The 72089-nt window shown below is 30.5% G+C and overlaps 1 protein-coding gene, 1 long non-coding RNA gene and 1 pseudogene across 4 annotated transcripts; 2 read left to right on the top strand and 1 right to left on the bottom strand.

The window, feature by feature from the left end:
• Positions 1 to 10536: 10536 nt before the first annotated feature.
• On the top strand, positions 10537 to 12417 carry LOC132932224 (uncharacterized). 2 transcript variants are annotated; one of them, XR_009662832.1, is made up of 3 exons: positions 10537 to 11721; positions 11861 to 12044; positions 12169 to 12417. It is a non-coding gene; the product is annotated as an uncharacterized LOC132932224 (long non-coding RNA). The 2 variants fall into 2 exon arrangements; XR_009662831.1 differs by having other exon boundaries at positions 11937 to 12044; positions 12169 to 12416.
• A 20424-nt stretch (positions 12418 to 32841) lies between these two features.
• LOC132932108 (uncharacterized) lies at positions 32842 to 36041 on the top strand (annotated as a pseudogene).
• An 11747-nt stretch (positions 36042 to 47788) lies between these two features.
• Positions 47789 to 57632, bottom strand: LOC132932188 (uncharacterized). 2 transcript variants are annotated; one of them, XM_060998437.1, is made up of 4 exons: positions 57314 to 57632; positions 51037 to 51169; positions 48920 to 50038; positions 47789 to 48791 (listed from the first exon to the last, which is right to left on the bottom strand). In XM_060998437.1, exons 3-4 carry the CDS (start codon positions 50003 to 50005, stop codon positions 48510 to 48512), a joined length of 1368 nt encoding a protein of 455 aa, XP_060854420.1. In that variant the 5' UTR covers positions 50006 to 50038; positions 51037 to 51169; positions 57314 to 57632; the 3' UTR covers positions 47789 to 48509. The 2 variants fall into 2 exon arrangements, with proteins under 2 accessions (XP_060854420.1, XP_060854421.1); XM_060998438.1 differs by lacking the exon at positions 51037 to 51169.
• Positions 57633 to 72089: the final 14457 nt, after the last annotated feature.

The raw sequence follows: 72089 nt of genomic DNA, 5'->3' as shown, positions 1-72089 counted from the left end.
ATTATAGGTTACACTACTGGTTATTTATATAAAAAAAAACAATTTAATAAAATTAAATGAAATTTAACTTTATTAATTAACACAAAAACATATTATTGTTTAATAAAATGAATAACAAAATAAAATAAAATATAAAAATTATAAAAATATGTTCCTTTAGTCTTAAGTTTAAAAATCACAATATGTTGCAGTTAAGATTAATTTACTTTAATTAATAACAAATACATAAAAATTAATACAATTTAATCACTATTAAATACATTAATAATGCTTGTGACATTGCTTTCGGTACTTTGGTTATTTCTTTTTTTTCTTCTTGGAACCTTCAATTTCCAAAAAAATTTCCTGCCTGTACTTTTCAATATTTTGCTGTTGTCGTTTTAACATTTTTCTGCTTTCATTTTCGCAAGGTATATTATCATAAAATGAGTGCGTATCAGATGGCATCATCCCCTTTAAAAACTGTAAATCATTCCATTTGTCAAGAGGTATTTTAGCTTCTGAAGTGTACAGGTTTGGAAATGAAGATATTGATTGCACTTTTTTTGGCCTGCCTGGTAGTTCTTTTAATTCATCATCGAAATTGAGCTTGTAATATATAATTCCATTAGGTTCATATTGTAGCATACGTAAATCAGTTACAGTCGGATCACCAGAGCTTCTTCCAGGACGTATAGAACTGTATATCATGTCTTGGCTGTAATTTTTAAAGAAACTGTAGTTCAACAATTTTGCACGGTATGGCATAGGAACTTTTCTTGCAGTTATTGAATGAACTAAGAACTGACTAGGCAGATACACATCAACGTTTTTGTACTGGCGTTCTATAGTGCTGTGTACACTATCACACTCCATTTGAGTGTGCCCTTTTTCCAGATACTTTTGGATGATCGTTACCTTTTTGGACATACTCAAATGTAGTAGTGCATTTGAGAGCACTGAATTTCGGTTCTGATAACAGCACCCGTCTGAATATATAATTACCGTTTTTAAAGACTTGTTCAATAACTCATTGATATAATCACATAGGCACGATGCAAATGTGGTACCACTAAGTGAGGTCTGTGTTTCATCAAACCAATATGCCATTGCATCGTATGTTGTTAAGTCATAAACTGTGTAGTTGTGGGCTGTTAATTTCAATTTATAGTATGCTGCACTAGCTTTAATATAGGGCACCGTTTGAACGGCCATTAAATCGCAACATATAGTGTGACATTGTTCATTTTGAGCAGCAACTTTGTCGTTATGTTTTTCATTACGTGCAGCTTCTTTCTTGGCCAAATGCTTTGAATAGACCTCTTCAGAAACCTGCTTATTCTCGTAACTGAAACAAATATCACACTTGTCCTTTTTAGGGATGAATATTTCAATATTCTTCTCTCTCATTATTTTATCAAATGAAAATCTTGACATGAGTGCTTCAACATTTTCTAAGCATTTAGTTTTGTACATTTCATACAATTGACTCCAAGATTTTATGTCTGTTTGCAAGAAAAGCTTCTTTGAATTTTTTCTGCAATAATGGGATGGTAGTGTTGGTAAATTATCGAAAAAGCTGGTCAACGTTAGAAGCTGTTGGTCCGATCTTTTTTTTTTCATTGGAGGTTTAGTTGTTAACGTGAGATCTTCATCAACAAATAAATCGGCCTCATCACTATCTTCTTCATTTTCTTGCAGAAAATGGGTTGAGGTTTTTTTCACTGGCATATTATTTTTATGGAAGTTTGCGAGCCAATAATGAACTTCAGATTTTTTCAAACCCAATGTCTGAAGGTACATTAGTTGGCAAACTGGTACTCTTTTGTCATGAACTTTTAGATAATAGAAGTAGCTAGAATTTCTTTTTGAATTATTGTTTCCTGTAGTTTTTTGTTTTGTTACTTTAATTTCAACCTGTTGCTAACTCAATTTGACCAAAATGTGAGATACCTGGTGTTGCATCTTAAGTGACGATTTACAAAATAATAGTGCATTATTAAAATTAGTATGGTAAACATTTAGCATTGTTATTATTATATTTGTATTATTACTTTAAGATCATTATTATTATTATTACCATTATTTTTTATCATGATAAAAGTGAATGTGATCAATTTAAAATAAATCAAATGAATGTAATATATGTACCACAGTAGATTAATATAGATGATTAATTTTATCGATTATTATAATAATTATATAATATATTACACATAACTTTTAATTGTACATTTTTTTTCACACTTTACAATACAAGAAGTGCATAATATTAGACTACAATTTTCAACTTGTTTTCTTATAATTAAAAAATAAAAAAATCAAACTAGCAAAAGATTTCAGGAGGCTTTTCCAATAAAAATAAAAATTAAGTTTTAGGTTTCACCTTTTGATGTATAGTGTGTATACTGTATATATATTAATTTTGTCTATTAATTTAACAAAAAGAGAATTAACACTTCGAAAATTTGGTAAATGCAGTTTGTAGAAGATTAATAGAACCATTAGACAAAAGTTTCATAGACATTTATCAACTTAAATGTAATATTACACTTGATTATTAAGTTGTAAATTTCAATCTGTAGGTTACAACAACATTATAATAACAAATATTATATTATTATATTTAATACCAAAAGTAGAAAAGTTAGATAAACAAGAAATTAACAGTTTTCAAAATATATATTTAGGTAAAATTTAAAGTGAATAAATATATAAATATAAAATAAAAAAATATTAACTTAATGTCAATTTAAAACAATTTACCACATTTTTAATTACTTATAATAATAGTAGAATGAGGATCACATAAAGAATGATTGTGTTCTTTCTAGCTTCTTAAATACCTAATTATTATCAATTTTATTAAACTTATAAAGGAATTATTACAGATTAAGTTCAGTTCAGTGTTTATGTAGGTATATTATGTTATGTATATAATTAAATACTTCTGTCGGCTCATCAACTGTCCTCCACACTCTTGAACACCACAATAAAAGGTAATCTCCTATATAAACACAGTGTAAACTCCTACAGTAGATAAATAGACATGGCATGAGTGCTACAATGAAGTATTATTAAACTTTAAATAATAAAATTTGGTCTAATTATATTGTATTACACATTGCATTTAATATTTAAATGACACATATCAACATTAAAATTGATCATAATTTATAGTTGCCATGCTTATATTATATTATTAAAGCAGGCCCGTATTTAAGGGAGGGCTCGGAGGGGCAATTGCCCCTGGCGGCAATATTAAAATTAGGTTTAGGGGCGGCAAAATATTGAAATGGTCAAAAATGTAAAATTTATTTGTAGCTCATTTTACCTAATGAGTATAATACGAAAATATAAAACATAATTAGTATAATAAAAAATAATTATAAAGGGGCCCACACAGTTTATCTGTGATATAAGCTGAGTAAAAATTGTACCGTTTTATACCAAAAAATAGATTTTGAATGTAGAATGTACCTAATAAAGTTATAATTCGTTATCAACTCGAATGTAAATAAAATGCTATGGGCATATTGATGTTGTAAACACATGATTCGTATTTAGTTCTACGAAACGTAGACTATGAAAAATACATACTAAAAATAGAAAATAGACAGTTGTGGTTTTGCCATGATATAAGGAGCTACGAGTCTATGACTGCCGATTATTGACAATTTACACTACTATTATTAAATCAAAACACAATCATTAGTGAATTATTCGTGAACGAGTGCTTGCTGTATTGACGTGGTTTGTTAACTCTGTTAATCTATTTCATCTATTAACTAATATTATACATTTATACTAAGTGTGTATATTGATTATTAGTTATTAATGAGTTTTATTTTATATTAATGTACCTATTTACTACTATAATTGTGTAATATCAATAAAGTAAAAGAATTTCCTTTTTTTTGGGGGGGGCGGCAAATTGTATGTTGCCCCTGGCGGCAATTTTTGTAAATACGAGCCTGTATTAAAGACTATAGTAGTATAATACTATAATAGCATGATGAACACAATTAAGACAAATAATTTATTTAGGTAATAAGTGTAGCAAAATAAATTACAACTGCAATACGAAATTATATGTAACTTACATTCAACAATCTTCCACAAAAGTAATATTTTTCTGTAAGCATTAGAAGTAATAGACATAATTAGTAGTTTTAAGTTTACTATAAAAAATTAGTTGGGGTATTTAATATTATTATAATTTACATAAGAACGATTGTTGCGTATAGATATCTATATTGCCAAATGTTATCATTATGTATATTATATTATATCGGTTTATTGTTATCCGTATATCGATATTGTTATCGGCCTGGCCGGTCTGGGGTACCGACGGGTTTTTCGATTTTTATTATATGGTCAGTCGCGAAAGATATTATAACGCAAAAGTGTCGACTCCGCTCTTAGAATTAAAAGCGTTAAATAAATCTAAATTACTTATTATTTCATAACAACAAAATTCATTATTTATTTTATTTCTATACATTCATACAGTCCACTAATAATAATCCTATAACCGGTGTAATTTTATCACGGTAACATTTGGTCCATTCAAACCGGATTTGAACGAGTAATTGTAAAAAAAGTGCTTTTTATTTTGTTGTTTTTTAAGTTTAGTAGATTCAGCGTATCGACATATCGTAATGAATCTAGCGTGTCGTCTATAATCCGGGAAAGTGCGTCTATAGTTAATTAACATCCCGTTGATTGACTTCGTTTATCGCTATAAAGTTTATACGAGTACTGTTATTGCTGTGCAGAAAGTCCATTGTACAAGGTCAGTAAACCAGCCCACCATCAAATAAAAATCAAAACGCCAAGTGTCAAGGTAAGAGAGTCACGTTACATAAATTTTTTTTTTAGTTCCTTTTCCTATTTCGTATCGTAGTACCGTCACCCGATTAGGATGGGAGAACCCGATATAAATACACTAATTGCGCGACGCGGCCAAATAAAGGCTATAGTAACTCGGTTTCAAAACTATCTAAAATCACCCGATTGCGACATAAAACAAATACCACCACGTCAGCTCAAAATAGAAGAAGCTTGGCAAAATTTCGAGTTAGTGCAAACAGCGATTGAAGAATTAGAGAATAATACTAGCACAACAGATCATTCACAATATAGAATTGATTTTGAAAATTTATTTTTTGAGACGGTTGCGGAGGCCGAACAAAAAATTAGTTCTATTAGGGCAAACCAAAACGAAACATCATTCCGTAACTCGAACAACGGAGAGAGCATTAATTCGACATCGTCGATCATAAAATTAGCAGCGTTAAATATACCAGTATTTAATGGTAGTTATAATGATTGGGTATCGTTTAAAGACATTTTTACTGCATTAATCCACACAAATAGTAATTTAACACCAATTCAAAAATTTTTTTATTTACGTTCTTCTCTTAACGGCGATGCAGCAAATTGCATAAAAAATTTCGAAACTACGGCTATAAATTAAGAGCACGCGTGGAAGACGTTGACTGCGCGTTACAATAATGAAAAATTATTAATTCAATGTCATGTCAAAGATATTTGTGAGTTAAACGTAGTCAAAGATAATTCATCGGATAGTTTGCGAATGTTTTCGGATTCACTGCGTACTCATATATCGGCACTTGAAGCATTAAAGCAACGACCAACCGATTGGGGACCTCTACTTATACACATAATATGTTCAAAATTAGACTCAAACACACTAACTGAATGGGAGGTGAAATCGCCAAAAACCGAAATTCCAAAGATCGAAAATTTAATGATATTTTTAGACGACCGTGCACAGATTTTAGAAGCAGTAGAATCATCAAAAAATCTTATAAATACTATTTCGACATCAGAAATTAAAAACAACATTAATCGTAAAAATAGTCACAATAAAACTAGCATAACTTCTATAGCATTCCCGACCACTACCGAAGTAAGCTGTTTTATATGTAACTTAAAACATACTATTTACAAATGCCCCACGTTTTTGGCACTATCAATTAACGATCGTATTAAAAAGGTTAATGAAATTGAATTGTGTAAATTATGCTTACGTAAACATGATTCCAAAAAAAGATGTTTATCCCGAAATTGTTTCAAATGCGGAAAAACACATAATACATTACTGCATATTGTCCAACATAAAATCAACAATGATGCGAGATCGATAACGGAAGGAAAATCAAATCACTCTTCAACTCAAATTGACGTAAATTCCTCGATAAGCGCGCACTCGCATGACAAAAACTACGAGCAGGTACTTTTATCGACAGCGATCGTACGAGTATTTGGTGAAAATAAAAGTTCGTCATTATGTCGTGCCTTATTAGATTCAGGTTCACAAAGTAATTTCATTACTGAAGAATTGGTGCAATGTTTAAAATTAAAAAGGTCAAAAACTAATCATCAAATTAGTGGTATCGGAACAACAGTACAGCATGCACATTCATATGTTATCGCTCAGGTGAAATCGAAATTTAACGACTATAGTTTTACCTTAAAAATGTTAGTAGTGCCGAAAATTACGAACGATATACCTGCGAAACACATATATAATACGGGTCACATACCGCAGAACGTAAGCTTAGCTGACCCATTATTCTGGTCTCCACAGAAAGTTGATTTATTAATAGGCGCGACACATTTCTACGATTTAATGAGTGAACGTCGAATTAAACCTGCACCGAACGGTCCAATATTCCAAGAGACAAAACTCGGATGGGTAGTATCGGGGCCTACGCAAATTTACAATCATAAGGTTGAGCCGTTAAATAACAGTATATGCTACACCGCGTCGATACATACCAACGTGACATTAGAAAATATGTTACCACGATTTTGGCGTGTAGAAGAATTTGAAGGAGATAACACCTATACTATTGAAGAAAAGACATGCAAAAGTATTTTTGACAAAACTGTGATAAGAGAACCAGATGGTCGATTTACAGTACATTTACCATTTCGCGAAAATTCATTACGCTTAGGCGAGTCTTACAATATCGCTAAGCGTCGTCTATTAAACCTAGAAAGTCGTCTTGCAAACAATACAAAATTAAAAAATGAATATACACATTTTATGAATGAGTATACAAGTTTAGGACACATGGAGCAAGTACAAGACGACCAAATTAATGATAAAGAAGAAGCATATTATTTACCGCATCATGCGGTTTTCAAAGAAGCAAGTACGTCGACTCGACTTCGCGTTGTTTTTGACGCTTCATGCAAGACTAGTAACGGCGTTAGTTTAAACGATGTATTGTTGAAAGGACCGGTTTTGCAAGACGATTTGGTATATATACTCGCTCGCTTCCGAACACATAATTTCGTATTGTCCGCGGATATCACGAAAATGTACAGACAGTTTTGGGTAACAAAAGCTCATAGAATATTTCAACGAATCTTATGGCGCACAAATCCACAGGAAAATATTAACATTTTTCAACTTAACACGGTTACTTACGGAACCGTTCCTGCGTCTTTTTTGGCCACCGGATGCTTACATAAACTAGCCGATTCGCAAAATGTCGATCCTATAATAGCAGCGGCCATAAAGCGTGACCGTTCGAACGCGGATCTACTAAAGCGCATTATCGCGACTTATCAATTTCCCCCCTCCCTCTTCGAAGTTCGCCATCGTACCGAAGCCGTGAGTGCTAATTTTATATAAGCTGTGCCGCCATCGGCCAGCCTTTATATTAGATATTTCACTTTTTTCCTGGCGTTCGGGCCCGACGCATCGTTGCGTCTGTTCGCCGCCTTGTGCCGGGTTGTGCGGCCAAACCGCGTGTGCGGTCAACGCGTTTGTTCGTATTTTAAGCCGTTGTGCCGTTTTTACCAATTTATACGCGTCCCTGTTTGCGTCGCCGCCTACAATTCAATACCTTTGAGTGCGCGGTTGAACTCGTCGGATGCTACGAAGTCTATCGCCCTAATAACGTCGCGGCCAGTTAGCTCCGTTACTTGGCAGTAATTAATATTTATATATTACGTGCCGTCGGCATTTACGAGCCGGACACACCGTATATACATATCGTGTATTATTGTTCATCATCCCGTGGATTGCGTACCACGCGGTTGGATCCGCGATTGTTCACATAATACGTAGTTATCTACCAGGCCAATTTCTTACCCGTGGAGAAAGTGCCGAATTGAAGAACCCATTGCAGTCCCCAGAGTTCAGGTGTAACCGGCGGAGAGGTCTTCTGCGTGTTCGCTCAGCTTCAGACGCGATCAGGTCGTTTTATGTTATTTTATATTCTATTGTCTATTTTAATCAATTAGTATTCGTATTTTTTTTTATATACTCTGTTATATTGGCCGGAGTGTGTATATTAATATTATAATATATTATTATTACTATTTTATTAGCTATTATAATCTATTATTACAGGGCGCCCGTTAGGTCTGACATTATATACTATATAGTTATACTTTGTTGTATATTACGGTGTTGATTCGATTATTATTATTATATAAGTATATTTGTATCAGTTTTATTAATGTAATTAATGCCATTAATTTATTTGTATGTACACATATACCGAGTAACCTTTTCCCGTTTCCAACATCTCGCGAGTCGTGTCCGATAACCGCGAATTTCCAAAAGTAGGATCGGACGCGGCGTCAACAGTGACTTTTATATGGATGATTTTTTAGGCGGTACTAATTCTTATGAATCAGCTGTTCAATTACGAGATGGTCTAATTAAGACAATGCAACCCGCAGGCTTAGAATTGCGAAAATGGGCTTCGAATAATGATAATTTAATTAAAGATGTAATGTCAATAAAAGAAGATAGTAAAGACACGGTCTCCATTAGTGACGACAATTCGATAACAAAGGTTCTGGGATTGTTTTGGAACTCAACCACTGATACGTTACAATTTGAAGTGCAACAAAATAATTTTACAATCATAAGTAGAATTACGAAACGCGAAATCTTGTCAGTAATCGCATGCCTATTTGACCCATTAGGACTAGTGGGTCCCGCTATTATACGGGCCAAGCTTATGTTACAGCAATTGTGGCGATTAAAAATACAATGGGACGAACCGCTTCCGAACGAGATTCAAGAACAATGGATTACCTATAGAAACTCTTTGTGTGAATTAAATAACCTAATTATACCTCGACAAATTACGTGTAAAAACGATATCGTAAATATACAAATTCACGGGTTCGCGGATGCGAGCATCAATGCGTATGGCTGTTGCTTATATTTACGATGTACAAATTCGGATGGTGTGCACACTTCAAAATTAATATGTGCAAAGTCCAAGGTGGCACCATTAAAAGTTATATCTTTACCTCGATTGGACTTATGTGCGCGGCGCTTTTATTGTCAAGATTATCGAGTAAAATAGTTCCAAAATTAAATTTGAAAATTAGTAAAAGTTATTTTTGGTCTGATTCGAATATTGTTTTATCGTGGATTACTTCCCCTTCTACCAAATGGAAAACCTTTGTGGCCCATCGTGTTGGGGAAATTCAGGAACGAACTTCTATTGCGGATTGGTCACACGTCGACACCAAGGAAAATCCAGCTGATATTATTTCACGCGGTTGTTGTCCGTCGAAATTAAGTTCATTGTCATTATGGTGGTTTGGTCCTAAATGGCTAATTAAAAATGAAATAGAGTATCCCGTACTAAAGACGTCTTCGAATTCAACAAAATTAAAAATACCCGAAGCTCGAGAGATAACGATATCTAATGTGTGTACAAATACGCTGAATGATAATTTTTCCTTAATTAATCATTATTCGTCAATAAACAAATTAATTCACGTAACAGCTTATTGTTTACGTTTTCGGTACAATGCATTACACAGAAATTCAAGGTTAACAGGAATGCTTAGCGTGGAAGAAATTAAATACACGCGTATTGTTATTATACGATGTGTTCAAAAAAGATCATTCCCTCGTGAAATAAAAGATTTAATAAAATTGAAAAACGTAAGCGCGTCTAGTAAATTGTTTCGTCTGTGTCCATTTATAGACCACGACGGTTTGATAAAGGTGGGAGGCAAATCTTTAATTTTTTAGTCTTTCTAGTCCAACAAAATACTTTTTAGATTAGTATAATATTGTTTAATAGAATAAAAGAAGTTAATACAAGAATATACTACAATATCATGATATTCACAAAACCACAGTGCATTATTATTATTATTGTTATTATTACCGTGATAAGAACTATTATGTGATAAGAATTTCAATTCAAATGAAAAAGACCATAGTGTACGATGATGATGGATACAGGATAATGAACATCGAATACTCTATGATTAAAACGCATTATTATAGAGCCCGAAAACCACTGTGTACCGTCTAGGAGGGTTTCTTTAGTTTCTCATATCGCATCCGGTGAAACATATTGTGTTGCCGCGGGTCCGGTGCCCCGCTGACGTCCGTGTTCTTAGCTCGAAACAACATCGTTACTCACCCCGTGCCAAAGTCTCCGGTGTCTCCGCCGTAACGAGTCAGCGTCTGATGCATATCACGCGGGTCGGAATCGTTGCCCGCGCCCGTACCGCTAGCCGAGCCGTCGAATGCGGTCGATGGCGTCGGCTACCGAATTGGCGGATTCCGTGTGTCCGCGAGAGTGGCCGGAAAACGTGCTCGGATGACTTACCGCCGTGCGCCGTCCGCTGCGGCCGATGTCTGTGGACGTCGTCTCATCGCGCGCACCAGTACACACTACAAACGCAAAGCGGCGCGTTTTACCCGCTTCCGCTCGGACGCCAAACGCCTTCTACGCGGAAGTGGATTGACGTCGATCGCTTTTGCGTGCGGATCAAGCTCACCTGCCAGAACACCGACCGCGTGGGGCACCGGAACGTAGTCCGCGTCGTCGACGTCGACGAGTGACAGCAGTTGGTAGTTTTCTAAGTTGATCTACTTCACTGCCTTCAATCGCCGGCGACGTCGAACGGATGCTCTCCTGTCTGATCGTTACTCGTACCCGACAGTACGATATTTGATGTATTACTCGTTCGAAAGCCGTCCGTTTTTCGGGTCCACCGCCGTTGCACTTCCGCGTACAGAAGAATCCCGTCAACGCCGATTCCACGACGGGTGCCAAGTGCACGGGGACACCGCCGCCGCCGTCCCCGATTACGCCGAAATCGTTTTCGTGTAAGTCGAAGAGGGCTTCACCGATATTGTTTATATTATCTGCCATTGCTATTATATTGATGTGACTGATTTGAATAAAAATATAATATGATAAACTACGATCGGACTATTGAAATATTTGAAATGCAAATTAAATCGAAACATAATATTTCGAGCTAACCAGACGGCTAGGCGACGTGTATTACAGCGGGATGGAAGGATTTTACGAACAACACTATTTTACATTATTATTAGACATTATGATATTATTATTAGGGTTTTTCCATTACGTTATTGACGACTCGTTGGTGACTATTACGACTAAATATAATATATAAATATATAATGGTTCAGCGGAGTCGCCCGACCGGTCGCTGACCGTAGACGCTCGAATTCAACACTCGTTCCAGACTTTCAGTGTTTCACATTTTTGTATGATCATCACCAATCACGTTAATTATAATATTTTTTGCGTAGAGCACACTCAGTACTCAGTAGTCCAGACAGTCCAATAGTGTGTTCAATCTTCAGACACCAGTGTTGTACCTACTGTTGTGTTAAATAGTGCACTTAAATATAATGATATTATGATGTCTACGAAGCAAATACCGAAGTAACGTAAAGTAAGTTGAAATAATAAAAAAAGAAAGACCGCCAAAGAAGTTCATAATCTGATTATAGTAATTTTGAAAGTATACCTACTATTTTTATATCTAAAAAATTAGGTAGGTATTCATTTATTTTAATTAGATTAGATTGTAGTTAATCAGGTAACACTCATCTCCAAAAAATTTAAAAAAAATATGTCCCAATAACATTTATTGAATTGCTGGTGAAGAGTTCGGATGATGAATTGGATTATAAACTAGCATCTGTTACACCACCAGTACAAATTGCAGCTAGTTCCTCAGTATCATCATTCATACTTAATGAAGACATACACAAGGTAATAAACATTGCATTTTTAGTGTTTAAAGCACTGCAATAATTCAATTTTAATAAGTTAAAAAATAAAATTTTTTTTTTTTTTTTTACTATAGCTTCAAGTTAAATAAAATATTATGTTTTAGTATAATATGAAATATCATTATATCAATTGGAACATTTCTATTTGATGAGTGATGACTTGTATGACTTGGAAGAATTGTCTTTACACAACAACGGATTAGTATTAATAGAATGCTACAATGTAGACTGGGATGGGCTGGTCATGTGTGGAGATCCGGAGGCCCCATAGGATTAGCCACAGGCTGGAAGCCGGACACAAGAAGGCCGAGAGGACGACCCAGGCAGCGGTGGAAAGACAGGATTACAAAAGATGCATCGAGACTGGGAGTGAATAACGGAAAAGAACTGGCTCAAGATAGAGATAGATAGAGGCAAGTGGTTGTTGCGGCAATGGACCTAAATGGCCCGTAAAAAGCTAGAAAAGAAAAAGAAAAGAAACAATGTATCGGTGCATTATACAATGAACCGTAATGCGTAAAAGGTCATAAAATGAAATTAACACGCGAAGAAGCATCCCTTGACAAGTTAAATGCAGAGAAAAACAAAATAAAAAAAAATTATAAGTTTAGGTAAATATTAAAACTAAATTAAACTATTACATAATATACCTATAAATTTAAATTTATAATATATTACCATGAAAATAATTTAATCAAATCTTTTTCACTTTAATAACGAAAATTAATATTTAATTAGTAGTAGGCAACACCTCATGTTTAAACTACTAATGAAATACAGTAATACAAATTTTATGAACCATTTATTCTTCTTTATATTATACCTTTTGTAGTACAACTTACTGGCGAGTACAGTTACACTTCAAAATTGTGTTGTATTTTATCTGATTCACCTTAATTTTTTAATTTACTTCTTTTTTATATTATTTTAAACTTTTTACAAATGTTATTTATTATTACTTTATTACCATAAAGACTGCTGGTATAAATCAGATATTTTGGTTTTTTATTATTATTCACTTTTTAAATGAGTTAATGAGCATTTTTAATTTACACATAACTTGCTAAAAAATTGAACTATCGTAAAAAACCGACATAAAAACACAGGTAATGTTTTTACCATTAAGTTTCATAATAAGTTGATTCACTCTAATTTTCAAACTAACAGAGCTAAATTTGATCTGCCGACTGCTGAGCGTACATTTGTTATATTACGTACTTGTAAGATGGAGACAACACTTTTAAGAACTGATGAGTCCTTCAGAAGTAAAAAAGATGAGGATTACCATAAAGGTAATAGTCCTTTATTTCTGTTACCAATCAATAGCATCAATACAGTTGTATTAGATCACACGGGTATTGCATAATGTATGCCTAGGTGTAGTTAAAAAATTAATTGAATTTTGGGTGGAAGGTAATAAACAAGTAAGATTGAAAAAAGATAATATAAATAATGAGTTAAAAAAATTAAGACTTTATACGTACTATCTAAAATATGTCTTTTACCCAGGGCGATAAATGAGATTTAACATTTTAATGCCACAGAACTTGGAACTTTTTTGACATGCGACGCTTGAAAAAAAAAGAAGCCACCCAGTAGCAGCACTTTATAACAGAAGTTAGTTTAATTTATAGTTATTAATTTTGGTTTAGATCACGACACCATCTTCTCTTTAATCTACGCGGAGGATTGCCAGGAATGGTGTCAGAGTTTAGTGCTGATATTAAGGGATTAGGGTGGTTGGTTAGTCGTAAACGAAATCGTTAGGTATAGTAGCCTTGCAGTTTCATCTACTGTGTTAACTCTTAGGTCGGTATGTAGAGTGTGGTTTGAGACATAGAATGGAGAATTTGTAATTACGCGAAGAGTTATGGACTGAAAGGTTTGGATTTTGTTTATATTGGATTTTTTGGCAGCTCCCCATAACTGGAAGCCATATGTCCAAACAGGCATCAATAGAGTTTTATATAAAAGTAGTTTAGTTTTTAAGTTGAGTTTTGAGTGTTTGCCGATTAAGTAAGAGAGGGATTTACGTCTAGAGTTTAAGAGAACTCGTTTGCTTTTAATGTGGTCTGCCCAGGTTAGACGTTGGTCCAGAATTAGGCCTAAATATCGAGAGCTAGTAACTTTTGGGATGACAAGACCATTTAAAGTGATAGGTGGTACAGCTCCTTGTTTTAAGGTAAAGGTTAAATGAGACGATTTAGTGTGATTAATTTTTATTTTCCATTTTGTGTACCAGGACGACATGTGATCTAAATGAGTTTGTAGGTTATAACCAACAGTTAGAGGGTTTTCATGTGAGGTGTAAATAATTTTATCGTCCGCGAAATCCGCAACAGAAGTATGATGTATTATGGGTTGGTCTGCCGAGTATAGGTTAAACAGAATGGGAGATGAAATGGCACCTTGGGGAACTCCCGCTGCTAATGGGGCTAAAGTTTAAATTTCACAGCCTACCTTTGTTGTGAAGTAACGGTTTTCGACGTAAGATTTAAAGAATAAGTAGTAAGGAGGGGGTAAGATTTTTTTCAATTTGTACAGAAGGCCGGGATGCCAAACCTTGTCAAATGCTTGTGCCACGTCGAGGAGAACGGCTGAGCAATATTCTTTTTTTCCAGGGAGTTAGCTATTGAGTCTGTCAGCCGATGTATTTGGTGGATGGTTGAGTGGCCTTTGCGAAAGCCAAATTGGGTTTGTGGGATGGTTGATACGTTATTTATGAAGGGAGAGATACGTTTCAATACTAATTTTTCACAGAGTTTAGCGAAAAGAGGCAGAAGACTTATTGGACGATATGAGGAAGGGGTTTCAGGCGGTTTACCTGGTTTTAAAATTAAAATTATAATAGAAGTTTTCCACTGTAGAGGAAAGTAGGACAGTCTTAAGATAGAGTTAAATATATGAGTGAGGTGTGTAATTGCTTTTTTTGGTAGTTGGCGAGCTACTTCAGCTGTAATAAGGTCTAGTCCAGAAGTTTTTTTGAGAGGAAACAGTTTTATATAATATTGTAGTTCGCCAGGTGTAAATGGTTTTGGAGGTAGGTAGAGAGGAAGGAGGGAAATTAGAGAGTTTTCAATATGTTCTTCAAAGGCGTTATTTACCATGTCGTGATGTGGTTGAAAGACTTTGGTTAAGTGTGAACGAAAAAGTTCTGCCTTTTCTTTGTCCGTTTTGCACCAAGTATTATCTTCTTTTTTTAAAGGGGAATTTATGGGCTTTTGCTTTAAGCAATTTCGAGTCGCCTTCCAAAGAAAAGAACCATTTTTTGACGTTAGTGAAGAGACCCAAGAACTAAAATTGTCGTTTCTGAGTTGTTTTAGAATTCGTTTTAGTGAAGATGCGAGATTATTAAATATGTTTTTATCGGATGGAAGTCTAGTGCGTTGCCAGATAGCTCTAGCACGTCTTTTTTTTGCTATTAGTTCCCGGATATGGATGGGAATCGGGAAGGAGTTCTGGCTTCTAGGAGAGATTTGAGTGGATGAGCTCCAAGCAGCTGATTGGATTATTTCTGTAAAATATTGGATAGCATCTTCTATGTCATTTGGGTGCTTAAGACGGGTTTTTAGTACCACTTTTTGTTCTATGATTTCGCGGAATTTTTCCCAATCCATGGAGCCGTTTGTTAAGCTAGGTTGGCGGGGCTGGATGGAAGGTTGAGCATCTATAGAAAGTAGAACTGAGGTGTGATCAGAGCAAGGTTCGAGTAAGTTTTTAATAATATTTTGGAAACTGTTGGGGGTAAAAGTTATAAATATGTCTAATATATCGGGGCGCTTACTTATTGACGTTGGCCAATAGGTTGGATCTGGGGGAGCTAGTATAGAATACTTTTTTAAATTAGCTAATTGAAGTAGGGTAAGTCCTTTAGGATTAGTGGTGTGGCAGCCCCAGAATTGGTTTTTGGCATTCAAGTCACCTCCTACTATGAAATAGTGACCTAATGAGTTGAAAAAGTGTTCATATTGAATTAGTATAATTTTATGTATGGGTGGGAAGTATATTGCTGCGATTGTAACAGGTATATGATTTAATTTAATGGTTAGAATTGCTGATTGTAAGTAGTTTTCTTGTATACTTTGGCAAGGGGTATACAAGAGTGAAGACTTAATGATAATTGCGGCTCCCGCATGGGCGGTGTTGTCCGGGTGGTTTGAGGTAATTATATTATAACCGGGTATTGAGAATTTAGTGTGTGATGTAAAATGTGTTTCAGAAATCAGGGCCAAGCATAGGCGTGCGCAGACTTTGACCGCAGGGGGGGCCCTTAAATATTTTCCAAATACTCTTGTACTAATGAATATTAGTATAATTAAATATTTAATTATTAATTTTATAAAGTATTTAATTCAATAGGTATACAAATATAAAAACTAATACAAATAAAATATAAAGGTATTAAAATACATAAAAATAATAATAATACATAATTATAATAAAAATAAATAATAATAATAATTTAATACTGAAACAGCATATTCATACCTAAAAAAAATTAGCATAACTTACACAATTTATATACAAGAAAACCCTATTTACAACTCCATCCTTCTGTCCACGGGAGTAAGATTTTTGAATGTATCAATTACATCATCAATGTTTATACCAGAAGCAAGTTCTTGCTCAATAAATATTGTAAGCAGACTATTCAATCGATCCTGTCTTATGGTACTGCGTAACTTAGTTTTCACAATACTGAGCTTGGAAAATGACCGTTCGCAAGAACAGCTCGTTACTGGTATAACCATAAATGTTTTCAATGCTTTAAAAACATTACAAAATATAGTTTCCCTTCCGTAGTTGGATTGTGTAAGCCAATTTATCCAATCGCCGCATTTGTTTTTCTCGCCTTTTGGTATATTTTCTGTATGTTTAAGAAGATTAATTTCTGTTTTCAACATATCAGAGTTTAAATCAAATGCTGCGGATAAAACCGTAATGTCATTGCTATTTATATTTAAAATTAATAAATTTCCTATGCTTCTAATCATGTTTATTGTTTCTTGGTTAAATCTAATATTAATTCCACTAATTATATGATCCAATGTCGAATAGTATACAGAAACCTTCATTTCTTCTTCTTTTGAAGACATATAGTACTGTGTACTACTCGAATAGTCGATTTTGGTGGACACTTTTCTTTTTTTCAGTTGTGGAATTTCAATATCATAATTTTTACACATTTGAACAGTTTTATGATAAATATCTGTGAAATCTTCTTCAGTGTTTCTCATAGAAACAAGGAATTTTTTTAATGACTCAATGATTTCTAAAGCCGTTAATAAGTTTATGTCGGATGACTGTAAAAAAGCACTTGTTTTTAATATTGAAGAAAGAATAGGATCTAACATCAACATGGCAAAGATAAATTCAAACGTTTTCATCTGATGAAGAATTCCCTTGCCTTTTGCTCGAACATCTGATTGTTTTGTATTATCAACAATTTCTTCAATTGCAGCTAATATTGAGGGATAATTTTCTTTTATTGCACTAATGGCTTCTGAGCGGCAAGCCCATCTTGTGGTAGAAATTGATTTTAAAGTTTTTAACTTTGTATTTGTAAAGTTGGCAATTTTTTCCAATACTGCATGCCGAGTACAGCTGCCTTCAATGAAATTATAAATAAGTTGTATGTTACCGAAGAAATCAAAAGTGACTATATTATGTCTCCCAATAGAATCTACTAGAACAAGATTTAGATAGTGTCCGTAACAATGAACAAAAAATGAATTGTTATTTTTTTCTTTAAACTTTGCTTGCACTCCTCCAGTACTCCCAGACATCGTTGATGCTCCATCAAAACAAATTGACACCACATTTTCCCATTTAATTCCATATTCTTGAACGACATCACTCATTTTATCAAAAATACTTTGAGCATCAACCGATGTCATTCGTTTTAAACATAAAAATTGTTCAATAGGACAATTTTTGGTTTCATCAAAGTAGCGTAAAACAATAGATAATTGCTCATGATGACCAATGTCACTTGTCTCATCAGCTATTAAAGAAATTTTTCTATCAGTTATTATATCTTGTAGCTGTTTTCTAATTACTAAATTAATTGATGAAATCAAATCGTTTTGAATGCGGTTACTTGTGTACAAACAATTTTTTGGTCCAGAAATGAAATGTTCATTAAATAATGAATCATATTTACTTAGAAGACTAACAATATCAAGAAAAAGACCTTTATGAACATCATTTGTTTTTTCTGTATGTCCACGCAATGGTTTACCACCGATGGATATACAAAGTATGATATCTATAATACGTTTTACAATTTCACGATTTTTTAGTCGTTGAATCTCCTTTTGGCTGTTAATATGTTCACATGTTTTATCCAAAACAACATCAATAGATTTGGAATCCAAAAAATTTGATAAAGCTGAAGAACTATTTAAATGAACCTTAGTTTTTTGATGGACATTAAATCTTATTGTAGCTGATTTCCAATTCTTAAATCCTGTTTTGGAATATACTATTTCACTCTGCCCAGCGTTAAGTCCTGTGGCACCATTAAACATTCGACACGGAAAGCAAAATGCTAGGTCTGCTTTTGGACTATATTCTAGCCAAGGAAACAAATTATACCAAGAATGCTGAAAACTGCGTTGTTTATTAGCATTGCCAAATGTTGTCCTTGGGAAAATTTTTAAAACTGGCTGATATGGTCCTTTTAAAACCCTTTGTTTAAATTCAATTTGATTCTTCGGGATACTTATTTTAGGGTCATCAGGATGTAAGTTCGAATCATATTTGTCATAACCTAAGTTTAAAATTTATTTATTATAAATAGGTAGGTAATTTAAAATGCAACATATAATATTTTTGTTAAGTTATGTATTTTAAAATATCTTTGCCGATAACATAGGAAAAATAACATGTAAAACATTTTAATACTAGTATTAATATTTAATAGCAATATATACCATCCATTTACTTTCAAACATACTATTAAAATTCACTAATAAAATATATTAGACACATAAAATAACACAGATAGATTAGGTTAAAGAAAATACAATTTTTTGTTTTAACAAATAAATATTTAATCACAAATTTTAACTCATTTACTAACATTTAACAATTATATATCATTATATACCATATATTTACTTTCCAACATAATTAAAACATTTATTACTAAAATCAATCAACTATATTAAATACAAAGAACTCAAATCAATTAGGTTAAAACAAAACAAAAAATGGTAATTTGAAATTCAGTATACAACATTTTTGTTAAATTATACATTTTAAATCTAAATGTCAATGAACATCAATAATAATACCTTCTTCAAATGTAGCTGAGTTGTTAGGATTGATATTTATTAAAATTCACAATCTTAATCTAGGTACACAAAATAAACCAATTAAATAATTAAAATACATACATTCTTCAACATTTAATTCTTGAATATCTTCAGTTTCTGTTTGAAGAACTTCTTTTTGCAAAACATTAATATTTTCAATCAGTAATCATAATCGTTTATGGTGTTCAAAATGTTTAAATATTTAATACAATATAGACTGTAATAACTAATAACTTACTCGTACTAGACTTCATTTTTTTGGAAAAAAATGCTGTTATTTTAGGTCCTTGAGGTCCTTCCTTTTTATTCGATGGCATTTGCGTAGAATTCATTGTAAACAATAAAATTATTAAAAATTAAAACAAAGTAAAAAATACACGCAATATCAAATAATTTAAAATTTAAACGGCTGTTGTTGCATTAGTAGCACGACGTTTATTATATTATCATTTATAATGTTTGTTATCACTGTTCACTATCTTATTACGATTATACAACAATGAAGAACGTTTCGTAACGTTCTGTACATGAAACGAAAACACTATAAATCAATAACACTGCAGCACTGATTCTCGATTACAACAAAAATATTATAAAATGTAAAATGTAAAAATGTTCGCTGTCTAGTATAATATAGATATCTATGCATTTATTAAAGAAAAAGCCTGAGGCCGCAGGTGGGGCCGCGGCCTACCCGCCCCCCCCCGTGCGCACGCCTATGGGGCCAAGTCTATTCTTTTGTCATTTAGTACAGTTATAAGTTCATTTCTATGATTGGATAAGCCGTTGGCGTTCCACATAAGTATGGCTAGGGATTGAGATGTAAAAGAGTTAATTGGCATTTTGTTTTAAGAGACGGTCGAGAACAGTAGTGAGGAGAGAGAGTAATGGATTTATAAGCGATTTGAATTCGTTGAGGAAGTTAAGGAGTGTATTGTCATTTGTAAGACTATTTGATGTTTGGGAAGAATTATTTGGGGAGGCGGCCTGTGCATAAGATTTGGGAGAGTTTGATGGTGTATTAGTATTGGAAGTATGCTGATGAGTGGCTTCAATATTAGAGTTATTAACATAATTAACATTATTTGTATAGTTACTATTTTTTTTTTAGGTGGGATTACGGAGCTGTTGGAGACTTTTGTATGTTTGACAACCTTTGTAATTCGCGGGATGGTCACCCTTGCAAAGGGCACACTTGGCCGGCAATCCCTGGTTTTGGTGCAATGGGTGGATGGATGTTCATCTCCGCAACGAACACATCTTGGCGAGTAGGAGCAATATTTTTTAGAATGACCATAGTCTTGGCAGTTATGACATTGTAATATGTCTCTCCGTTTATGTGGTTCTTCAATTTTTATTTTAGTGTGGAGTATCGAGGTCACGTTGAATATGTCAGTATTGATTGCTGCTGGCTCAAGATCGACAAAAAACATTGGAAGATTGTTTTTTGTGGTTTTTTGAATAACATTAGTGACTTGTCGTACCGAGAAGCCAATCTCTTCTATAGCAATTCCTATCTCGACTGTTGGTGTTGCAGGGTGTAAGTTACGGATTACGACTCTGAACGGTTTATCTTCTAGTGGTTAATAGGTATGGTATTGTGCTTGTTTTTCTTTTAGAAAGTGAATTGTTTTCCGATAGAATTCAGGTTGAGTAGTTTGTACTTTCAAATTATTAGTGGACGATTTAATTACAAAGTTTTCAGAACCGATCAAGTTAATGAGTTGATTCCGAAAGCCGACGAAGTCCAGAATTCCACGAATAAATATTGATGGAGGTAGTTTTATTTTAGCAGGTTGATCTATTTCAATATTTGCAGTGTCGTGAGTCTGAGTGTCAGATGACTCAATGATATTATCATCTGTGGAAAGAGGAGAGTAACGATTTGCTGTAATAAACATTGGTTTATTTCTCTTGTGTTCTTGCGTATCAGATTTTGGTGAGGAGAGGAGACGTTTATGTTTGTTATTTGGAAATTCGAAGTTGTTATCATCTATTTCTACATCAGGAGTAAAGACATCACTTGACACACTCTGTATACGTTCAGATTGTGAAGTATTTTGGATACTGGTTGAAGACTTATCTTTGTTTATTTTTATTTTTTTGTTTTAATAGAATGGCTGGGTTGCCCTTGGGTTTTCATTGCGTGAGGCGCGTTATCGTTGCGAGATGCCGAGATAACGACCTTTGTCACCGGCTGGCCGGTGTGCGTAGATAAGGTTGTTATTTAATTGCAATTATAATTACCACTTTTTTTTGAGTGTAGTACTGGTTCAAATTTGGTTTCACTGTGTAAGAGTTGAATCTGATGACTTTTTTTGTTGCGCATTCAATGGTATAAAAATTTAAATTTTCGACCAACAGAAGACTGAGCATAATACATCTGGATAGACTGAGTTTTAAAGACGTGTGTCGTGAACGGCGTCGTATCGAAGACTAAAACTTGTTCTAAGTATAATAAATTATCAACTCAGTTTCTAAAGAAATTTGTTAATGATTATTTCATTTTATATGGTTCTCATTTCATAACTTTTAATGTAAAGCTTAATTCATTTAATAATATATATATTATTTTTCATGTTCCCTTAGACAATTTTAGTTGTTTCAGTTATGAAAATTATTTATGAGAGATAAAAAAAAATCTTCAATAGTATAGTAGAAAAATCAAAAATCTATGACACAATTCCTTCTCAATTACATAGGTGATATGATATCCTAAGCAATGAAATAACATATAAATCCTTCACCTCTTTTTAAAATGAAAGATAAACTTTTTGAAAAAATAACATTAGAACTAACAAATACAATTATAAAGATTCTTAAAAAAAATAGATGTATAATACTTACTAATAAATAATAATACTCTTGTTTTGGTTCAGCATATTGTTCAACTGCAAAATAAACCTTAATTGTAAAACAATTCCTCAGCTGTTATGAATTTACTAATTCACCAGAATTTTTTAAAACCGGGGGTATACATTGTTGATACTTCTAAAATGTTTGAATTATATTGTATTAATTTCATTGATGTAAAATATGCTTTTTTTTTATTAGACTCCAACAATTTGCCTTTGATTTCATCAATGTGTCATTCAGAGTCTTAAGCTAGTACTTACCATTATTTTTATCTTAAACTTTTAATTTTCATTATATAATTTCAACTTTTTGTATTAATTGTATTTATTTATATGTATTTGACTAATTCAATTATTGTGTTCTCTTTATTTTATAATGACCTAATGTATTATACTATTTAGGTACCAATACACTTTTGTATTAATATAGTATTTATATATGAGTCTTAAGATTGTGCAATTATAATTGTTGTTATATTAAGCCTAATTATTTTTTGGATATTTATGTATACATTTTTTTATTTTATATTAATACAATATAACATAACTTTGCTATAAATGTGCTTAAACCATTCAAACATAATATACTCTTTTGTTAATACTATATTATTATCATTAATGTTATTTTGTAATGTAAATTTTAAACTGTATAACTATTTAACTAAATAAATTTGAATTACTAAATTTTTATGTTGTTTTTGAAAATAATCAATTTATAATTAATAAAAAATTATGCCCAGATATTTATTATTTATGCTATAAGTAATACAATCAAGACCGTACTCAGAAAAAATTATCTAAATTAATGTAATGAGAGAAAATTTTGGGATGAGAGGTTCAATCACCCATCCTAAATTGTATGCTTTTGGAAAAACATTACACAACAATAAGTTTTTTTATTGAAGTGAAACTTCTTTATGGAGAGTACAAAAAAATAAAACGACGGTCGGGCCATTACGGACCGCCCCTTTAGCATATCTTTATAAATATAATAATCTTTATATATATATAATTCTACTATACGTGTGTATGTCACTGAACTCCTCCTAAACATTTGGACCGATATCAATGATTGACATTGTCATTGTTTGGGTGACACCCTGGATGGTTTTAGATTCACCATTTTTTGTATTTTTAATTGTTTAATAATTATTTGTTATTTTTTCTAAGTGGTTGCTAGAATACTAAAAATAAAAACAGACATATTTGACATATTTATCATTAAAGATTTTTAATTTTTAATATGACATTTATATATTATATGGATATTAAAATGTCAATGCGGAAATGGTACCACACATCGTTGTACCTATTACAGGAGATGGTGCCTGTTTATTTAATTCGCTCTTCTGTCTTATGTACGGAAAAATAGAATGCGGGCGGGATAGTTATGTTAAGTTGATATTTCGGAAACATCATCTGTACACTAAATCAGAAAACCAAAAATAGGTAGTTTTTATCCTCACGCTAAATATTAGCATTAGGCAACCAAACTTAACACAGATGCACTTTGTAGGAGCAACGAAGTGCACGGGGATAGCCAGTAGTAAATAAATAAAATAAAAATAAATATAGTTCTATTGAAAATAAAATTGTAAAGTGTGTTATTATTATTTTATTCCTATACACATCTAATATCAGTTACATGACTGAAAGAAGTTTCACTTCATCCGCGCGTACTTGTTACACGCACATTTTTTTTTTATTTATTAACATAATTGTTTCAATACACTGAGTATTTTTACAATGTTAATTTATTGTTTACAAACAAGTTTATAAATACATATTTATGCTTTAGTTAGTCTGAAAATCCATCTACTTGACTTTCGAGTAGAATCATTAACAAATTTGATTAGCCTGTAGGTTTTTTTCGGTTCCACGTCATTTGGTCCGGTAAATTATATCCGGCGACAATTGATCCGCGACATTTGATCCGGTTCAAAAAGAACCTTTACCAAAAAAATATCCTGCTAAAAAATTTCCTGTAACAAAAAAATATAAAGTATAAATACATAGTTATTTTTTAATTACTTATAATTTTCAAAAACGGCATAATGACGACCAAATGACAGGTCACCGTTTTTTTCTCACGGATAATAGATATATATTATTCGTGGCTATTTAGTGTTCATATATATGTGTGCTGTCTCCAGATCCGTTTCATCTAATTTGTTTTCGTCCAGAACTTTTTCCAGATTATTTGTGTTTAGATCAACTTCAATTCTTACTTGTCCGTCCTGTTCCATACCGTGTATATCCATTAAAGTTTAAACAATATTATGATTGAATTATTTTCAGGTATTGTATATTTACTAGAAGCGCGATCTACAGGGTTAATCTTTTTTTTTTTTGGTAGGGGTACTCTCTATTGTTTTATTTTATTTCTGTTACGTAAGGGGTTACCAAAAATATTTATCATATTATTTTTACACAATTATTAATTATTATACTAAAAAATGATAAATATTATCTTGCATTATATTTTATACATGTTGACTGTTGAGTGTTGTTTCGTAAGAAACTTAACTAAAAATGTACTGATGAGCTATAAACGTATATTGTATGTAAAAAAAACTCTTTACGGCTATTTGAATACCGACCAATTTTTCTGTCAAAAACTATTCATTTACCTATTTATTAGTAAATGTACATGAATTCGGCATGAAATCTATTTGAGATCGATCGGACTACATTTTTTAATTTTGACCTTAAAATTCTACAAATTTGATTTAAATTATTTGAAAAATATTAAATGTTGTAGCATTGCTTAACAAATATTATTAAATTAAACTGAAAATGGCCCATCAATGAAAAGTTATATCATAATAAATATCATTTTTCAAAAATAAAAAAAATTAAAAAAATATAGTATTATAGATAATGTTGAGTAATTGTATCTAAATTGTTATTAAGAACGTTGAATAATGCATTATTTTTGTTGATTTGCATAGCAGTCACTCAAAAGTCTAAGTATATATTATTTCATAAAAACTTCCGCCATATCTTTCAAAAGACAAAAATGCATTAGTAAAATTCTCTTTTCTTTACCATTCTCCTTACGTACGTACAAATTCATATCACTTCCATAAGTTCCATATCACTTATAAAGTTATAAATATAAACTCGCACAATAAATGACGTACTGAGTAACCGCGAGTTCATATACTTTAACGACATGTCGAAGAATTTTTTTTAAAAGTCAGAAAGGATAAGACTATAAAGAAAAAGTATAAGGTGTTAAATAGAAAAATTAAATTTTTTTTATACCGTAGTTGTCTCCGTTAGCTGTAATACTTCAGATAAAAAGTCCTTCAGGCACTTGCGATGACAAATCTTGTGGCAATCAGTGCATTTATTGATTGCTTTAAATATCTTCGTCTTCTTGCATACCAAACATTTTCTGAAACAAAAAAAATTAAATTTCTTTACAAAGTTATGATTGATATCCATTTTGTAAAGCTGCGAATATGAATTCTATTTGAGTTAAATCAGTGAATGATATATTATAAAACTTTTATGTAATATAATATTGATTGGATTTTTTGTGTTGCTAATAGTTTCATACAAATAGGTAACCTAGGGAAACAATTATGAGGGGCTATATTTTAGCCGAAAATATTAAAGCCGACAGTATTTTAGCCGACAATATTCTAGCCGAAAAATATTACAGCCGATTCTTTTAGTCGATCATGTTAGAATTTATTTTTAGGGCCACGCGCACGAAAATTAATCGACGTTGTAGTGAACAAATTGTCGATAAATTTTATCTGTATAATTTTTATATATTATATAAATTGTAAATGGAAGTTGATCCTCAAGGGTGAAGTATATATTAGTAGATCGTGACCAAAAAAAGTTTGGTCACCCATGCTATACGGGGTCACACGGTTTAAAAGTACAAAAACCAATGAAAAATTTACATTTATGAGCTAAAATTGTATAATATGTACATTTTTGAAGTAAACAAGGAAAGTATCCCATAATTTTAAAATTTTTGTTTAAAAAACTAGTAGTAGAGTTTAAAATTTTAACTGTGTGAGATTTCATAAAGAGTCTCACGGACCATGATATAGGTATGAATATTGCAATAAAATTGTTAATAAATACCTAGATTAAATAACAAAATCTCAGTCATCTCTAATTTAACATCTTGCTAGTCAACAATATTTATTCATAAAATAATTTTGTACTTACCATTGTTATGTTGACTGCTTTCAAAAAAATAATTTATCTTCTGATTGGTTTTTAAAATATTACACTGTAATTGGTGTTTTTTTTTTCTTTTAGCTGCTCCACTTAAAGCTTTTGGCGGCATGATTTATTGTAGACGTAAATAAAAATAAATAAATGGATAACTTATTGTCTAATGACCGAATATAAAACATCGACTGACGAAGATCCCGCATTTTCAACGAGCGTCGTCGTCGTGCAATATAAAAGCTAGCCCTATCGCGGTTTTCCCGCGTGGCACATAACAAAAATAAACACCGATAATTGAGATGCGTCACACACTCATACTATATAGGCCGGTCAAAATACGCGTTCCTTCGCATGACGCGCTTTAATCAATTGCAACCAAACTATTTTTAATTTCGGTTATACGGGCCGCAAAAGAAACGTTAATATACGATAACGTTGTGTTGTACAAGACAAAATCGATCTATTGTTCAATAATTATTAATTATTATTATATTATAATAACAAAATCTTTTTATTTTTTTCTTTCTACATACTTTTCAATTTTTATCATTGGGCCCCCCCATTATAGGTTGGGGCCCTGGGCCCGTGTGTTTGACACACGCAACACACCCGGTTATTGCGGCACTGCAGCCGAAAGTATTTTAGCCGACAAATATTACAGCCGAACGTATTTTAGACGATAAATATTACAGCCGAACGTATTTTAGCCGACAAATATTACAGCCGAACGTATTTTAGCCGACAACTAAAATTTGGCTTGAAATTTGACAGTTGGTAACATTGTTTATAAATAATGGTTGGTAAAACCTTCGATCATTTGAAATTTTACGTTGATTATTGATTCGTATATTTAATTGCCTATATTAGCCTCCTTCTAAAATATTTAGAATTAAATATTATTATATTATATTGAATATTGTTGTAAAACAAATAACAATAACAATAACAATAACAATTAATAATATAATTTATGTATGATATAAAACAAAATCGATGTATAGACAATTTTTTATTTTTATTTAATTATTATAATTATAATAACCTAATAATTAGTATACAAATAATAATAAGTATAAAATAATCTATATAAAATCAACCAAACGAAATTCCTAATACATAATATTACATAATATCAACAGTAGGTATAACAATTAAAACAATAACTCTTTTTATAATCAGATGGCAATATTATTAAAATAAAATGTAAAAATAATTTATAAATAATTCTATACTAATGTATTGACATTTGACAAAAACCTCGATATGCAATTATATATTTATATGCAACATTTTATTCCAGGCCTAAATCTGCTGGTATTAAAATGTAGGGACGCAAGCCGCAAGGGGACTATGTCTAGACTCTTAGTCTGTCTATGCTTGTTAAAATGCAACTCCCTTTATAACTGAATCTTAAAAAAATAAGCTAGTAGGTACGAATCATTGAAATAGAGTATTTATTATAGTATAAATTATTTAGTTTGATAAACAAATCGATAAAAGAAAGTATAGGCAATTTAAGTTTTTGATTATATTTGTATCATTGATATTAAAGAAAGCAACTTATTTTGCTAGCAAATCGAAAAAAAAAATGCTGGTTTCTCAAACTAAATTCAACAACCTTTTCCTTGATGGTTTATTGTACGAATGTGACAAACGCTAAAATAAAAAAAATGGGTACACCGACAGTAGGTACCCTTTTCCATTTTGAGCAACTTTAAACCTTGGTAATAGACAATTTTTTATGTTTATGCTCGTTCATCAATAAACTGATAATAATGAAATAATAAAAAATAAAAAATGGGGGAAATAACATAATTTAACATTGAATTCAAATTTAACACATCCATTACAATGACATAAGGTACACTCGACCTCTTGGGTCTTAGACTGCCATAGAAGAACGTGTACCCCGAATTTTAAATAGTTCGACATTAATATTATGTATACCACCAACTATTAATACGTATCATATTTAAAGGGGTAAGTTTCTGCATGAGTAGTGGGTAAAAATGTACATATTTAATTCCAACAAATGATATATGCAATAAAAAATTATTATTGTAACTTTCTACACAGGAAAAATGACAATGACATATGTTAATTTCCACACATTAGCATCCGTTTAACTACATTTTATGGGAACTCCAGACGCTTATGTAATGCTATACAATTTATAATAATACATATTATAAAATATCATTTTTACATCCTATTATTTTTCAAGACCCATCCTCTACAAAAAAAAATAAATTTTGAAAATCCACCGCTGTTTATATAAAATATTATAATATTATCTAATATCTATAGGTACTTTATTAAAAAAATAATACTTATAAACTATATACTATAGACTATACATTCCAATAACCACAGATCAACGTATTTATGAGTTAACATGATACACCAGTTTTAACCGTATAAAACTTACATAGGAACTTAAATTCGCCCACTGTACCTAGTGTACCTAAATGAATTCCAAATCAACCAATACATTGCTGGATTACCACCAGCACAGGGACGACGGTGTTATTGAGACACAGCATTGCGAATTAAAGAAATCGTTGAAGACTATGGGAATCGCGACACCTCCGATTATTTGCAGGGAATTGCTCATAATTTTCAATTCCAATCTTGCTAAATGGCCAAGTTTAGGGGGCACTCGTCGTTTTAAAAAATGTCCTTTTTAGGGTATAAAAAGGCTCTTTTCAGAGCCAAAAAATATTTATTATTAAAAAAAACTAGGCAACAACGAGTTAGGTATTTTATTTTTAATTATTTAATAACATAATTAATTTTCCATAATTTTCAGTCTCATATTAGTTAATTTTTATTCTTATATTAGTCCCATAGAAATACATTCGTTTTGTAAAAAAACATACCATCGGCGTATTTACTATCGGCGTTAATACCGTCGGCGTAAAGACATGATACCACCTCATTAATATTTAGGTTAACATATTATAATAATACGATGGCACGAAAATAAGCTAAACCTTCAAGTTGTAAAAACTAATGGTAATTATTTTTAAACCGAAATTTTAGATACATTCCACAGTAAATTCAAGAATATGAATTAACAATTTTTAAAAGAGCTGAAAACCGTTTAGAATTTAGTATTAAAAACTTTATATTAGGCATACATATTAATTATATGATTTTTATTAGCTTTTGTCTCTTAGTAGTTAGTATGTAAATATTAAAATTTTCAAAAACAATTCTTTCTAAATTATTGACGTGTCACTGTGTCAGTGACACGGTTTAATATAATATATAGGTAGATATTCTATATTGGTATTGAATTTGTAATAATTTAAATGTATTAATCCCCATTACCTAATGTATTTGTTAATAGCCAATGGGTCCCCAAAATTATGAGTGTTAAATTAGTATTTTAGCAGTAGAAAATCTGCCTAATTATTACAGAAATAGCATTCGTAAAGCATATTAGCATAATGTTTATAATGGCTAATCAAAGAAATATTAATATTTATTATCAACAATAGGTACATTACATATTTACACTAATCAGTAATGATTAATGAGGTTTACCTATAGGCTATACTCATAGTATATGGCTATATGCCTATATTTATAACTTTGTTGAACTTGCATTTAATTAAAAGATAGGTCAAAGGTACCTATTGGCTATTTGATTATAAGCACATAAGTAAAATTAAATAATTTGAAATAAACTAATTAATAATTTGTTGTTGTATGGATAAGTCCAGATAATAAAATTCATTATTAGGTCCGGGAATATAATATGAGACTGAGTGAGCTTCTTCTGACCTTCAAAATTAGCCATTTTCCTCACTTCTATAAAATGTTTTTAATTTCTATACATTTTTTACGACTATATATTATTTTATATCAGCTAAAAATATGTTAATAGAACAATGTATTTATCAAAATAAGTAGGTACCTAGAGGTAGGCATGATGTAGGTAATGCATGTAAGATATAACTATTGTGTATATTTAATATTTATGTATAAATGTGAAAATGAGAACCACTTATTCGATAGTCACGTACATGAAGTTAGCCCCCTTACTTTGTCCTACCGAATCCGGACCAGTGCCAATATTTAGCAACTTTTTAGCAACTAATTGCAACCGACATAAAAAAATTTGCAACCTATTGCGTCATAGCGAAAATAATTTTTTAGATTCGGGGGGGCTAACTTCACGGAGCCCCCCTACTTTGTCCTACCGAATCCGGACCAGTGCCAATATTTAGCAACTTTTTAGCAACTAATTGCAACCGACATAAAAAATTTGCAACCTATTGCGTCATAGCGAAAATAATTTTTTAGATTCGGGGGGGCTAACTTCACATAGCCCCCCGATTTCATGATACAAACCTTATACTGGTGGTAAAAACTTCGTTCTAGGACTAACATTTAAAACTTATTTTAGATTTTTAGATATATTCAGATAAAACTTTTATAAAGTTTGAATACTTGTCAAGAATTAATGATAAGAAAAACATATTTAGGTATCTAAAGGTATCTTAGTTAAGCCAATACCTTTTTTCTTCATAGTATTTAATTAAATTCTAAAAACGTACTCTTGAAAAATAGTGCAAAATAATTAAGTCATATGCATATTTCAAATTTAAAACTTGGTTATTAGGTCTTTATTTTTATTTAATTTGTTTAATAAAATCACTGATATAATGTAGAATACATACTATATAAATTATATACTTTTGTAAAAAATAGCCTTTTATTTTACAATATTAATTATATAATAAGATTTAATTGAAATAATATAATATATCGAGTTCAAAGATTTTGTTAACTACAATTTTTCGACTTCATTTTGATACCAAAATCGTGTTTCCACAACTGGCGAAGCCAGATACGCCCTGATACGTACCTACCTCATTGTATACCTACTATATCTTGATGTAGCTAATACCATAAATCATAATTTACATAGTAGTACCTATGTTTTAGTACAAAAGAGTGCTGCTGCTCTAGCGAGTATAGTGGTGGCGACTCATATAATAAATTATATGAGGGTTATTTATATGGGTTTTTTTTTAATCAATAGTCAATATGAATCAATTAATTGAAAAATATATTATATATATTTTGTTTTTCAATCGCTGTTTAGAATTGATAAAAAAATATACATATTACATATATATATATGTTGTTATAAATATATTGATGTGCTGACTTTCAACTGACAATTCAATGCACAAAAGTGTATCAAATCACGAGTTGATATTTTTATAGTAATAATTAATATTAATATTATAAGCATAAAGCATCCACAACATGCATATATACAATGCGCCAATATATAACAAAATATTAGGTACTGTTATAAAGTGGTATACCATTCGAGCTGTATAATTATATGTCTAAAATCAGTGCCAGTTTAAGAGTTGATGAGATATACGCAGAACACGTATTCCAGTCTTTGGGGCGTCGAAGTCACCAATATTATAAGACGCAAAATTAATTTTTGTTATTCGATTACAAAATATATTTATATCTATTTTATATTTCACAAAAAAAAGAGTTAGAACGAACCCCTAATGCTATACTTCTAATAAAGTTATGTCAAACTTGTTGGTTATAATGGGAGCTCGTAAAATCTTGGATATTTTAGCCGACAAATATATCAATATATTATAGCAATTGCCAATGCGTAACAAAAATAGACATTATTTTTTTCTGGAGTTAATTATGACTCATACTATAAATAAAAACCATAACTATTTTTAGTTCATTGTTTTTTTTTCTATGCGTAAAATGCAGAATATTTACGAATGTATTATAACCTGATTCTCGATTTATTGTCATTTAGCTCTACATTTTTGTACGTGTTATTTGGTCATTAAAACGCAGTCCTATTTAATTTGATCAGTTTTTGTTACATATTTTTATTCTGTAAAAATTATTTTACCATTACTTTCTTGTTCAGTAAAAAAAAAAAATGGAACATGAAGGATTTTATTATAAAATTAACAAAACTCGTGGTGGTAAACGGTAAGTCACATTCAATTTTTTATTATTAAAAAATTATAGAAATACATATAAAATGCTTGAAATTAACTTAATTATTACAGTTACTATGTATGTGCAACACCTAATATATATTGTAAAGGCACAGTGATCCAGCTGGAAAATGGCACCATAATAAAAAATAAAGATCATACACATTTATCTTATGGTCCATTATTTAACATGCAACAACTAGTAAAACGTTTTAGGACAACTTTAATTGAAAGGGCAAAAACAGAGACTACAGCTCTTAAAATTATATATGATGAGGAATCCGTAAGGTAAGGGTAACTTATAATGCACTTAAAAATTGTTAAATATAAACAATATTTTTATAAAATGCAAATTTGATAGAAATCAGGAAGCCGCTTTAAATTATAGTTGGCCTACATCAGAATCTTCAATGCGGCAGTCACGACGTAGTGTTTGTCCAGCATTACCATCCACATTACGGGAGTTGAGTGAATATTTAGATTTAAATGCTAACAAGTAAGATTATATACCCAATTAATAAAATTTAAAACTATTGATTGTTGTAATTGGAATATCTTATTTATAGGTATCAATGTAATAATTCTACATTCTACCAAGAATGGATAGTTGATAATGATGGGAAGTATAGTGTAATGTTTGCGTGCCAAGAAATTATTAGTTCTGTAGTTCATCAGGGTGCCACAGAACTACACGCTGATGCTACTTTCAAAGTAGTTCCGTCAATGCCCCATTGTAGACAATTATTTATGTTGCATTTGATCCTGCAAAATCACGTAAAATATAACTATTAACCAATCATTTCAATTAATTATACAAATAAAACTATATACATGCATTTGTTTAGTCTATACCTGTATGCTTCGTTTTAATGGAAGTGAAGACAGAAGCTTCATACAGGAAAGTGTTGGAAAGATTCCGCACAAAATTTCCCGAAGACCATTGTCAATTATGATTGACTTCGAAACTGCACTCCACAATATCTTTACTGATATATATCCTGAAGCAATGATATATTCTTATTATATTCCATTTTGTACAGGTTTGAAATTATTTTTGTATAATTTATTATACTTAAGCCTTTACATTTTAAATATTATTAAAGTAATTTATTTTAGAGTTTGCAGAAAAATATTAAAAAGATGGGCTACTCAAATTATGTACAGCAAGAGTGAGAGGCTAAAATGTGCTTGAGGATGTGCGCAGTATTAGCTCTATTGCCTCATCATCAAATTGAGCAGGGATTCCAAGAAATCAAAATTCATGTCCAAAATAATGGTGTTTTGATGCCAAGATTTTTCACATACTTTACCAGGTAAATTTTTAATAAGTTAATTACTGTTGATGGAAAAAAAAATTCTCAAAACAATAATTTCTACAGTTTTTGGCTCACTCGAAAAGGTCCAGAGTGCTTTTCAGTGTATAATCAACCACGGCGCACCAATAACAACATTGAAAGTTTTCATTCCAGTCTTAAACAGACTTTTCAAGTGACGCACCCAAATTTGTGGAGAATGTTGGGTAAGTTTTTTTTTTACTAATTTTTCAAATGAAAAAAATAGTGTTTAATGTGGATATGAATAGTATCTTCTTCTGTTAAAAGCTGAAAATAAATAAAATAATTTTAATAATAAACGATAATTAGCTTTTGTTAATAATAATTAATTCTTAGAATTATATGTATTTCAATAAAGTGACAAATAATAATATGTAATTAGGTATTAGATATTTTAGTTATAAATCTGAAGAAAGAACTACCAAAATCATAGAATTTGATTTATTTTTTACTCTTTTAAATTTCTTTGTATACATACTATTTCTGTCTTTTTTTATTTTAAATTGAGATAGTGTAATATATAAATCTTTAATGCATATTATTAATATTTTATGCATATTGATATTTAGCATACGTATGTTATTTTTTATTTAAACTAAGATTTTTTTAATACACGTATGAAGAATTTGTAATTAATCAAATTTACAATATAACACTTAATTTATAACTAATTAAATTAACATTGATAAAAAAATAATTATTTTTCATTATATCAATAGTAGGTAGTCACTTGTTGTATAGAATTTGTATTAAAATAAATGTTGCTTTAATTAATAATTTAGTTATTATATTTTTTGCGCATAATATTTAGAAGGATTACCTATAGAGCATATAAATCCAACACCTTATAAATAGCAATTGATAGTTATAAGCCAATGCCTAAAATTCTAAATAATGTATGTAAATTAGATTAATGAATATTATGAAATTAAAATTAATGTCTCATGGAAATAAATAATTGAAATTAAACGTTTATTATACCTACCTAGAACATCTGAAAAACTTATCAATGAAGCAGCATATTGTGGTGAATCAATTGGCAGCAGGAATGGTTACAACACGCAACACCAAAGTTAAATTCATTTTAAATAGCCTGCGTATTAAACACTCAACAGCTCTACTTAGCACAGAAGCAATAACCATTAAAGAGTTTTTGATACAGTGTTCACACTGTGTGGATGGTTACCTCACAAGAGAGTTGAATTGGCAAGATGGAAGTGAAGGTACCTTATAATATAATAAATAATATAATGTAAATATAATATAGAGCAAAATCAATTATCCAAGTAGCTATATTTAAATATTATATAGTATGTAAATTTTACATGATCTATTAATATAGATAATATAGATATATAATGGTCCTAACAAAATTATACACAATTATTGCTTTAAAAAATAATTATTTAGGTTTCAAATTTAAATTATTATTCTAGTTGACATAAAAACTTAAAAAAAAAAACTAAAACTTAGGCACCTATTTTATCCATAAATAACTAATATTAATAATATTATATACATTATAATAACTTAAAGTAACTTACCTGCATATAAATAGTTTTGATCTTTAACTTATCAATAGATTCTGAAGAAGAGGCTGACATTAATGTGATCAATGCACCTGATATGTTATTGAATAACGGGTTTGTTGATAATCCAGAAAGTAAGTTATAATGTAATATTTCTAATTTTCCATTTATACTACATACCTAAAATTTAAAAATTTAAACTTAACTTCTGTAATTAATAATGACCTAGGTATTTATCTTACCATAATTTATATATAACATATTACTTGATATTCCAGTAATTAATCCTGAACAAGAAAATCCAGCAGAGATTGAAAATCAAGCTGTCAATAATATACAGGGTAATTAACTTCCTAGTTCCTACATATTATTATTATTTTCAAATTTAATTTAATATAATGTCTCATCATTACATGGTTATTAGATCCAGAAGAATATAACGAGGCAGACTTTTTTGTACCTGAAGATTTGGCCTTAGAAATTTGGCAGGAGCAATATGGTGATGATGAAGAACAAGAAATACCATATGCTCCTGTTCCTCAAAATATTGCAACCATGTTTCCTCAAAGAAATGAAGAGGATTTATGTGTTGTATGTAGAGATGGTGTAAGAACACACGCACTAATACCATGTGGGCATAGAGTTCTGTGTGCCGATTGTGTGCCAAGGTTAGAAAGAGAGAATTGTCCACTATGCAATTCAAACTTTACAGGTGCCGTAAGAATATGGTAAAATTTAAATAAGTCCTATAATTTTATAAAGTTTATTTAAATATAATTTATTTAAGAAAATAAATTGTTATAAATTATTTATTGGTTTTGTTTAATTAGATACATAAATAATAGTTAATTTATTGTTATTAACTGTTTCTTACCTCAACTTAAATGTCTTCAAGTAAATTTAACTTTTCTTCATCAAAAAAAAAAAATGTTTTGACCAATAACCAAAACACCAAAACGGACTAAATAAATCATACTAATTACGGTTATAATATAATTAAGTAAAGTAAATAGTAATATTGGTAATTACCAATTTGTTATTATATAATAATATTATTATTAATCTAATAATATCTTCTTGAATAATAAAAACGATTGTTTACCTAACCTGTTCAAGGGGTTTGCTTTAATTTTTGGATGTTGGCAATGCCTATTTTCACTGTTTATTTTATTATCGACTGTTATCAGCACGATTAAAGATATATCTTTAATCGCGGTTAAAACTTATCATTTATCAATATATATTTTTTCCTGTTTTCGAGTGTTTTGACCACCATTAAACAAATAAACAATTTTATTCAACTTTTGACACGAATTCCACGATTTTAGATTTTTTACTGTATACACCTAGTAATTAGTATACCTTCAATCGTGCTTTTGAGTAAATAGTTAATAGTAAATACCTAGAACCTAGATGGCTTGGTAAAAGGTGATATTAAATAAGTAAAATGTAAATAAATAATAATAAAATATTTATATAATATAAAAAATATTATCTCAGTTCGTGTTCGACACCCGACAGTGCAACACGTGTGTTTATCGCAATTTACGTTTTATAGCTTTCGATAGCACAACATTTACGTCGCCGATTGGAAAGGTAATATGTTTTAATTAATATAACGCCCAACCGTCGCATATTCACGCAATGAATAGAAACCAAACGGGCAATATGCCCAAAAATTTCACACCAAACCGTTCTAATACTTCTACCTTAAACAAAACCAAAAATAATATCTTACCTACTACAACCTCAACTTCTTCTTCTAAAACACTTTACAAAACCGCGTCGAATCTACAATCATCTAAATATAAAGTCGGGCCAGGCACCGAACACAATACCGGCGGCCCCTCCACACCAACGAGTAATCATGCCTCACGCATCGCAATCAAGACCCCTTTACCACTCTCCGCTACAACCACATCGTCAACCGATAATACACACACCACAGACACTATCGCTTCTCGGGCAATTAATAATACATTTACTAATGACCAGCCGATAATGGACCGATCGACAATATCTCCATTAAATACCACGAACATTATAAACTTCGCAACCGCTGTAGCCACGGAAAAGATACCAAGCCGCGAACAAGCCCTAGTGTTTAATTCAATTGATGGTATACCTCAAAAAGAATATATTTTAGCAATAGGAAAAATCGTCTCTCCTAAGAACATAACTTTTATTTCTAGAATATCTAATAACCGGTTCTGCATATTCTTGTCCAGCAAACAAATACTCGATAATCTAATCCAAACAACACAAACAATCAATATAAACGAACATACGATACAAATACGTAGATTATTAAACCCGGCCAAAAGATTCATCATATCAAATGTATGCCCATCTATTCCCAATCAAGCTATTACAGACGCCCTTAAAAACCTCGATATACACCCCATATCACAAATAAATCATCTTAAAGCTGGCATCAATATAGCAGGCTATGAACATATTATGAGTTTCCGACGACAAGTATTTTTAAAACACGAAGATATACACAAACTTCCAAATTCGTTAGTAATCTCACTAAATGAAACACAGTTCAGAATTTTTTTTACCGATGATGTATTAACTTGCTTTTTATGCAAAACTACTGGACACACAACAAACAATTGTAAATTAAATATCGAAGACAAATCGGAAAAAAATCCCCTATCCAACACAAATGACTTAAACAAGTCTGATGTCACGACTGAAGACGTAACAGAATTAATTGAAAATATCCCCCCTCCCTCAAACCCATCCCTAGATAATATACAACTTGACCAAACTGAAAACGATTTGAACGAAGTTTTAGAAGAAACTGAAGTTTTCCCTTCAACCCAAAGCCACATTGCGGATCCTTGCAGTGCGTCCTGTACACCTAAGGAAACACATAAAAGACTGAAATCGGACTCATCGTCCTCTAAACCTCCAAACTCTCCAAATTTTTTACTAACATCTTCCACCACTAATAAAGAAAAAAAAACCAAAAAACCCAAACTACAATCGCGTTCAAATTCTTCAGAGAGCATAGATACAAAGCTGGATGAAGGGCTCAAACCAATCATAGAATTCTTCACGGCCAATGACCCTCTACCAGTCACTTATCTCCAATTCAAATATATCTTAAACAACTTCAACAATAAAGCCATGAATATACACACACTTATTGAAAATGCAAATACAAACATACCAACTCTAATGGACTTGCTTGATAAAATTAGGCATATAACAAAAGAAAGATCAATGAAAACACGATTGACAAAGCTTTCAAATTTGCTTTTCCAAACCCAACCTCTCCAATAAAGTGCAATTTAAATTTAAACACCTAATAAAACACACGCGCCAAAAAATCACCCAAATCTTTTCTATACCTTTTATAAAATTTAATCATGGACTCAATTATTCAATGGAATATAAATGGACTAACAAAACACTACACCGAAATCCACCGTGCCAAAAATGTCATCCAACCTATAGCCTTCTGTTTTCAAGAGACTAACCTAAGACCTGACACCACCTTTCCCATACGAGGATACAACGGATTCTTCAAAAACCGTCAAACGAACCTTCGAGCCAGCGGCGGAGTCGCGATTTTTACCTCTGATCTCATCGAAAGCACGGAAATACACATTCAATCTCCACTTGAAGTTATAGCTGTCTCTATACGCCTAAAAACTCCCTTATGCATTTGCAATATTTACCTACCGGACAGTACCAATTTAACACTAAACGATCTCAATGATATCATCAAACAATTACCTAAACCTTTTATTTTTCTCGGAGATTTTAACAGCCGCAATCAAATGTGGGGATCGCATCACACAGACCAAAGAGGCAAAACCATGGAAAAATTCATAGAAAATGAACACCTAATTTTATTAAACACTGGAGATTACACCCGTCACAATGCAGCCCATAACTCTTTTTCAGCTATAGATCTCACAATAACAAATAGTTCTTTTGCCCCTAAAACAGAATGGAACGTACTAAATGAGTATAGCAGCAGCGACCACTGGCCAATTTCCATAAAAATCCTTGAACAATTAACTTCAACCCCTTCACTCGACCGCTGGAACTTAAAAAACCCAAATTGGGAACTTTACCGAGACATCATAAGCCAAGATCTCATTGATCACCCAATTAACCTAAGAAATTCATCCAACCAAACCGAAATAAACTCAATGATCGATAATTTTTCTAACATTATATTAAAGGCCGCTAAGCTGACCATTGGCAAAATAAATACCACAAAACAAAAGAAAACAGTTCCATGGTGGAACAAGGAATGTAATTCAGCTATTAGAGCCTACAAAAAATCATTAAACAAATTTAAAAAGACCAAATCTATCGATGACCACATAACTCTCAAGAAATTTCGAGCACAAGCAAAATATATCACAAAAAAAAGTAAAACTGAATCTTGGCAAAAATACACAAACTCAATAAACTCAAGCTCATCTCCAACGGACATGTGGAACAAAATCAAAGCCATCAAAGGAATACCTCACCAATCATTACCCTTCAATTTAAACCATAATGGTATCTCACTATCATCCCCCACGGATATATCCGAGGCATTTGCCCATCACTTTACTAAAAATAGCTGCAACTCAAATTATGAATATGAATTTATAAATTTCAAACAAAAAACAGAAGCAAATATTAAAAGGGACCTCGAACTCAATTTCCATCATCAAGAAAACACGCTCAATCAACCCTTCAATATAACGGAACTACACAACGCTCTATCAAGATGCAAAAGCAAAAGTCCAGGTCCAGACGGGATACCATATTCTTTCATTCATAATCTTCCAAAGTTAGGTCACGAAACTCTTCTTAAAATTTATAACAGAATATGGGATAAAGGAGTATACCCAGACCAATGGCGCAAAGCAATCGTTATACCGATCCCAAAACCGAATAAAAATAAATTTGACACCGCTAACTATAGGCCCATATCCCTCATCAATACGCTAAGCAAAACAATGGAAAAAATGGTAAACAAACGCTTCGTTTGGTACTTGGAGACATCTAACATAATAACAAACGAACAATGTGGATTTCGCCGTAACCATTCAACCCTTGACACTCTTTCTTCTTTACATACGGACATAACTAACGCCAAAAACCAGAATCAACACCTAATACTAATAGCCTTAGATCTGGAAAAAGCTTATGATATGGTATGGCGAAATAGAGTCCTTAAAATCATTCAAGAATGTGGAATAAATGGTAAAATGTTCCAGTTCCTCCAAAATTTTCTAAATAATCGTACAATACAAGTCAAAGCCCACAATAAACTATCAAACAGCTACCTAACTGAAAATGGCCTCCCCCAAGGCTCAGTAATCAGTGTAACAATGTTTCTGCTAGCCATCAATAATATATTTAAAGAAATACCTAAACCTACAAAACATCTATTATTTGCCGATGACTGCCATATTTATTGCAGCGGACAAGACATTAAAATCACAGTGGAAATACTGCAACAAGCACTCAACACCCTCCAAAGCTGGTCAAATAAGACTGGCTTCAAATTCTCCCCAGGGAAAAGCCAATGTATATCTTTTCACACTCGTACGATAGGGAATCACAAATTATTCCTCAAAGACTCCGAAATACCCTTTTGTAAATCACTACGCATATTAGGTATTATCTTCGATCATAAACTAAAATGGACTCACCATCTCAAAAAACTCAAAAGCTCTTGTAAAACCAAGATGAACATAATGAAAACACTTTCCCACCACACTTGGGGGGCTGACACCAAATGCCTTCTAAACATATATAAATCACTAATACTATCACAAATAAATTATGGGTCAATCATTTATAACACAGCCAGTGAAAATCTACTCAAGATATTAGATCCAATCCACAATGAGGGAATTCGTATATCAATAGGTGCATTCAGAACAAGCCCCATCGACAGCATTCTATGTTACGCCGGAGAATTGCCCCTTAAACTCCTTAGAGAAAAAGATATACTTAACTATGGCATCAAAAGGAGAAGCACCCCTAATCATATAGGATACAACCACACGTTTAACAACCAAAATACAAATCCAACCAACATGATCAGAAAACAAATTCCATCCATACAGGACACCTTCTCCCTCTTATGCAACAAATTCAAAATCCACACATCTGTCAAAAATAAAATAACATTCCCAAAATGTCCACCTTGGAATTGGAAAATTCAACTCAACACTGAGTTAACAATGTACAATAAACACGAAACAAACCCATTAATTATCACGTCCCATTTTAAAGAAATTATCCAAAACAAATATCCTAACTTCTTACAAATTTACACCGATGGTTCCAAATCCACCCATGGAACAGGCTTTGCAATCATCATGGATGAAACCAAAATCTTACATAAACTCCCTCCAGAAAGCAGCAATTTCTCTGCAGAAAATTACGCCATATTAGAGGCAATCAAACTAACAAAGCTGACAATCTCAAATAACTGCATACTCATAATTAGCGACTCTCTAAGTGCTCTCCAGGCTCTTCAAAACCCATTTTCGTCCAATGAAATAACCCAAAACATCCAAAATGAATTATTCCTTACAACAAAAAAAAATTGAATTTATGTGGGTTCCATCACATATGGGTATTGCCGGTAATGAAATGGCCGACATGTCAGCAGATAAAGCAACCAAAACAATCGCCCTCCCAACAATCACTGACATCCCAGTTAATGACATAATACTATCAATTAGACAAAAAACAAACATGGTATGGCAAAGCCACTGGGATTCCGTTCCACCTTCCAATAAACTTAAAAAGATTAAAAAATGCACAAAAAAGTGGCACATCCCGCAAAACCTAAGCAGACGACACGAAGTTGCTCTAACCAGACTAAGAATTGGACATTCTTTTCTGACACATGCTTTTCTAATAAGTAAAGACCCACCACCTATTTGCGAAGAATGTCATGAAAACCTATCCATACAGCATATCATCCAAGACTGCCCATCATTCCAAAACATACGAAACTCACTATCGATACCAGGCAACCTAGAAGAAGCACTAAATGAAGACTACAGCACAAAAACATTAAATTTCCTCACAAAAATTAATATTATAAATAACTTATAAATCATTATTTTCAACATGTACATTATGAAAATTTTATATGTCTCAAAAATATTTATATGCTATAACTTGTATTTTATAATTCAAAATTAATGTAACACTCACTATGTAACACCTACAAGGCTAATAACCTCAGTTGTTGAAGCCTCTTTTTTTTTTTCCAATAAAAAAAAAAAAAAAAAAAAAAAAAATATTATAGTATAATTTTTTTGTACGAAATACCTATATGAATATATGATTAACTGAGCTACTAAGTATTACATGTCCATGAAAGTCATGCATTGAGACTTATTGATTGTGGGTAGTAAAACTTTTTTTGTTATCGACAATACATGCAACTTTGTCTACTGTTTTATGATTATAAATATGTATTATTTCTTTGTACATAACTTGGTATTTCGTATTTCAAGCAAAGGACAAAAGTAAAAAAATAATAATATAAAATAACAAGTTACAAGAGTTAATTTTTACAGTAATAATACCGCGGAATTTACTAAAATTTAAAATATAAAAATACAAATATAATATTTGTTAAATGGTTATATCTAATAAGCTTTTACAATAACGACTAAATGTCTTAATGGTTTTTATTATAAGTATTGTAATTTTTAAACATGATGATCCCATTTTTGTAAATTATAATATATTATTAATTATTTATTATTATTACAGTGCAGTAAAATGTTCATTTGAGTATCTGACCAGGCTGATTGAATAATGCATACCATAAAATTCATTACTATTTACAATATTTACATATTTATACTTTATAACTTTATAATACGCCTATTTGGCTATTTATAATTTATATATATTTTTAAATAGCACCATACGCCACCAATGAACTCAATGAAAAAACAGTGACCAAATATTACCTACTATGTATACCTACACAAAAGAGTACATTATAAATTATAATATAAATTTATATTATATTATAGATTGTTAGAAATAATGATTAAATAAGATGGATTTGTATTATAATTTAGGATATTATATTTTCTGATATAATACAAATAATGCAATGCATGTTTCATATTTTTAATTAAGGATAATGGTAAGTACTAAGTTGTATAACTATTTAAGCTATTAATTTTAAAATTGTTGTACTGAGTACAAGGTGTACCTATATTAATAATTTAATACTTCTTTATAGATTTTGGTATTAATTAATCATTCATAATGTAATATGTAATACATATGTATGTATTAATATCAGACTAATATATATGTTAAATATTCAAAATTATATTTATGTTACCTATACATGCAAAACTCAAATCAAAATTAGTAATACCCTGCCTATTTTTGTACCTTTATTGGAGTATAGTCAAATAAGTTTACTCTGTCCTTCAAAACATGTGATTTAAGGTTTTCTTATAAATTAATAAACAGGTTAACAAAAGTACTTAGGTATTAATTATATTTTGTGGTAAATATTTCCATGGTTTTATGTCATGCTTTGAGTAAGTAGCTACACTTATTTTTATTTAAATTATTGAAAATAATAATTTTGGGTGGCATTTTTTATTCAATTGCAGTTCCATTTAAAATTCAAATTAAAAGATGTTAAGGACATCCATTTGCATATAAATGCTCACGTTGACAAAAAACAAAAATTAAATTGCTGTTTCTTATCACCTTATATTTGTTTTATTTTTTATTTAACATCAATAAAAATTAACATAATACCTACCTACATTATTTAATATTTATACAATTGTTATGAATATCTCTATTTTAATCAAGCCTGTGATAGAGATAGAGAATAATACAATAATGATTATTTTAAATCAAATGAATAAGAAAAACTACAGATAGGTACATTCAAATAAAATACAAGCACAAATATTATTGATTAAAAATTGAAAACAATATTTTTCTGGGAAGAACATCTTCTAAGACCGTGGTTTTCTGTGTGGTCATTGTAACTGTTATATTCATCAGGTATTGATTAACCAATGTTGTTAATTGCACCACTACGGCATTTTTATTTTCAATAAGGTTGAAGTGTTGAACATTATATGTAATTTTATGCAATAAAATATTAATAATATTATATACCTACTAATTAATATGTATATAAAATTATATTGTGTATTTGTGTACTATCACTAGGTATGTAATAAATTTAAAAACTTGATTATGATAACTAGGGCGCGGATTTTAATGCCCTAAAAAAAACCTAAAAATGCCTTAGAAAAAGTGCAATCATGACCTAAAAAATTCAATTAATGATGTAAAAAATTTACTAAAAATGTGAAAAATGACATAAAAAAATGCACAAAATATTTTTAATTTTATTAAAATTTAATTAATGACATAAAAAAATGTACTAAAAATATTAACTTAAAATATGAAAAATAATTATAAAAAATGCTCTAAAATTGTTTTACTTTTTTGATCAATGCTTACAGCTGTTTCTTGATTTTATGTTTCTTGTATTTTAATGGTCACGTTAAACTGAAAATTATTTTTAAACCAGTAAATTAAAAATAGTATTAGGTATAAACAGTCAAAATTTAAAAAAAAAATCTACTTTTTATAATATTTAAGTATTTTACCTTGAGATAGTATGTGATGGTTGCACTGCACAACAATATACTGTTTAATGTGTTCAAATGTCAATGCTCTCCGATTATCAGCTAATATTTGTTTATAAATTGAAAAACTTCTTTCGACATCTACAGAGGTGATTGGTGCAAATTTCATGTAGGTCATATCATCACACGTGAAGTCTTCAGGAACGGTATCCTCATCTCGTGAAACAGTTTTTCCCTCCAAAATGTTCTTAATGTTTTTAATAGCTTTAAATCCGTTATTCTTTTTCAATACAGCTTCAAGTTTTTTTTGTATTTCTTTACCTTGACCACTGTTGTTTCGATTAATAAAAACTTCAACTTCATCAACTATACTTATTGCGTTAATTAAAGAAAGTCCAGATTTTTCAAGACGTGTAATGCAAGTGGGTAAACTACCGTAGTTGGTTTTTACGAATGCCAAACTTGCCTCCAGTTCTTGCTTAGCCAATAGCTCTTGTGTCTTTTTAATAGCTGTAGAGTCGTTTTTGTTGAGTTCGTTTACAACTGTCTTAATCACATGGAAATGTTCATAATAGTAATTTGCTGCTGACAGCCAAGTACCCCAGCGAGTTAAAATAGGTTCTGGCGGCATCGAAATTTCAGGTGCGATACTCTTAAATAGAAGTACACGAGACGGAGCTTTAAGAAAAATTTTTTTAACATTTGATATGAGAGCATCAATTTCGGGAAAATTATTTCGAATTTCCTCAGCAATTCTATGTAATCCGTGAGCTATGCAAGTGACGTGGATCATTTTCGAATATAATGCACTGATACTTTTTGCAGCCTTAACCATGTATGGCGCTGCATCACTTAAAAATAATAAAACACTATCATGTTTAATACCAGTAGGCCACAAAATACTCATAGAATTGTCAAATAGTTTTGATATTGTACTAAAGTTTGCTTTTTCCAAAACTGCAGAGTCTAATAAAAATGTTTTACCAGGGCAATTATTTTCCAATGTTCCAACAATAACGTTAGCGACATATCGGCCTTCGACGTCTGTCGTTTCATCTATGCTCACCCAAATCTTTTTGTTTTCTACGTATGCTCTAATAGAAGCAAGAGTTTCATCATAAAAAGTACTTACGTAGTTTTTTCGGATAGTAGACTCTTCAGGAATTTGCCGATTCATATATTTTTCCAAAAAATTCCGAAAATGTGATTGTTTTAGTTTAGCTAGTGGAATATTTGATGAAAACATGGCAAAACATAAATCTTTATTGAACGAATTAGTTAACGTGTCTGTAACAAAAGCTTGAGTTTTATATTTTGTATACCATGATATAGGTATGAATATTGCAATAAAATTGTTAATAAATACCTAGATTAAATAACAAAATCTCAGTCATCTCTAATTTAACATCTTGCTAGTCAACAATATTTATTCATAAAATAATTTTGTACTTACCATTGTTATGTTGACTGCTTTCAAAAAAATAATTTATCTTCTGATTGGTTTTTAAAATATTACACTGTAATTGGTGTTTTTTTTTTCTTTTAGCTGCTCCACTTAAAGCTTTTGGCGGCATGATTTATTGTAGACGTAAATAAAAATAAATAAATGGATAACTTATTGTCTAATGACCGAATATAAAACATCGACTGACGAAGATCCCGCATTTTCAACGAGCGTCGTCGTCGTGCAATATAAAAGCTAGCCCTATCGCGGTTTTCCCGCGTGGCACATAACAAAAATAAACACCGATAATTGAGATGCGTCACACACTCATACTATATAGGCCGGTCAAAATACGCGTTCCTTCGCATGACGCGCTTTAATCAATTGCAACCAAACTATTTTTAATTTCGGTTATACGGGCCGCAAAAGAAACGTTAATATACGATAACGTTGTGTTGTACAAGACAAAATCGATCTATTGTTCAATAATTATTAATTATTATTATATTATAATAACAAAATCTTTTTATTTTTTTCTTTCTACATACTTTTCAATTTTTATCATTGGGCCCCCCATTATAGGTTGGGGCCCAATATTTCAATATTCCAATATTTCATGCTTCTTAAGTGTACCATATATACTTTTTGGATTATCAACTAACAATCCATTTACTAAATTACTAACATTTTCACGAGTACTACCAAAAGTCATACAAGTAGTACAAAATATTTTTTTATAATATGAACAATAAGACAGCCATTTTCTATTAATTTTATCATTATTATTTGTTGTTTGAAGATAAACCTTATTCGGATCAAAAGGAAGTTTATCATCCAAATCCAATGAGAGTGGTTGAATTGGATGATTTTTTAAGAAAGCCAATTTTACTTCACACGGGGATAGCCAGTAGTAAATAAATAAAATAAAAATAAATATAGTTCTATTGAAAATAAAATTGTAAAGTGTGTTATTATTATTTTATTCCTATACACATCTAATATCAGTTACATGACTGAAAGAAGTTTCACTTCATCCGCGCGTACTTGTTACACGCACATTTTTTTTTATTTATTAACATAATTGTTTCAATACACTGAGTATTTTTACAATGTTAATTTATTGTTTACAAACAAGTTTATAAATACATATTTATGCTTTAGTTAGTCTGAAAATCCATCTACTTGACTTTCGAGTAGAATCATTAACAAATTTGATTAGCCTGTAGGTTTTTTTCGGTTCCACGTCATTTGGTCCGGTAAATTATATCCGACGACAATTGATCCGCGACATTTGATCCGGTTCAAAAAGAACCTGTACCAAAAAAATATACTGCTAAAAAATTTCCTGTAACAAAAAAATATGAAATATAAATACATAAGTTATTTTTTTAATTACTTATAATTTTATTTTCATAATTTTCAAAAACGTCATTATATTTTTAATATAGAATATAAATAGGTAGGTATATCAAAAATAGTTATTAATTAATTTTCATAATTTTAAAAAACGTCATAATAAAAGTAATAATATAGAATACAAATGTTTATAAATTAAAATTATGAGCGATAGTAGTTTCGTAGTTTTCTACGGTATTTTTAAGATGTTGGTCTATGTTTTTATGTTTTCTTTTTTTTGTATGATTATTTTCATCCAGAATAATTTTTTCTAATTTTGCTTCTTGGAGCCCCTGTTCCTGATTCAAAAAAGATATAAATTTCCAACGTATTTTATTACGTATTTGAAGGGTGTCGCTCATAATTTTAATTTATAAACATTTGTATTCTATATTATTACTTTTATAATGACGTTTTTGAAAATTATGAAAATTAAATAATAACTATTTTTTATATACCTACCTATTAACATTCTATATTACTTTTATAATGACGTTTTTGAAAATTATGAAAATAAAATTATAACTAATTCAAAAATAACTATGTATTTATATTTTATATTTTTTTGTTACCAGAAATTTTTTAGCAGGATATTTTTTTGGTACAGGTTCTTATTAAACCGGATCAAATGTCGTGGATCAATTGCCGCCGGATATAATTTACCGGACTAAATGACAGGTCACCGTTTTTTTCTCACGGATAATAGATATATATTATTCGTGGCTATTTAGTGTTCATATATATGTGTGCTGTCTCCAGATCCATTTCATCTAATTTGTATTCGTCCAGAACTTTTTCCAGATTATTTGTGTTTAGATCAACTTCACGTTTTCGTTTAAAATATTTGATTTTTGTTTGGTTAATTTTTTCAATATCTGTTATTGTGTTCTGTTCTGACACATAATGAACATCTGCAATTATTGTCGACGAAATATTGTTGTCCGCTTCCAGAGTGACGCTATTAACGTCCATAACTTGTCCGTCCTGTTCCAAACCGTGTATATCCTTTAAACAATATTATGATTGAATTATTTTGAAGAAAATATGAAGAATTTTTATTAAAAGTCAGAAAGGATAAGACTATAAAGAATAAAGATAAGGTGTTAAATAGAAAAATTAAATTTTTTTTATACCGTAGTTGTCTCCGTTAGCTGTAATACTTCTGATTTTGTTTGTAGGAAGTCCTTCAGGCACTTGCGATGACAAATCTTACGGCAATCAGTGCATTTATTGATTGCTTTAAATATTTTTGTTTTCTTGCAAAACAAACATTTTCTGAAACAAAAAAAATTAAATTTCTTTACAAAATTATGATTAATTGTGTTTGGATCAAGTTCAATTGATCGTTTAATATTTTTGATTTTTGTTTGGTTAATTCTTTCAATATCTGTTATTGTGTCTGGTTCCAGTTCTGACACATATTGAACTTCTGCAGTTATTGACGACGAAATATTGTTATCCTCTTCGAGAGCGACGTTTTCTGGACTTGGGACTGCTCTGTTAAATTCAATAGTTTGGTTAATTCTTTCAATATCTGTTATTGTGTCTGGTTCCGATTCTGACACATAATGAACTTCTGCAGTTATTGACGACGAAATATTGTTATCCTCATCGAGAGCGACATTTTCTGGACTTATGACTTCATTGTTAAATTCAATAGTTTGGTTAATTCTTTTAATATCTGTTATTGTGTCTGGTTCCGATTCTGACACATAATGAACTTCTGCAGTTATTGACGACGAAATATTGTTATCCTCTTCGAGAGCGACGTTTTCTGGACTTGGGACTGCTCTGTTAAATTCAATAGTTTGGTTAATTCTTTCAATATCTGTTATTGTGTCTGGTTCCGATTCTGACACATAATGAACTTCTGCAGTTATTGACGACGAAATATTGTTATCCTCATCGAGAGCGACATTTTCTGGACTTGGGACTGCTCTGTTAAATTCAATAGTTTGGTTAATTCTTTCAATATCTGTTATTGTGTCTGGTTCCGATTCTGACACATAATGAACTTCTGCAGTTATTGACGACGAAATATTGTTATCCTCTTCGAGAGCGACGTTTTCTGGACTTATGACTTCTTTGTTAAATTCAATAGTTTGGTTAATTCTTTCAATATCTGTTATTGTGTTCTGTTCTGACACATAAGGAACATCTGCAATTATTGACGACGTAATATTGTTGTCCGCTTCCAGAGTGACACTATTAACGTCCATAACTTGTCCGTCCTGTTCCAAACCGTGTATATCCTTTAAACAATATTATGATTGAATTATTTTCAGGTATTGTATATTTACTAGAAGCGCGATCTACAGGGTTAATCTTTTTTTTTTTTGGTAGGGGTACTCTCTATTGTTTTATTTTATTTCTGTTACGTAAGGGGTTACCAAAAATATTTATCATATTATTTTTACACAATTATTAATTATTATACTAAAAAATGATAAATATTATCTTGCATTATATTTTATACATGTTGACTGTTGAGTGTTGTTTCGTAAGAAACTTAACTAAAAATGTACTGATCAGCTATAAACGTATATTGTATGTAAAAAAAACTCTTTACGGCTATTTGAATACCGACCAATTTTTCTGTCAAAAACTATTCATTTACCTATTTATTAGTAAATGTACATGAATTCGGCATGAAATCTATTTGAGATCGATCGGACTACATTTTTTAATTTTGACCTTAAAATTCTACAAATTTGATTTAAATTATTTGAAAAATATTAAATGTTGTAGCATTGCTTAACAAATATTATTAAATTAAACTGAAAATGGCCCATCAATGAAAAGTTATATCATAATAAATATCATTTTTCAAAAAAAAAAAAAAAATTAAAAAAATATAGTATTATAGATAATGTTTAGTAATTGTATCTAAATTGTTATTAAGAACGTTGAATAATGCATTATTTTTGTTGATTTGTATAGCAGTCACTCAAAAGTCTAAGTATATATTATTCCATAAAAACTTCCGCCATATCTTTTAAAAGACAAAAATGCATTAGTAAAATTCTCTTTTCTTTACCATTCTCCTTACGTACGTACAAATTCATATCACTTCCATAAGTTCCATATCACTTATAAAAAAATAAACTCGCACAATAAATGACGTACTGAGTAACCGCGAGTTCATATACTTTAACGAAATGTCGAAGAATTTTTATTAAAAGTCAGAAAGGATAAGACTATAAAGAATAAGTATAAGGTGTTAAATAGAAAAATTAAATTTTTTTTATACCGTAGTTGTCTCCGTTAGCTGTAATACTTCAGATAAAAAGTCCTTCAGGCACTTGCGATGACAAATCTTGTGGCAATCAGTGCATTTATTGATTGCTTTAAATATCTTCGTCTTCTTGCATACCAAACATTTTCTTAAACAAATAAAATTAAATTTCTTCACAAAATTATGATTGATATCCATTTTGTAAAGCTGCGAATATGAATTCTATTTGAGTTAAATCAATGAATGATATATTATAAGACTTTCATGTAATATAATATTGATTGGATTTTTGTGTTGCTAATAGTTTCATACAAATAGGTAACCTAGGGAAACAATTATTTTTAATCAGCCTGATAAGTGTTAATATTTTTTTTTCGTACGTCGTCGAAATCGTGTGGACGAGTGGGAGGTGTCCGTGTCCGTCATATGATATCGATTTGATTATAGTGATTATAGTAATCATTCACTTGGCCGAACAACGCTGTCGATAACGGTCATTCATCGCGTACACACACGCTTATTATCTTTAGTGGCGTGCCAACTGTATATATATGTACCTATATTCATGTCGTTGAAATATTATTATGTTGCGCCATCGAGTTTACTCCAGGAATACGATTATGAGAGACCATCGCATTCGTTATAAGTCGATATAAAAGAAGATATCGTTAAACAGCTAGACACACCTGCAGTGTTGGGAAATCATATACGTTTACACCGCGATCGGTGTCAGGTGAATCAACACTTTTACATTTTTGTCCGTTTATATTTTATATTGGAAACATCGCGAATCCTTAAATACGTATATATACTAACATATAGGTAGTTATTGCACATATAAATTATTTGGATTTATATTAAGCATAATACCTATTCGTCGTGTCTATTCGGCCAGGAAGCCTATCCGCGATTTATTAATATTGACTTCGAAAATAATGTTCATAATTCATATTATCATATTAACGCGCGATAATATGACGAGCAATAAACCTGGTTTTGCAAGACTGCAGATTACATCAGACCGACGTTTGGTCAGATCTACCTGCAGCATCTCATTTTAAACTAATAATAACTAATAAAATATTTCATATAGGATTTGAATGTGCAGCATTTATTTTGTATAAATTTCCAATAACATTTTATACTATCTAAAAGACGTTAGAACGTTTATAAATACGAAAAACGAAATTTATTTTTTATTTTTTTAATATACAAAATATATAGTTTCGAAATTACTTGTATTGTACCGCAATCGCACATGTATTTTATTAAAATGTAATAAGCTTTTAAAAGTGTTTATTAGTTATCATGTTATTATACTCAAACAAATTAACGGTATACGAAAAAATTCGTTAGTGTATATATTGTGCAGTCCAAACGCCTTATAAAATCAACTATAATCTATAAATGACGTATACGTTTATGGTAGATATTATATATAATATTATTATGCGTTTGATTATTGTGTACGTTGCTTAAATAATATAATATTATAATGGCATTGGATTCAAAAAAATTATTCAATATTACATTATTCAAAGTCTATTTCTATAGACATTTATATTTACGTTTAATATTAAAACCACTACTGTCTATAGGTACAATCAGTAAAATAAAAACAATTTGAATCTTTTCAGAGCAATATTGTAGATACGAGATAGAATTCGATATTGTAATTATAATTTTATAGAGCAACGTTGTTAATAATTGATTTATTGAAATATTTATGTGATCATAACGTTGATATTTTATACAACATACGAGTATAATATACAGGGTTAAGGGTCATATCTTATAATATGAATAATTTGCTTACATCCATATTATAAAAATTACCTTTTTTTAGTATTAAGCCATTAATTCAATTGTGAATTCCGCATGATGGTTTATTTGAAGCTTATAATAAATGTAGATTAAGTAAGTCTGTAAAGTATAAAGTATTTGAAAATTAAGTGTTTTCGATCGCCATTAGCAGTATATTTTTTATTGACAACGAAGCTTTTAAATAAAATACTATATTATATATGTTTATGTAACTAGTTAAAAATTGTAATGTTGTACTTATAATATAAGTATACAACATTGGTTTTTTTTTGTGTATTCTACATAGAATAAAACGTTTTTGAAAACATTACATTTTTAATGTTTGAACTGAACTATTCAAAACATTTTGAATGAAAATATTAGGTACCTATATTATAATGGATATAAAACTAAAAAAAAATAAATCATAACACAACGAGTGGTATGTTTATTATATTATTATTATACTTGGTGGCTATTTTTTCTTTATCGTATAGGTACGAGTATAATGCCGTATCTTTATTACTATGTTGGTAATTATACGAAATTAACCTAACTTTATTAAATTAATAATAAAAAATAAAGCGTTTAATAATAAATTCAGCTATTCTATAATAGTACCGGTTATAAACCAGGCCTCGCCTGCAAAGTATAATTAATAACATTAAATTAATTTACTCGCAATAGAAAATCATAATATTAAATTTATTTTTAAGTATAGGATATAGAATAACGCGAACGTTGAATAATGATATGAAATCTTACAGATTAAGCCCCATACAGTTATTAGTTAGTATACGTAGTAGACTTGCTGTTGGCTTGTAATTGCTTCCATTTTCTAATAACTTTTTCTTTAATCACAAATGTTGTCGATGAATTGAAGAATATAGTTATTCCAACGGTTTGTAGAAATGAAATAGTTCTTTTATTTGATTCATTAAGGACTTAAAACAAATTGACGATACAATAATAGACCCGCAGAGACGCAGAGTTAAATATTAAGTGGCAATAATGATTAATAACAGATATACAAATGACTGAAAATTTATATTTATATATATATATGTAATTCTTCAATTTAATAAAACATATCAGTCAGGATGGAAAATAATGAACTATTTATATATATACTCGTTTTATAGAGGTTTTGTAAATAAGTTAGCAGATTTCTATATAATTATGAAACCTGCATACCAAATAAACCAAAAAAATTAAAAAAAAAAACAACAATAATTAACGAGTCAAAACCAGATAGTTTTATTGTTTATAAAACACAATTATTTGTTTTATAACAAATAATGTATTGTAGTCATTTTCAGGTTACTTTACTTATGTAAGTTAACAATTATAGGTAAAAGCTTAATATGTTGTCAGCGGAAGAGATTAATTTGCTGAGCGTTTCTGATTAAATAATGAAATTTAATAATTAAATAGGATTTGGTTGGCTAAATCCGTGTGTAGCAAAATCTCCGCGTGTTGTACCTATTTGCACGCCGTTAGAAAATAGCATTATTTTCACAGTTTTTGACATTAGAAACATTGTTTTGCTGATTTTTTTTTATTGTTAATATAATAGCTACCGTATTATAATACTAATATAAATTCAGTGGTGTTACTAAAATTAATGTATTTTAAATATTTCGAAAGGTGTACCTCGACCATTTTACTGTTAATGTAAAATTTCGCACACTATGTACCTTCTACCTATAAGTACTTATAAACGAAGGAATTTACGATTTTATACTATAAAATTATTCCAAGCATAAAATATATATGTTTTCATATTTTGCGCTGAAAATCGAACTTATAGGTCGTTACAATTTGTTTTACCTGATGCAGTGAATTCTACGTTTCATACACGTATATAATATAATATGACTGTTTTATGTACAAGCGGATAGGCATGTGTAAATTAACACAATATTGATCTAGACACAGTCGAGAAATATTATGCTGACTTATTAGCGGTCGAGCGGTGTTAGCGACTAAATTGCACTACAATGATGTTGCTGTCTTGGCTCAAGACTTAATATAACTTATATCTATTAAATTGCCGCAATATATTGTGTGATATTAAGTATTAACCTGCCGCGTGAGACCAAAATAATATCCTCGAAGCATTTGATGTTATGACCTGCAGTTTGCTTGTACTATGCGTTGTACACGCGACTCGGAGCGGTTATAATAACTTACTATATTTGTCATCATTGCATTCATTGCGTATTAAATTTACAATAAAGATATTGTATGTATATATAATATATCTGAATAGTTCGTATAATATATAGTGTATATTATAATATTATATGTAATTTAGATTTTATATATTAACTGCAGTATTATATTATCTTATTAAATTTATAATGTAATTTTTTTTTTCGCGAAGATAACACCTAAACGCATTGTAATATTATCTATAGCAATAATATTACGTGATAGAGTTGAGCACACTGTACATTAGAGAACATATTTTTAATTTAATCATAATCTTTTGCAAAAAAAATATATAATAGAATTAATAGATACCAAACCGCAAATTAAAAAAAACGTTGATAGTAAACGATAATTATTAGTTATTACGTAGGTAAAAATATATTAAATTAAAATTCATAATATACTTGTCTACTTTTATGTTTAAAAAAATATGTATTGCCAATAGTCACACATTTTTTAATAATATTGCAGGTAATTCAAAATTATTTCAATTAGAAGTGTGCGTAAATCAACTGTGAGATTTTTATTTTGGAAAACGTGCGTTGAATTGAACGATTATGAATCACAATAACTTGACAATAAATCGTCAAAATGTACTGCACGAATATTACGGCGTATAGCTCGCGTTGGAGCTATTCGTCCAAAACGCGAGAAAACAAATAACTTTCGTTTTTATTATTATTATTATTTTTTTTTTTGGCAAGGATCGCACATAAATTTAGTCTGACGAGGGATAAACGGGGGTTTTGGCACACGGGAGATTTAGGTTGAGGTCGTCGGCGTGGAAACGACGGCCGGCGACGACGATCGATTCCAAAGGCGAAAAATACATTAAAAACCCGTTCCTCCGGCCAGAGCTGTTGAGTTTATTTCAAAAAAACACCAAACGACGAGTACAGCTGCCAACCCTCTCTGTCAGATCCATTGTATCATTGTTTAACAACTGTTCATATATAATATATATATTATATTCTTTGTTGTCTGCTAGTGCTCACGTGTGTGTGTGTGTGTGTGTGTGTGTGTGTGTGTGTGTGAATCACATTGAAAACTCGGCAGCGTCGAAATGCGTGTGTCGTATATACGCGGCACGCGCATTAGGATTTCGGGCGACGCCAATTCCGGTCGGATAGACATTGTGTGAGGTCGACAATGCGTCGCACGCACAAAAGTTGTTTAGGTCCGTCAACAACCGCGAACGGATACGCCCACCCACCCAAATTTTAAAACTTATACTAAACTATTTGAATACTTAATGATAAATTAGTGATTTAACTTTTAAAATATTCGTACAAATAACTTCTATTCGGTCAATATAACGAAAAAATACTTATTATTTCCCTAACTATCAACATTTTTGTAAACATTTTCTCTTTACGATTTTTGAAATTGTATTATTTTGAATGACAATGTGAGTTTTAATTTCATATTTTTAAGCAGAGTATTAATCGGAGTGACGGAGTTTATAAGTTATAATTTTAAATACACATTAATTTAATTTACTCATAAACTGCTTGCTTAAAATTTGATTTTTATGGATCGAAAAAATTCTATTTTGGAATGAGGAATTAAAAATACATGATATTATTATTAAAAAAAAACTATGTTAAAATATATAAATATTTAAAAAAAAATTATCGTTCTAATGCCTTAATATGATAAAATATTTCCTTCAACATTTTTTTTTTTGGTAATAGTTTTTGAATTTGAAATAATGAGTGACTTACATTGAATGGATCATATATGGTACAAAATATTTACATATAGCAGGGGTGGCCAACTTTAATAGACTTGCGATCGACCTCCGAGATTTTCTAGGTTGTCGCGATCGACCAAAAAAAAAAAAAAGGTTGTCAATGTGTGTTACAGTTCTTTTATTCGAGATCTGTGTATAGTCTCGTTTTATTTATCGCTTTTTTCTAAATATAATTTTTATATTCCTGGGATATACAAAAATATACGAATTTACAAAAAAAAAAAAAATATTTTAATTGTTTTCTGAAAAAAATTCAAAATTTTATGAAAATGGGAAAAGGTGTCGCGATCGACTCAAATTCATCTCGCGATCGACTAGTTGGCCACCCCTGGCATATAATATATGTTTTATGAAACATGTAAAAAATTGAGTAAATTTAAAATAATTATGGTTCTCTTATACGTTAATAATTTATGGCACGCTGTTTATCCATTAATCATCCAATAAATGTACAGCACAAATAATTATGAATTATAATACATGAATAAACTATACTTAGAGCATTAATGTTAATATACCTACCAAAGTTCAAATTCATTGCAACTGTTCTTCAAACGCCTTCGTTTACGCGATAATGTTCATAATTGTCACGCGGTATCTACTCCGGCTTAACGATTTACCTCTGATATTGCGGTGAAAGGGTGATTTCCACCTTAATAAAATTCCTCTTGCAGAAAATTCTTAAATCACCGCCGGCACTGCACTTCGGGACAAATTTTACTAGTCTCTGCGTGGCCGTTCACGGATCTAGTTCACGCTAGCATTCATCATCGTTATACTATATACGCCGTTTGAGTAATAAAACACTAATTGGATAACTGGATGAGGACCATATAGCAGCATCCGGTCCGGAATATTGTCTGTGTGTGTACCTATATATACACTCCATGTGTATATATTTATGTATAGGGTCGTCCTCATCCCATCCTATACGGCCTTCCACACACTAACACACAAATTATAGTTAGTGGACCGGTGATTTAATTAACCGGTTTCGTTATTATTATTATTATTGTTATTTTTTTAATTTTTTATTTTGGGTCGACTAATAGTTTTCGTGTAAAAAACGAACAAATACTACACGACGGACGTGTCCATTTTAACGATGTACGCGTTAAAACAAAAGAATTAATTATGTAAGTATGTAATGTACAGAACAAAATTAGCTGAAAAACTCATAGCTAGGCTGGATAGAGAGCGTCACCCGACGTCTGACACAATTTACATATAAACACCTCTATTATAAACGAAGATGAATCATGAATACTTGACTATATGCATCTATATATTATTAGGTAAATAGAATTATATAGATTAGTTTATCTTGGTCTTAAACAATAGACTATAATCCATATAAATTATATTCTAATTTAATTATTAATAGTCTATAGTTTTTTTCCATTGCACATTTAATTTTTAAGCACTTTTTAATATTAAACATCAACAATATAAGTAGTTCGATATAAATATTAAAATTCAAACCATAAATTCAATATAGCATAAACCTGTATGATGGCAATGTTAGTTAAAATTATTGTGTAATACAGGTATTAGAATATTGTATATGAAAAAGTTCGAGTTTTTGCAGTATTTCACAAAAGTTCTAGGTTTTTAACGGATGTTATTTAACGTCGATTTTTTAGTTTTTTTTTTGTTTTCTATAGAATTTAGAAGATACGCATTTATATGTTTACTTTACTTTTTTATTAGTAAGAAAAATATGATACTAAAACATTTTGTAATAACAACAGAGGGAACATAAACATTTTTATAATAAACAATAATATTTATAGGAATGTTTGATGTGGGTAAAGTTATGGATTTCGAAGAAAAATTTATGACCGTTAAAAATATATATTTTTAAAGATAAAACACCAACTCAAAAATATGTGGAGTCCACTAATTTTCTCGTCTGAACTCTAAATGATTATTTAAATAAAAAGCTTACATTTAATATAGTTGTAAGTACTGACAATTTGAATTGATTGTTGAAAATATTGACGTATCAAAATCAAAATTTGTATGATTAGTTTTTTATCGTTTAGTTATGTGTATTATAATTACTTATTAGGATAATATATTTATAATAATATATGGGTTTAAAAAAATATGATGGCTTTGGTAATTAATATTAATATATTTTTTTATATTTATAATTTTTAAAAATTATCTAAGTATAAAAATACTAGATTCGATATAACATCTATTTTATATTTTTAAGGACTATTGATGTAAATATTTTAGAATCGAAGAACTGAATAATTACTTGTTCGAATTTATATTTAAATACAAAAAAATTATCCACTATATAATTTATAGTAAAAACAGATATAGGAGAGTTGACTTAAACAGAAGCTTTTGCCTTTATAACACTCCTCGAGTATTGCGAAAAAAATTCAAGAACCTGAAAAATGGTCTTTACAAGTATATTTAAATAAAATTCAAAAAATCAGAATTCGAATAAGGAAAACACGGGGGTTACATGTATGTGGATCAGCCTGTATATATGTATAGCTACAATGCAACTGCCATTAACCGTGTGTTTTTCGACGTCTGCGCTGTCCTCTGCAGCGAATGCATATTATATATAGAAACGTCCAACAGTCGATAAATTATCGCGACACACCGTCGAACGCGCAATTATTTTCGAATTCGTACTGTCTCCGAGTGTACGGCTCGCAGACGTAGTCTGCGTGCGGCGCGGGCTACCGTGCACGCACAGAGTTGCGACTTCATCGCAAGGTAACTGGTAAGTGGTAAGTATATATAATATAATACGCCGTATTATATATTATATTATATGTATTGGTTACAATAATATATTATATCGTTACGACGACGACGACGACGCGACGACGATTTTTCTTTAATTTATATTTATTTGGTTTTTTTTTTTTCCCGATCGCTGGCATTCCCCCGAAAACACGTATTATACACACACACGTGAGCCGGGGCCATTGTCATTCGCGCAAAAACCGGGCCCCGAGGTCGGAGGACGAATTCTTTTCTAAACGTTTTATTTTTCTCTCGTTTTTTTTTCCCGCGCGGATCTCGTGCGCTCGGCTCCCGAAATCCGTTCTCGTTTAATTGCTATATACCTACAATAATAATAATATATGTAATATACAGTGCGGATTGCGAGGGGAAAAAAACCAAACGCGACTAACGAAAAAGACAATCGTATTTCGGACACAATCGGACGACGCCACTCTGATTGAGTCGCAAGATTCCCTCCCCTCGAGCAGCCGCTGCGCGGCACGGCACAAACCGGTCGAACGAACAAAGAGACGAAAAACGTTCGTTTTATTATACAGAGATAATAACGATAATAATAATAATAATAATAATAATAAATAATAATAGACTATTTTATAAGACAATAATGATAATAATATACAGTTTTGTACTCGTGTGCAGTGTGTTCGCGTACAATTCGCGGGGAGGCGGAGGGGGGCGGACGGTATGTCAATGCGATCGCGCACAATGTGCACGGCGACGGTGGCGGTCGTATAGCACAATAATAATAATAGTACAGTGAAAACTGAACAGGCCGATTGCTAAAGTAATAAAAAAAAAAAAAAAACCAAACGAAAAGCTTCATATATAACACATTAAACACCGACTGTTGTATATAATAACCGAGTGTAGTATTTATTGTGAAAAGTAGAGTCGTATAGAGGTAATAACTTTGCTGCGTGAAAATGTTGGAACGAGTCGGTTACGTCGTTTAGAACGGTCAATTATCGCATTAATACTTCGTCAGGGCGGGTAGGGAGTTACGGTGAAAAAATAAAAAACCAAAAAAAAAAAACGAACCTCTTAACTCTAATTCTCTGAGCAGTGAGCATCGCAAAGCCGGACGTGCGATTTTTTTTCTCTTATTGTTGTGTTCGGTCGGGACAAATTTATAACGTTTTTTTAAACGAGGTAACCTATATTATATAATATAAATAACTTAAAGTAGACTCGACTGCCATTATATATACGCGATGTATATTAAAACTATATTATTATATTACAACTGTTTTTATTCTTTTTATTTTATTATTATTATTATTGTAAATATAATCGCCGGAGTCATAATGTCAGGTATCATCAATTCCAGCACTGTTAGATATTTTTATGATTAGGTGCCGCTGTTCTTGATATGACAACACTGCCAAAATTGTTAGTGTTACGACTTACGACACGTTTTCTGTTGAACAGTGCTGTATTACCAATACCTTTAATATTTATTACTGTTCCGAAAAGTTGATCCACTTTTTTTTTTTTTTTAAAGCATTTATTACTTTGTGAATATGCGAATAATAAAATAATATTTTTGTTTCATTTAGGTGACGGATTTAAAATATAAAACGATTAATGAACAGGTACAATGATTTTTTTTTAAATAAATTTTTGGTTTTTTCAAAAGTATTTTTAAATTTTAATATTTTTACATTAAACAATAACCAACGTCAATTATTAAGTAGTATATGAAGTACGTATTGAGTACGTATTCGTGTAGAGCTGTTGATTACTATGATGTGTTTAGATAATTTAAGTTAACCGTTATTTCGATGTACCTACCTATGTATAATATTATTCATACATGTTTATGTCATTGCATGATAAATTATAATATAATGTTACGCTCGTAAATGGGAATTTTTTTTTTAGACTGTTAAACAATTAGTTTTGAAAATAATAACATTCAAAACAAAATCAAAATTAAATGATATTATCTGTATGGTCAATATACAATATAATGTATTTTATAATTAAAGCTTACTTTTGTTTTCAAAAATGTATTTCATTGAATGTTCACGTCTAACTCACGTCAACGTTTAACAATGTTGAAAATACGTTGAAGTGATTTTTATGTTGACTATAACTAAAGAAGATACATAAAAAAAATGTTGACTACATAAATTCATCCTCGATGAAAATAACATTTAGGTATGCAATATAATACGTGTCCATATACATATATTATATTTAATAATGTTTTTTACGATCATATAAAAAACGCGTTGACCGTTTCTTTATGGCTGTTCTCTTGACCTTTATCTCTATTCTCTACTGATTTTTCAGGCGCATCTTGAGAACAATGTATACTTTATTATATTACATATGCGTTTACTATATAATAATATTATAACGTGTACACGCACGACTAAAATAACTAAACCAAAACTTACTGTCGACCTCTAGAACCGAAATATTTGTTTTCGAATCGTTATTGTATAATAATTGATAAGACATATGATTGGTCTTAAAATACCTCCCCCTTCGTCGGTGTCATCATTACTCGTGTAAAATACAATATATAGGACGACTTATCTAGCAAGCTCACCCACGATATTTATTCTAATTCAAATTTTCAGAGTATTTAAATATTATGATTAATAGTATCCTTATTTATAAACCATATTTAAAAACAGCTATATGAACGATAAAAATGTCCTTATTTCAAAGAAAACCCCCTTTTAATATTGTAAATTTTTTTATAGATATTTTTTTGAAAATGTTGATGTACCTAACTCAAACGAATAAAGATGTTTTCTTTATTGAAATGTTTATAACGATAACGTAGTCCTGTATTATAATGTGTAAATTATTGTAACTATAGTACTTATTATATACCATATTTTTACAAATGTTATATGTGTTAATGTTTATGGATTAATATTAATCGTTTATATTTTAAAATCTACATATATAGCTCCCATATTTTTCAAACCTATTATAATATAATGACATATTGTTCTTAGCGCACTCAGTTAAATAACTCGATAGCTAATCATTACAATAGACGCGTAAACATATTAAGAAAAGTATTACCAGCTAAAAACTTTGCAGAATAAAGAGGACTTTTATGTAGAAAATAGAAGTCTATATCTCCACGCGGGACACTTCTTGAGTAGTACGAAAAATGTCATAAATTTTAAAATATATTATCTGTTCAAGTATATTTAAAAATTTTAAAAGTTAGATTTTTAAATAGCTGTATGATGGTTGAAGAAATGCTTGGTGAATCATTATATATGTATTACTGCGGTATTATAGTATCGTATACCTATACAACGACAATTTCATATTATAAACGTACATACATAAGATTATTATTTTTTATTATTACGATTTTCGTTATTATATTATTATGACGGTTTATTTTGAATTTAATATAGGAAGTAGGTACTTAATTCGATCCGTTTACTGCAAGACATCAACGTTTGTCGGTTTACGTGTGTGATCCGTCTCGTGTGAACCGTACGCAGGTATATACATTATTATGTATATGAGAAATTATATTTTTGAAAGATGCTGCGTTGTATCGTTGTAACACGGTTTTCATCGACCGAAACAATTTAATGTAATATGTATGACGTATATGTACTATAATATGACGTGTAATGTGTGTGCATGTATATGTTTTTTGTCCCTAAAACTGCTGCAGGTGCGTCAGGGGATGAGTGTGTATGTTTTCGTCTATAAATGTTTTATTTTATTTCACCCCACACTCGAAACACATGTATGCACGGCCATTATATTCGGGTACAGTAGTAAGTTGTCTAATTATTAGGTTTTAGTAGTATACGTGTCTTTACTCTTTGTAACACGCGCGCGTTTTTATCATTATTATCGCGTCCATATTATAGTCAGGCGGCGAGTGGTGACACACATGCACAGCACTATAATATAATATATTATTCCACCGGGACCGGCAACGCATATTATAATATATCGTTTTTTGCCTCGTAAAGTACATATGCATATGTCATGTACACCTATATAATATGCATTATGTATAATTTATGTTATAATATTGATTATACGTATCACATAATAATATACATATTCCGAAAATACGAATACGTTTTTTTTTTTTTTTTTTTTTTTTAATGCGTTTGCGAATATGGAGATTGTACAATAATATACAAATGTCTTAACAATTATTACGACGGTAAAATCAACAATAATGTTTATCTGAAAATCGTGTATATTAGTATACATAAATGATAATCATCACCAGTCTGCAGAATCCTGCGTTTTGTCTACCTGCGTACATGCATATGTATTTATATATTATATAATGTGATGTATTATTATTATCATTAGTTACCTACCCTGATTGTTGAGTTCATTTTTTGGAATTCTGAAAAAAATGTTCTTATATTATTTGAGTTATTATTAGCACTAAATGTCTGCTTGATGATTTCATAGGATTTTTTTTTTTATGATTGCTTAATTTATTATATTCGAGAAATGTTGATGTACCTATATACTATATAATAACACGAGTAGTGAGTACGATATACCTACATTTAAAAATTGATTAAAGAAAATTAATAATACCTATGGCTAGGTAGTTAATAAATGTATCATTTCGTGCATATACTAATACCTTAAATTACATTTAAAACGCTGATTATAATGAAATACCTAATTAAATATTATTAAATCTGTATTAGAGTAATTCGAGACTACTTCCATAGCCTATAGGCAAATCCTTCGAGGTGGGGCAAGAATATATGGTTTTGATGCGTTATTTGGTTCTTTAACATATACGTTAATGATGCTTAAACCAGTCCTGTAAATTCGTTTTGCACCCGTTGATTTAAGCCACGAGGCTTATACATATACAGCTACTTCGTGTTGGCTACAGGAAAACAGAATTACTGAAGACGCCAATCGAGTATCGTTATTTTTTTGTGAAATTAACAGGACGTTTCGCAATCGAAACAGAGACAGAGATTTCTCCGAATGATTTTAATCTTTGTATAGTTTTTTTTTTAGTTTTCTTTTTGTGCCCTTCGAAGGCCTTGGTCGACAGACATAAATGTACCTTCGAAGGGCCTTGGTCGACAGACATAAATGTATTTTTTTCGACTTTCTTACGCCTGAATGGGGGAGACGACTGAAATAAAAATGATCAGCCATCAATCATAGCTGACAAGCGGATCGAGATTTTGGCATGGACAATAATTTTTAATATTTGAACCGAAAAATATCACGTTGACTGGACCGAAAAGAGAAAAAAAATATCTCAAACGAATGTTTGTGCTGAAGATGCTATTTTTATTAAGTGACGAAAGTATAGTGATTTACATGCAGGTTTGTAACTGTAGAAAATAATTTAATCATTATTTTTACATATAAAGAAAATACGTGATGAAGTTTTTAAAGTTTGTGGTATACCGTTTGGCGTTTAAAAACTGTATTATAATATATTAATATTCAAATAACTATAAAGATATAAGTCGAAGTGTTTTTAAAATATGTAAGTACTTATTGATTTTGTACCTATAAAAATATTGTTAATATAATTATAAAATAAACTATTCGCATCTATAATACAATTACATAATTAGATATCATCGAGTAACTATTGTGTTTAACACGTATCCTATACAAGCGGTGAAATTAAAAAATAAATTTAATTTTGAATTAATTGTTTAGTAAAAATTTTTAAAATTAAATTTAGTAAGGAAAATTATTCAGATAATTATAAATTCCAAAATATTTTTAACTTAAAACTTATTTTAAAAAATAATTTAACTTAGTTATAAAAGTAATATTAATGAAAGTTAACGTAAAACACTAATGGCCAAAGAAGCCGGTGTTTTATGCAAAGATCAATAAATATAATATATATTAATGAAAATATATGTGTTTTATTATTAATTGAATACACGAAAAAATTAAGTAATAATAATATTAAAAATAATAATTTATAAAAACTAAATTATAAATGCTTCACACTTTATAAAATAGTAAAATAATAAAATTCTTTTAACACATTTGTATTATAAACTACCGTATTCAATTATATAATAATAGTATAACTATACATATATACCTATACGACGGCTTATATTTTTATAAAACAGAAATATAAATTATTTTAACTATTCTTAGTTCTTATACTAATTCAATATCATTATTGTGATGGTTTTGACCAAATTTGTAAGCAATTTAAGTCTGACTTGACCGACTTACACAATATATTAACGTGAAGTATATCGTGGACACAAAAGACTATATTATAATATAATTTACTTGAGTTATACATAGTTCATTAATCTATATAGGTACCTTCTTCTACACATCTTTATAATTATGTTATCCTTAAAAATAGCAGTACGCTACTACACGCAGTAAAAAAAGCACTTCTGATTATGGGTGGTTATTTGCATGGAAATGTTGCGTATTCTACGAAGTATTTTATCTATACTGTATTATAGGACATTGACGTGTTCAAATTTATAGCCCACTGAAATATTAATTGTATAAAAAACTTTCGATAAAAAAAAAATTCATGAGTGTTTTATAATTAGCATATAAAAAAGTCTATTTATTATTTCGAGTATTTTTTTTTTTAATTCGATTTTTATTTTACAAGGCTACATTGAAAATTATACTCAAATGCTCATATATGACATTTATACATATTATATTATAGCAGGGAGGTACAATAGCATACAATATAAACTCTAATGACTGTAATTTGAAAACCTAGTAAGCATTTGTGTGGAATTTAAACAATAATTGACCAGGAAAAACAAATGCGGCGCATTATTAATATTTCGGTGTATATAGGTACCTATTATATGTGGCGTGTTCCGAAGGGGTAGAACGGGACTATGTATTAAATATTATATTCTATATTTAAATATTAAATATATATATATTGTATATGCGTACTTCTGTAAGTTCCAAGTTGGGCGTGGAACGAGATTAAAATGTGAGAACGGGACACGTGAAAGTTCTAGTGGCCCAGTAACGGTAACATTAACGATTTGAGGAAGTTCTCCGGTGACCGGTAGGCAACAGAATAACGAGCGGTTATATTATAATATATTTATATTTTATTGAATAAAAAATATAATTCAAAATTCATTCGCGTATGATATGGTAATATTATAATAATTATAGATTATCTATGTATATTATTAGCTACATATATACATGTGTGATGTGTATAATGTATATGAAGGTTCTTTTCATAGCTAAATTCGATTTTTATACATAGTAAATTTTTGTTATATTAAAACTAAGTCTAAATTTAAGTTTTTAAAATTTTACAATAATCAAATAAAAATTATTTTTAATCTTCGCGGTTTTTTACCTTTTTCTTTTAAATTAAATACTTGGAAGCAAATTGTTTTTTTTTTTTTTTTTGATAATTTTGATGTATAAAGTATCGATCATCGATCATTATTTATAAGCATTTTAAGTTAAAATAAATGGGAGCGAAGATAGATGATGGGCTAAGAAATATTATCACACAACAGTTTCTGAAAAGTATAAAGTTTACAATTTATTACAATTTGAAAATCGTATAAAAAAAATCGTTTAAAAATATCCCGAAAGAGGACTATCTAAATATATGTATTATATATGATGTAGGTGTATATATTTTTTATAGATGAATAGGTGATAATGATAAAGGTACCTATTTATTTTTTATACTTTAAAATGTATCAAATTTTCATGTAAAATTATTAAATACTATGATTTTTAGATAGGCAAAGATAGGCACAATATTTTTTAGGGTATTATATTTGGCGCGTTATAAACGAAAATAAGATTACTATAAGACTTGGTTGCCGACCAGAAAATATCGATGAAAATTTAGTATTTTTCGAAATTCCTAATGTTAAAATGTTTGTATGTCATACCGTTAAAAGAATCAGCCATTAGACAAACATACGACTCCGTAAAACATAATACACGACGAATGGGACCATGAGAATAAACGTTTCCATTTTTAGATTAAAATCATTTTCGTCGTCAACGAAATCCTTAAAAATGACACGACTCCAGCACGACATATAATATTATACGCATATATTTTATTATATATACACCACACACTTATTTTATATTAGTATAGTCGAGGATGAGTAGTCGATTTAACGCGGTCGCGCGATGTTTATCGTTTGCACGCATCAACCGGTGCTCACGGTATATATAATGGTATTATATATGGGATAACTGCGCTTGTACAACCGCGTACATTTACGACGGATGAAAAAAAATTGTATAAAAAACGTACGTTTTGCTCTAGAAAAATACAGATGGGAGAGGATGTCGCTGCTCACAGATATAGCGCAGTGATATGATATACCGGCTGGATAATAATAATATAATATAATGTATACTCACAGCGATATATTATACGGACCTACGTTTTATATGGCGTTTTTGGTGAGATCCGTGCGCGACACGGTGTAATATATCACAAAGTTTATGTACGATGATAACACGATGGGTGTAGGTACACCTAAAATATACAGAGTGATACGTGGCTAACCCCCGTTTGGTTTTTTTTAGTAATGAATTTATTTAAATTCACAGTTTTAGACACTTAAAATATTTTTAAATTCTTGGAGCTTTTTGTACCGGTTAAATGGTTATTATCATGGCTCGGATTTCAATGCATTTGCATCTTTTTTTTGGGATATCTTACGCGATGCTTTCTAAGCTACAAATATGTTTCAAGTACTTCGCAATCTAACCACAATTAATTTTTGGCGCATTTTTTGACGGTTTTAATGCATTTTTTAATTTTTTAGGACATTTTTGACCTATTTGTCGTATTATGACTAAAAAAATTGACCTCATTGAAATATAAGTACTACAGAGTAGTATACGTATAGTACTACGTAATAAAAATTATTTTCATTTTGAACTATTTTAACTAATTTAACATCAGGTTTTCCGGTTTTTACAATCTTTATGTCACACCATCCAATTAGCCGATATTATTGCACACAACTAAACTTTTATCGGATTATTTTCTTATCGAGTGATAATATTATATCGGTAATTTAATTTTAAATTTAAATTTTTTTGTACATTGTCATTTTTTGATATTTTTAGGGCATTTTTTAGAGTTTTTAGGTCATAAATGCATTTTTTGAAAGGGCATTTTTTTGATATTTTTAGGGAATTTAAATCCGAGCCCTAGTTATTATACTGTGACGATACAATACACTTCTGTTTTTAATCGAAAACCCTTCTTTTGTACAGTTAATTATTTAATGGATATGTTTTGTGAAAATGTTGACGCAATGAAATACAGTTTTGGACAAATATTTTTTTAGATACCTATTAAAATGTTTATACTAAGAATAACAGTCCTCAAAAATGGTTTTAAAATAATATAAAATATATTTAGTATCAGATCTAAAATGTATTATACTTGAACCATTTTATAAATCATATTAAATATTAATTCCTAAAATTTTAAAATTACCAAAGCCCATTATCACGGAACTGCGAGTATTATCCTTAAAACCTACTCAAGGTTAATTGACTAAAAAAACTATTCATTCAAATTTTGATACGCCAACATTTTCAGCAAAATTAAAAAAAAAATAGAGTTTTTTATTTCCTCAAAACATTTCTTATATAATATTATAATAATAAATCTCAACAATTTTAAAATGAAATATTTTAAAAATATTTAGAAATTCCAAACACCGGATTTTGAATAACTGCAAAATTGAAGAAAAAGGGGTGTGCATGCTTGGCGAATCACCCTGTATATGGAGTAGGTTTACGTGTGGCGTGTATTTCAACGAGGCCGACGATCATTATACGAATAATTTTTCTCTTTCTCCGGTCTTTTGTCGTTGTAATGCGCGTTGTTATTATTATTTTTATTTTAATTCGCGACATTAAAATTCGGGGCGCGGACGCGGCGGCTACGCCAAAACGCACACAGTGTAGTACGCGGTGTACACGTATATATACCTATGTAATACATGTATTTACACACACAACGCATTATATACACCGAGACGCGTATTATAATGGCGTTTTGATGGTTATCGTCTCGTTTGGTGTGGTACCTACTTGAATTGCCGCCAAAAAAAATTTTAAAAACACAAAAACAACAACCCAAAAACGCCGCCGCCGCCAAAAGAAACGACGCATATATTATTAATATTATTATTTATTATTATAATATTGCGATTACGAGATGGGGCCGTTTTACACACGTACACCTAATACATCATATCGTTGAACGTTGTTACGATATAATATATTCGTCGATCCGTTTGTCCATATTTTCTTTATTCTTTTTAGGTACATCATCGCGTTGTGCGGTTATATTATTAATAAACCCGATACATTACTATACACGCGTAGTTTTGTTTGGTGGCCGACACCGCCGCGTACGTGACGGAAACTATATAATATTATTTATACTTTCGCGTAAAATATATAATATAATACGTAGGTTCTAGCTATATAATATATATATATATACAGCGCTGTAGTGACTACGCTTCATCGAGTTTCGCCTTTCGACCCTCTGCAGAGTGTATAGAAACGTAATTTAATAAGACATTAGGATTACAATAAATATATATATAAAGGTATATAGAGGTCAGAGGATATTGCGAGTATTAAATAGTGCAAATATTGTATCGTTATTTATTATTGTGTTTAATAATTAATAACTCTACACCGCGAGAGCGTGTCGTTCGTCTGATCGTACACAAAACATAACATTCACTACAACTGGATTGAGTAATATGACATGGGTACATGAGTATAGAAATTAGAAATGCGTACAGACAACATTTTGAAAAAAATTTATCATATAAATACGTTTATTGTTTATCAGTCGTTTTAGATCAATATAGCGGTGTTTTATAAAACTATACATATAATATTTTTTAAAAGCCGTAATGCGTAAACCAAAAAGAAAGGTATACAGTATACAGATATGATTATAATAATTACTAATTACTATAACCATGGTTAGTTTCGTATTGTTCATAATCATATTCAGTTATTCAGCCCGTAGTATTTTGTACAGATCCAACGTCCTCGTAAAATATCGTACTTTCTCTATAGATCACTGTGTACGATAAGGATTTAATATTATATATTATTTAAAAATCCGAATTCGTCGTTTCGCGTGTGTATTAGTAAGAAATGTAATTTGTATTTGTTTTTCTTTGGCACCGAAAAATAACATAGTAACGCCAAAACACGTAACACATTATTGAAGACATCGGGCTTGAATTATTAAAATTAAGTGCTACGCAGTTCTCTGAATAATCAACGACTAGTCGGAAAAATAATTCTTTTATGAAATAGTGTACGTTTCACTATACGCTCGTGAACTACCTAACGTCTCACAACAAACCCATACCCGAGTGCTAGTAAATTAACGTAAAAAATTTCATCGATTGCCAAAAAATAGATTACCGATAAATATGTTCATTTATTTTAGACGTGTAATATCGATTGTTATGCTATTATGGTAAAAACGATTTTCGATTTATTATTTTTTAAACGAATATAGCTGCAAAAAAAAATAATAATAACACTGATAATTATTAATTTCGATCTTTATATTATAATAATATCATAATAACCATTACTCATACGCCTGTCACGCGAGAGGATAAATGCGGATTGAATGTATTGGATGCGGGAAACGTTTTTTGACTACGAGGGTTTCCACTGGAGGAGGTTCTACTACAAGTCTACTATATTTTTTTTTGAATTGACGCGTACTTATTTTTACCGATCTTCATAGCTCTGAGTATGATGTAGTATAATAGATATATTGTGTACCATAAAATACATCACACGTAACGATACAAGCGCATAAGATGTATTCTACGTTTTTTACGCGGTCGTATAACATCATTGAAACGATCGTATTATCGAACGGACGAGGCGGCAGCGGCAAAGTTGCTTTGCAGCCGCAGTAGTTCTAGTTCAAATGTCCAATTATATATAAAACTCAACAGCACTCAGCTGCTGAAACTTTTAAACTTATTTCCACGGAATATGCTGTAGTCGACATCACTGCATGCATATAGGCTATTGTACGTATAACAACTTATTATTATTATTATTATTATTATGCGGGGAGGTTATTATCTCCGTCTAAAAATCAGTCTGCAGATTCCAATGTCGAATGCGCAGCGCGTAATATATGTAGGCAAGTATGGGTACCTCACCTGCAGAGGTGATTAAATATAAACATACGCGTTTACCATTATTATAGGGGTTTACCTACCCTTTTTTTATTCGAATTTTTATTGGTTGTATTATAAAGTCTCTTCCACCAGCGACGCGGCGGTGGTGGCTTTGCGTCCGCGATTATCGCACGCTCGTATAAAATATGTACAATAACGGTCGTCACATGGCGAAACCGCAGGGTTTCCTCGGGATTTTATCGTCTTTTAATCGCTCGAGCGACGGCGCGTATCCCGTAAAAAAATCGAAACAATAAAATGTTGGGAGAAAATAAAACAATAATCGGTATATTCGACATATA

Source organism: Rhopalosiphum padi, chromosome 1, assembly GCF_020882245.1.
Source record: "Rhopalosiphum padi isolate XX-2018 chromosome 1, ASM2088224v1, whole genome shotgun sequence".
NCBI lineage: Eukaryota > Metazoa > Arthropoda > Insecta > Hemiptera > Aphididae > Rhopalosiphum > Rhopalosiphum padi.
This window is presented reverse-complemented; position numbering and strand designations above follow the sequence as displayed.

Excerpts from the sequence above, each read along its gene's own strand:
- LOC132932188 (XM_060998437.1), bottom strand. The coding sequence starts at position 50,005 with ATGGACGTTAATAGTGTCACTCTGGAAGCGGACAACAATATTACGTCG. Across the intron at positions 48,792-48,919 it reads AGCTAACGGAGACAACTACG|GATATACACGGTTTGGAACA; the intron begins GTATAAAAAAAA and ends TATTGTTTAAAG.